The sequence below is a fragment of the Hydra viridissima genome, unplaced genomic scaffold (genome assembly GCF_058129835.1).
Source record: "Hydra viridissima isolate aposymbiotic clone 2 unplaced genomic scaffold, HvirCarnegie_v1 scaffold_6, whole genome shotgun sequence".
Lineage (NCBI taxonomy): Eukaryota > Metazoa > Cnidaria > Hydrozoa > Anthoathecata > Hydridae > Hydra > Hydra viridissima.
The window spans coordinates 13,606,174-13,677,772 of record NW_028324305.1 but is presented as its reverse complement, the minus strand read 5'-3'; the positions used below and the strand labels follow the sequence as shown (position 1 = coordinate 13,677,772).

General features: G+C 30.5%; 6 protein-coding genes and 1 pseudogene across 8 annotated transcripts; 3 read left to right on the top strand and 4 right to left on the bottom strand.

Moving 5' to 3' along the window:
* Positions 1 to 1,756: 1,756 nt before the first annotated feature.
* On the bottom strand, positions 1,757 to 21,710 carry LOC149887125 (multicopper oxidase 3-like). Its single transcript, XM_090090664.1, has 8 exons — positions 21,277 to 21,710; positions 20,939 to 21,196; positions 6,330 to 6,639; positions 5,867 to 6,129; positions 3,630 to 4,335; positions 3,106 to 3,321; positions 2,859 to 3,026; positions 1,757 to 1,964 (listed from the first exon to the last, which is right to left on the bottom strand). Exons 1-8 carry the CDS (start codon positions 21,511 to 21,513, stop codon positions 1,891 to 1,893), a joined length of 2,232 nt encoding a protein of 743 aa, XP_089946790.1. The 5' UTR covers positions 21,514 to 21,710; the 3' UTR covers positions 1,757 to 1,890.
* Positions 21,711 to 26,490: 4,780 nt separating this feature from the next.
* On the bottom strand, positions 26,491 to 27,286 carry LOC149887124 (uncharacterized; annotated as a pseudogene). The gene is made up of 2 exons (XR_016453661.1): positions 26,913 to 27,286; positions 26,491 to 26,769 (listed from the first exon to the last, which is right to left on the bottom strand). The product of XR_016453661.1 is annotated as an uncharacterized LOC149887124 (transcript).
* Positions 27,287 to 36,553: 9,267 nt separating this feature from the next.
* On the top strand, positions 36,554 to 38,121 carry LOC149887123 (uncharacterized). Its single transcript, XM_090091478.1, has one exon. It carries the CDS (start codon positions 36,775 to 36,777, stop codon positions 38,119 to 38,121), a length of 1,347 nt encoding a protein of 448 aa, XP_089947604.1. The 5' UTR covers positions 36,554 to 36,774.
* A 1,357-nt stretch (positions 38,122 to 39,478) lies between these two features.
* Positions 39,479 to 51,738, bottom strand: LOC145189899 (multicopper oxidase 3-like). The gene is made up of 8 exons (XM_090091255.1): positions 51,629 to 51,738; positions 51,272 to 51,517; positions 50,935 to 51,192; positions 41,631 to 41,940; positions 41,182 to 41,444; positions 40,272 to 40,977; positions 39,746 to 39,961; positions 39,479 to 39,665 (listed from the first exon to the last, which is right to left on the bottom strand). Exons 1-8 carry the CDS (start codon positions 51,635 to 51,637, stop codon positions 39,538 to 39,540), a joined length of 2,136 nt encoding a protein of 711 aa, XP_089947381.1. The 5' UTR covers positions 51,638 to 51,738; the 3' UTR covers positions 39,479 to 39,537.
* A 1,144-nt stretch (positions 51,739 to 52,882) lies between these two features.
* Positions 52,883 to 61,448, bottom strand: LOC145190713 (serine hydroxymethyltransferase, mitochondrial-like). 2 transcript variants are annotated; one of them, XR_016453293.1, is made up of 16 exons: positions 61,293 to 61,448; positions 61,020 to 61,175; positions 60,267 to 60,346; positions 60,037 to 60,152; positions 59,776 to 59,860; positions 59,594 to 59,675; positions 56,581 to 56,703; positions 55,009 to 55,077; positions 54,832 to 54,902; positions 54,616 to 54,671; positions 54,416 to 54,522; positions 54,096 to 54,214; positions 53,830 to 53,873; positions 53,575 to 53,686; positions 53,366 to 53,473; positions 52,883 to 53,193 (listed from the first exon to the last, which is right to left on the bottom strand). XR_016453293.1 is itself a non-coding variant. In XM_090090194.1 (16 exons), exons 1-16 carry the CDS (start codon positions 61,443 to 61,445, stop codon positions 53,066 to 53,068), a joined length of 1,590 nt encoding a protein of 529 aa, XP_089946320.1. In that variant the 5' UTR covers positions 61,446 to 61,448; the 3' UTR covers positions 52,883 to 53,065. The 2 variants fall into 2 exon arrangements, 1 of the variants encoding a protein (XP_089946320.1); XM_090090194.1 differs by having other exon boundaries at positions 54,096 to 54,195.
* LOC145190714 (uncharacterized) lies at positions 57,742 to 59,692 on the top strand. Its single transcript, XM_080067600.2, has 2 exons — positions 57,742 to 57,858; positions 57,938 to 59,692. Exon 2 carries the CDS (start codon positions 57,945 to 57,947, stop codon positions 59,367 to 59,369), a length of 1,425 nt encoding a protein of 474 aa, XP_079923726.2. The 5' UTR covers positions 57,742 to 57,858; positions 57,938 to 57,944; the 3' UTR covers positions 59,370 to 59,692.
* Positions 61,449 to 68,566: 7,118 nt separating the features above from the next.
* Positions 68,567 to 70,171, top strand: LOC149887122 (uncharacterized). The gene has a single exon (XM_090091716.1). The coding sequence runs from the start codon at positions 68,944 to 68,946 to the stop codon at positions 69,760 to 69,762; it is 819 nt and encodes a 272-aa protein (XP_089947842.1). The 5' UTR covers positions 68,567 to 68,943; the 3' UTR covers positions 69,763 to 70,171.
* The last annotated feature ends 1,428 nt before the right edge of the window (positions 70,172 to 71,599 follow it).

Here is a 71,599-nt window from a genome sequence, read left to right as displayed (position 1 = left end):
AACTATTAACTTTTTTTAAATTTGTAATTTAAAAAGATGTAAAAAGAATCATTTTAAGCATGTAAAGCAGTACCTTCCATCCGGATTGGTAAAGATTGGTATATTATCGTCATTTCTCATTATGTAGCGATATTGTATCGTTAAATTCTTCGTAGAAAAATAAGTCTAAACTTTTAACGAGACTCTCGTTTTATTCCGAGATTTAAACTAATTACAATATCGCTTTAAATTTTTCTTACGAAAGTTTGTCGTAATTCTTCCGACGACACTTTTTTTTTCAGTATCGTATCGGAAAGATAATGATACGGAATTGAAACGATACTCAGATGTTTACTTTTTGATTGTAAAGTTTACATGCAGAATGTGGATCTTAAAATAAACCATGTTGAGTTATCTTGAAAGAAAAAACCACAATATCCAAATACAGCAGGGTTTAAACTACTTGAGAACCTTACTTCACTATTATTACTTAAACCTTATAGCATAATAAACGTAAGCAGTTTTGTCTCTTTTCCACCTCATTTTGAAGTCAAAATTGAACAAACTTCAAAAACCTAAGATATAATTTAAAATAAAAGCCATTTTAAGAAGTTTATCAACTTTTGTTCAATGATAAATATTTTTTTCTTAAAATGAAACTGGTGTAAACAGATATAGACCTGATTTACTTATATATAAAATGTATATTTATAACACATAATATATATGTAAATAAACGATAACTTAATAAAACGTAATGAAGAATAAAATTAAAAACAGCGATTAAGAAAAGACGTACATGGAGAGACTTATCTACTTGTCAAGTAAATTAATGATAAGTAGATATAGCAACGAAACAAATTATAATGGAGCACTATAAAAGCTCAAAAATATTTACTATGGACTTCTGAAATAAACGAAAAAAAAAAGAGCAAAAGGACTTCTTATTGTATAAATGAAAAAAGAAGGAGGAAAAGGTCCTCTTCTTGTATGAATGATGAAAAAATAAAAAAGAGAAAATCAAAGTTTTAAAGAAAGATTTTTAAGAAAAACTTTTAGAGAGAGTTTTTAATATTGAAGAATTTGAAATTGTTGATAAAACAGAAGAAGTAAAGATATAAAAGTTAGAAGAAAAGTTGGTTGAAGAAAAGTAAGCAGAAGGTTCGCCGTTTTTAACAAAAAAAAAAAAGAAAAAAAAAAGAAGAATATTTGTTTAAAGCTTGAAGAGTTAAAGAGGAGTTATTGATAAAAACAGTATTGAACACTACAAGTAGAGTAAGAGAGCATTATTTGTATTTTATAACGTCATGAATAAAAGATTGTTAGCCATTACACACTAATAGAACGTTTATTGAAATATATTATTAAATAAAATATACTGAGGACGGCAAACACAACTTTAACCTTTTAGATTAAACCTTGCCTATTCCTAACCAAGCATTTTCCAGACCATCAACCTCAATTTCAACCTTCCAAATATCCCTTACACATAACCCCAGAGCCATACCTCCCTAATCCCTTACCTTCATTATTTTTCTTTTACACACAAACAAAATAACAAAAGTAATAAAATTAAAATAAATTCGCTGCCCTTACACTGAAGTTTCCCTACCGAGATTATTGATTCACTCATTTCTTCTTAGATTTGTGAGATGTTTTTACGGTTTACATTTTAGACTCTTTCATTATCAATCATTTTTGAACTATTTCATTATTTATTTTGAAACAGAATCGAAAAGAAATCACTATTATTTAACAAGCATACAACAACTTAAATCACATTTTTTAAACAAACATCAAAAAGTCAGTTTTATGCACATTAATAATGGTAAGTTATTCAGCTTCACCTCACGCTGATGATAATCCTTATGTTATACCACTATTTTATTTAAAAACACCGTCTGCACCCAACTATGTTACAGGCAGCAATGATGTTTCGTCATTATAACATTTTGATCGAGATTCTTTGGGACATGAAGACAATGCTAGACATGATGAGTATATCGATAAAACATACATAATACATACATACATACATACATACATACATACATACATACATACATACATACATACATACATACATACATACATACATACATACATACATACATACATACATACATACATACATACATACATACATACATACATACATACATACATACATACATACATACATACATACATACATACATACATACATACATACATACATACATACATACATACATACATACATACATACATACATACATACATACATACATACATACATACATACATACATACATACATACATACATACATACATACATACATACATACATACATACATACATACATACATACATACATACATACATACATACATACATACATACATACATACATACATACATACATACATACATACATACATACATACATACATACATACATACATACATACATACATACATACATACATACATACATACATACATACATACATACATACGTACATACATACATACATACATACATACATACATACATACATACATACATACATACATACATACATACATACATACATACATACATACATACATACATACATACATACATACATACATACATCATTAAAAAATCATTTGGTGTCATTCTACTCATTCAACTTGATGTCATTCAACAATATTAACATGACTATTGTTATAAATGTAATATTTAAAAGTCGTTCTTTTACGCAATTAAACAACTTTCACCATCAAGCAATGAATTAAAACACTATTGAAATAAAGAAGAAAATACGAAAGTTATTAATTTCTTTTTTACTTCTTTTTTATCAAAAATAAGTAGTTAGAAAAAAGAACATTAATTAACATTTTTATAATTACCTTTACAACATTTGTATAATAAATGGAAAAGTAAAGACTTTAAATTCTCTCTAATAACCCAAACTAAAATAACTATTAATAGTATCGCGCACAGGACGAAAGTAGCTATTTTGTAGCTGGTGACTTCAGCGGTGAGTTTAGCGTTGGATTCAGCGGTGACGTTAGTATCTGAATGTAATAAAATGTATTCAAACATTAGTGACTCCATAAAGAGGCTTTTTGAAAAAATTTCTTAGTTTCATCTTACCGGTTTTAGTAGAATTTTCCTTGAAGTAAAAATAGTCTCTTGATTCATCGTTATAAAAGTTGTTGCAAACAGGAAAACCTTTAGGCGGCTTCGGCGCCTCTTTGACAGCCTCTGAGATAATCATAGCCATTCCAGCAAGCGCGTGAACTTCAATGTGACAATGTAAGAACCATTTCCCTGGGTTATCTGATTTTATACGGATAACCGCATATCCGCCTAAAAAAAAGTAAAAATAAAAACTCTTTAAACTTGCGCATGCAAGATGAAACGTTTCAGAAAGCATCAACAAGATTTCCAAATATCATAAATAAAAAATGAATTGTAAGTGAAGTTTAATTTTCAAAATTGAAGACCTTTTTATAACAAAGTGTCTAAACGAGCAACATAACTTCTCCATGATTATAACGTATTATATAGTTTAATAATCAGCTGTTATAACTTAGAAGTTGTTTAAAGTTGCACTGATTTGTCATTGTTCACTTTCACATTTTACAAAGCTCACACTGCAAAGTAAAAAGTTTTACCTGTAGGTATAATAAGCGTATCCTTTCGTGGAGGATTTTTAACATTTAAACCTGGAATATTTCCATTTTCCCACAAACTATTTTTCCATTTCGGTTCGTTACAAAAATTTAGACCACCTCCGCAATCAATATCTTTATTTTCTGTTGCATTTATCAATTTAGCTGTTGTTCTATTTTGAGGCGCGTAATCCATTTTTAAAACATAAAAGCTGTGTCCATGAAGATGCATTGGATGACCCCAGCCTCCCCCACTCCCTAGATTAGTAAAAATAAATTGTATTGTTTTATCACCCGGAATCTTTAGTTCGTAATGGCAGTAGCACACTTTATCATGTCCACAATCATTTTTATCACAATCATAACCATCAATCTCGTCGCCCTGGGTTAAAGAATTAACACCAGGAAATTCAAACTTTCTTCCGTTTACTGAACCGGGGTTTACTTTGCTACCCGGAAAAGCGAAGTTCAGAAAATGTTCTTCGCTGTTTTCTCCATAGGCTGGAGCTGGGTCTTCATCGTCGGCGTTTTGCAAATCAGACATCAATACACAATTTAAGTTAAAATGTTCAGGAAAGTATTTGAAAGGGCAGTTTATAACTTGACAGGGACTCTCCTTCAAACATTTTAGCTCATTAGTTGTTGGCTCTTTTTTAAACGCTCCTTCGTAATGTAGAACAGCTTGCACTGTGTGGTTTTCCACATTATCCTATTGCAAAATGAATAGAGTAAATTCGGGTTATACCGTCCGTCATGTATGACCGGACACTTATTGATAATCAAAAATCGCATAATGAAAATCAAAACATTTTACAATTTAAAAAATACCATTCGATAGATAATTTGTTTCTCTATCGTATTAATAAGAATGAATTGTACTATTGGTTTTAAAATTTATATAAGTTAATTGTAATTTAGGCTTGGTAATTGAAATATTGAGATTTTTCACATCGGTTTTTCTGAATAAAGGAGAAAAAAATTATGTGATAAAAACTTAGATTGATAATTTCTACTACCATAATTAGTTAGATTGATAATTTGATGTTGATTAGAAATCTTTTTTGTTTTTTCAAAAAAAAGCAAAAAATGAAAGAGTTACTTTAAAAAAACAGGTATGAGTAATTAGGCTGTAACCTTTGATCCACTAACCTGTTTTAAGAAAATTAATTGTTTTCAAACGTCTATGAATAAATATTTTAATATAAAAAATTTCGTATTTGACTGTTACTAAATGAAAAAGTAAATAAACAGTCTTAATAATGCCAAAAACACAGAAATACAATAAAATATACAGAAGATGATATTGCAAAAGCATTGAAAGCTTTTTCTAAAAGACAAATTGTTGCTCAGAAAGGCAGCATTCGCATTTTTGATACTAAAAATCTACATTGGTTGATAGACAATCCATGCAGCCATTTAACAGTGGTTTACATGTAATAAAACAAAAGAACACAAACGTTAGAACAATTGAAGGTAGGTGCCTTACTGAAAATGTTGTGATTGAACTTTTGAAGGCAATAGAAACAGAAAGAGCAACTAAAGAAAAAAAAACCATAAATTGAATTTTAACGGCAGTAATCCAATTGTTACAAAAACAACAAATAATGATGAAAGAAAATGTAAAAAGTGCAAAAAAGCATTTCATAGTAATATGCTTCCTTGTGAAAACGGCGTGTGTAATGCTCGGCTTGTGTAGTGCTCGGCTTTGCAAAGATACTTGTCTTCCAAAAAGATATAAGATTGGAGCTGATTTTTTTTTTTACATATAAATGTAAAAATAATAATTGAATTGTAATAATTTTTTTTAGTATGAATGATTTTTCATGGTGTCCAGTCTTAACCGAAGAGTCGGAATTAAACGGACTGCTACTTCACGTACTATTTTCAAACTTTGTGTGAGTTTCTTATTATATAATTATAAGTATTTTATAATACTTTTATACTAAAATAAATTATCTTATATTAAAAAAATTTTACAAAAAAATTCTCAAAAATGAAAGTGAAACCGCCACATACCGGACTTTTCTAAAGCCCGGTATGTGGCGGTTTCACTTTAATTGAAATTTTTAAAGTTACTAAGTTTTTATAGACGCTTTCTGTCTTTTCTACCCCATTTCCTAAATTCAGAAATAGTCTTAATATTTCAAAAAATTATTGGTGGTAGTAGCTTATAAATTCTAAAAACTGTAATAGAAATAAAAATATATTATTTCCATTCGATAATAAATTTTTTACTATACCTCCATACTCTGAGCTCTGATCCAATAATTGTCTATTGTCTTATTAGCATTTAGTAAAAAATCGAAGCGCTCTCCTGGATGAACGATAACAAAATCTGCTGAATGCGGTTTGATGTCATAACCGTCCGATGCAATGACACTTATTTCATGCCCGTCAACTGATATGCGCATTGGGTACATAGTGCCGACGTTAATTACTCGAAAACGGTACTTCAAACCTTGCTTCACTGTGTACCAAGTTAATGGAGCACCATTATCTTTGCCTTAAAGTTAATACACCAAAAATTGTGCGAAATTTGTATGCGCTATAAAGTATACAGTTTTTAAAATAAGTGAGATTTTACCTCCCCTTCCTGCCATTCGTTTTTTTTATAAAAGTTTTTTTAAAAACAATTCAAGGAGTTGTCTATTAATGGAATGTAAATTTGAAGAAGTTTTTAATAGCTTTTTTTTTAACCCTCACCTGTCTTTGGATCGATGTATCTTCCTTTCCCTTCTATCAAAGCTGAAACCCATAGCACATCAGAAAATTTGCCTCCGTCAATTGTGCTTGTCGTGTTGTAACGTTTGTTTGCATCAAAGTTGCCGTATATCATTTTTAAGTAAACCTCCTCTGAGCTGTGATGGTGCCAGTCTCCCACAGTCATTATAACGTCGGTTAACCTCTCACTATTCGGCTTCGGACGTTCTTTAATTATTAACGCACCAAACGCTCCATTTGTACGCTGAGCACCAACGTGACTATGGTACCAAAACGTGCCTTTAGGTTCAGCCTACTTATAACAAGCGAACAATTGCGTAAAAAATATGCATATTTGAGTTTAAATGTAAGAGTTTAAAATGTAACAGCAACACTGCTGCAGAACAACATTTTTTTAAACTTTTTTTCGGAAGCAAAGTTTACTTATGATAATAAAGTCTACTTATTATAATAAAGGAGCTACAAGTTATTATAGATTGTTCTTCTGAAAAAAACAAAACAAAAGTAAATACTAAAATTTATTAAATCAACTTTGTTAGAGCATGACCAACCATCGGTTTTAGAATGATTACCTTCATGTTATCTTCCAACTGCTTCACAATGGGCTAGGAAATTTCCGAACTTTTGAACACCAGAATTCTCTAGCCTATTGCAAAGCCGTAAAGTTAGTGTGTGTTTTCTAAAGTAAACGGAGGTATTGACTATTATGTCCAACAATATTAAGAGTTAGAAATGTTTTTTAGTAAGATGTGCTTAAACGTGTTGTAAAAACAATTAAACTTTTGTCGGAAGCATTTTGAGGAATTTCTAGAATTTAAAAATTTTAAATTTTGAGAATTTAACGGCATATTGAGAAAAACGGCTGCTATGAGTTCCAAATCATATCATTTTAAAAAATTGAACTTCGAGAAATTTGTCTAGTTAATAGAAAAAAAATTGGAAGAAAAAATGATTAGAAATCATGACAGTGACGTATTTCGATCAGTAATAGTAATTAAAAAAGTAATTGTTTCTCTTTGTAGACACCATAATATTTATAATACAATATTTAAGTACATCAAAAATAACCAAAACCCCTCGATGGATTTTTAAAGTTTGAAGATTAACTTGGACAAAGAGACAAAAGCAAGACTAAACAATTATTGCTATACATGAAAAACTCTTTTGGTTATTAAATGTTGCCGATTCCCAAGCTGCTATTATCGCATTATTATTCTAGCTTATGCCTTCAATCATTAAATTCATCCATTTTGGTTTTTCATACTGTGTGCAGCTCATTTTTTAAATTTGGCACCTGCTCTGCAAAATGTTGTCTAAATTTCATTAAGTTTTTTAAATTTGTTCAAGATTTATGTAATTTCTAATTAGCATTTACAAATGCAAAACGGGAGTTTTGTTACCAAACTTTTAGAAATTGCAGCAGCTGTATCACAAATGATCACTCTAATGACATTTCACAAATCAAAGTTGTTCACCAAACCATAACTTTACCATTGACTTTACTTTTGGTTTCACCGTTGGTAATAAAACTCCTGATTTTTTTTCTTTTTTTCACACAGCTTTTTAAAACTAAACTTTGTATTTATTTTCCATCAATTCTTTCACCATCAAAATGAAGAGTCCAGAATTTTTCTTTCAGAATGTTTTTTAAATTTTCTTTTATTATGTATGCTTCTCTCAAAAAACTCTGTAAATCCCAGATTGAGTTGAAGTTAGGACATTGATACCTTATTTTGATAAATGTTGACACACTTCTTTAATTAGATGTGTGCTTAGATAAGTCTTTTTTAATGGAGGACTTTAATCATCGTCACTTTGAGAGTCTGATGTATTTGCAATTTTTTCTGTTATATAATTTCTGATCATCCAAACTGAGCCAATTTCATTTCTCATTAATTGTATTAAAAATAGCTGACTTGTAAGTTATTGAAGGGAAACTCGACTTGTTTCACGGTGCAATCATTTTTTCAGCAATAATTTTACATCAAACAAACGCTCTTTCTTTAATAAAAAAGTTTTTAAAGTTCTTAATATTGTTATAAAACACGATCTTTTCTAAAAATAACTGCTAACCGTTCGTTTTTTTGGTAAAAAAATTTTATACTTTTTTTCACTGAACGTCGGCTGTTCATTAAATTATATCAAAATGTCTATTATTTTAAAAGTTGATTAGAAAGTAAGGTTTTTATGGATACATGGACATTTGTATTTTTTTAATTTGAGTTTTTTTACATGTATAACTTGTTTTAACATATCAAATATAGTTTCATTAAACTTAGTTTTGTCATCATATGCTACTTAGAAGTTTGTTAAAATGTTTATTGTTAATTTTGAATGATGATTTATTATTCGATAAGTGCAACATATTTGAAGTATCTTCACTCAACAACTTCAGTATTTCCTGTAATATAACTCACTATACCGCAGGTGACCGCATATTCTAAAAGTAAAAGTGTTAATTAACTGAAAAAAGTATATATCTCCTTTGAACTCGGTGGAACATTTTTTAAGCTAATATTTAAAGTAAAAAAGTAAGTATATATTCTACATTATTTTAGAAAATTCTTCTAATTTGAACAAAAAAAATCAGATTTCAATTTTTTTATTCAATATATTTAAAGTATATAAAGTTAAAAGATTATCTAAAGTTAAAAGATTATCTAAATTAAAGTCTATATTTACTTTATATAGACTTTAATTTAGATTAAAATAATCTTAAAAGATTATTTTAATCTAAATTAAAGTCTATATAAAGTAAATATAGACTTCAGTTTAGATTAAAAAGTCTCCATTTTTACTAAATAAATATTACTTATTTTTCAGATTTCTTTGAAAATAACATTAAAACTTTTAACTTCTTTTAACCATAAAATATAAAATATACTTTTACTTTTTAAATAAACAATCATTTTAATTTGATATTATTAAAAAACGGGCACTACATTTACAAAAATGTTGTGAGGGGTTTATTGCCATTTTTTTATGGTTTAGAGTCACTGCGCGTTGTAAAAGAATTTTTTTATCATTTATAAAAATTGAAATTAAAGAATCTGAGAAAATTAATCCGACAGTTCTAACTGCTCCTCAATTAGGCATCGATAATGATCATGTTGAATCGATAATGAGCATGTTGAGAATAATGAAAAAAGTGATCAGTTAGTCTTAGAATATCTCAAAGTGAAGCGAGATGTTAAAGCTATGTTTATGGATGAAAAACTAGGTCATCAGAATGCTCTAGACTTTTTTACCAAACAGCACAAACCAATAATTAAACAATTGATGCAATAAGAAGGTATTACTGGTTTATAAAAAACAACAAATGAACAAAATAACCCACCCATCATAAGACGACTTTAAGACGTATGCAACTTATCTTTAACTCGTCTAGACGTCTACAACTAGTTAAAGACGTGTTTAAGACGGCTTTTCAACACCTCATTAAGACATTCTCCCGTAACCAGTTTAAGATATCCTTAAGACATCTTAACAAGACGTCTTTCAGAATAACCAGTTTAAGACATTCGTGAGACATCTTAACAAGACGTCTGTCGGAACAACAAGTTTATGACATCTTTTGAAATAACCAGTTTAAGATGTCTTTCAGAATAACCAGTTTAAGACGTCTTTAACTTATCTTAACAAGAAATCTGTCAGAATAACCAGTTTAAGATGTCCGTAAGACATCCGAGACGGTTGTCGGAACAACTAGTTGAAGACGGCTTAAAAAGATGTGTGTAATATATATATATATATATATATATATATATATATATATATATATATATATATATATATATATATATATATATATATATATATATATATATATATATATATATATATATATATATATATATATATATATATATATATATGTTCAACAACAGAAATATATACAGTTATGGTTAAATAACTTATGCATAAAATGATTACAAGAAAGCAAAAATAATTTGTCACAGTTTTAAAGAATTTAGCAAAGCCAATTTATGACGAACCGCAAGAATAACTAAGAATTTAACATTAACATAATATGATTTACCAGCTATATATAACCTTAATTTTATTTGAAAAAAACTAATGGGTCATTATGTGCTTTTTATGATAAATGAAATGTATATGAAATATGAAAAACGAAAACATGAAATATATGCCGCATTTTGTAAGATAATTATAATTTTGAATCATTTTTGAAAAGGTTTTGAATTATCAAATGAATTATAAAATAGCCTGGTGAATGAAGTACTAAGCTGGCGAATGAAGGACCAAGGAATTGAATGAAATCAGATCTTGATAAAAAAGTATATTTAAGCTTTTTTATATTTAGCTATACTTTTTTTAGCCATTTTAAAATTATCCTTACAGGTCTATTTTATCATTCACAGACTTTGTTTACACGAAAAAAGCTCCCAAGTTTACAAATGTTCATCTTGAAAAAATGATAAAATCTGTTCGTGCCGAAAATTTATTTTCTTTATCTTGGAGTAATTTGTTTAGTAATTTGTCAACACGTGAAGTAGTTACTTTATCATGAACAGTCTTGTTGAACAAATGCTATAAAAGTTTAAAGTAATGCAAAAAGTTAAACTGTAATAAGTTGCACGTCCACTCTTATACGTCCATGCTTTAATTCCTTACTTAATTCCGTCTTTAATTACGTCTTTATATCCATTTACGGAAGAATGACAAGAATTGTGTGGTGTAAAGTTATCCGGTTTGACAATAATATCAGTTGAACACACTGTTAAAGTTAAAACTTTTCTCTGTGATGCTCCAGCAAGATCATTTTTAAAATGGACTGTTTTTCATACTGGATATTTTTCTTGTGAAAGGGTGCATTATCAAAGGTTCTTGGGTAGGAAGAGTAGTAATGATGTTTAAAATAGTTTAATGAAGAACAAGAATTTCGCAAGCGGACAGATTACGATTTTAGTTGCCAGTCGTATAAGTGACATCAAAAATATAGTCTCCTCTTATAGCTACTGGTATTATATATGTTTCCGGATATCTGCATTGACTATATGCAAAAGACCAACTAATAATTCAAAAGAATTTTGAACTATTTCCGTAAAGGGCCTACGGCTAGGTTATTACAAGCACATATTTTACAGATTTCTGAGAAACTAATCGAATTTAGAAATTACATTGTTTGCTGATGATAAATTTCAACATGGACAGACAGAGAGGCGGATAGAGAAGTTATAAAGAAACCCACCTTTATAAATGTGTAATTGGTAAGTGTCTTCTAACGCTGCTTTCCAAAAAAACAATGACTTTCTTGACCTATTATTGCTTCATTAATTTTCTCTTTTTAGCGGCTGTCCGAAAGACATATCCAAAGGAATCAGAGAAGACAGTCCATAAATTTATTCAGGGTGTATTAAAAAACGCACCACTATCACGAAAATATTAATAAAATTTTATAATCATGTAATCTTTTTTTGTGGATGCTGGTAAGTATTTTTCTATAGTAAATCATGTCTCTTTTTTCAGTTATTGCATTTGGATAGTTCATATTTTCACACCTTTCTATTTCCTGTCACCTTCCAGTCTCCTTTTAATATAATGTAAATATATATATTTATGTTGTATAGGCAGGAGACTGAAAAATAATATATATATATATATATATATATACACACACGCACGTCTTTTTAAGCCGTCATTAATACGTGTTAAGATAATATTAAGACGTTTTAGTTAAGACGGCTTACTGTGTTTCATTTGAGACCAGTTTCAGACAACTTTAAGACGACTGAAATAAAGCAACTTTAAGACGTTTTAAATAAGACGACTTACTGTATTTCATTTGAGACCAGTGTAAGCCGTCATTAATACGTGTTAAATAAGACAACTTTAAGACGTTTTAAATAAGACGACTTACTGTGTTTCATTTGAGACCAGTTTAAGACATCTTTAAGACCAATTTCAAGACGTCTTCAATTTGTCTTTAAGACGACTTGTTGTTGGGTGAGAAGACTTGGTGAAAGCTGTTAAAAATTGGCAAGTTTGTGATTTCCAGTATTTGGACTCTGAGTAACGAATCTTTCAGCTCTAAAGTATTCAGACCACCTAAAATGGAATATATTCTAGCCGGATCATCAGTAGCATCATATTTTAAAAAGTTGGCATCTAATGACTTTGGCAAAACGTTTGGTATTAGAGACAATAATGATAATAAATTATAGCAGACACTGAAGTTGGTTTTTCTAATTATAATATTGTAATAGGTGATAAGGAGTATGAAGGTACTCTTGGTCTTTGGGAATTAATTATGACGTAAAAGTTAAATGAAAGAGCAAATACATATGAAGATTACAAAAATTATTCAGAGATTATGATAAGTACAAACGTACTAAAAATGAATAACGAGAAAGATGGTACAATTCCAAGAGGAAATAGAGTTTATAAATGAAATAATATGCTAAAACCTGAATTGCGTGGAGAAAACTACGTAAAGTGGATTTGTTTGATGTAGTTTCCTTGAAATATTGTAAATATAGTTTGAGCGGTTTTTTTAATGAGCGTTTTTGAGGTAATCTGTAGAGTGTAAATTGAATGCAAAATTTTTGTAAAGAAAGTTGCAACGTTGTGTTCTCTGCGAGAAAGCTACTAAAACCCTTTTGGAATAAGTATAAAATTGGTGAAGGTGTTGATAAAATATTCTTACCGAGCGATCCAAACGCATTGCTAGATAGTATTGAACTTACTATTGGCTAGTAAAAGGCTGGTATACGAAAGAAACTTTTAAGAGTATTACCAACAAAAAAGAAAACTCTGTTTTAAAAAATTTTTTCGAATGCTTTTTACTATAGATTTTGATGTAGCTTAAAGAATGGTGAAGTATAAAGCAATCTTCAATCTTTCTTCAAATCCGTAAGTTCAACAGTGAAATTTTTTTTTTTTCTAATTACACAAAAACAAATATAAAGATAGTTCTAAAATGTATAATGAAGACATCAGAGTTCGATAAAACCTTTAATAATGTAATAAATAATTTTTATTCTAGTATATAACTGAGATGTATAACACCATGTTTGATCGTATTACTGATAATTTTGACCAATTTTGTGTACATAGAATCAATAGTACCTCTAAACATTTCGCACTGTTTAATATGTCCCACTAAGAGGTAATTCATAAATACCACTTCCTAAACAATTGGCTGCTAAAAAAGCTATAATTAATGTTAAAAATGAGGATGAAAAATGTTTCCTGTGGTCTGTATTAAGAGCTAAATATCCTAAAAACCATAATAGTGAACTTGATGACGTCATTTTCAAAATCTATGAAAATAAATATGATTGGGATAGATTATCCTGTTAATACAAAATCTATAGACAAGTTTGAAAAAAAAAACCCTAACATATTAATCAATATATACGATTATGAGGATGGATCGATAGGTGTTATTAGTATAAGTAAAAAATATTATTACGACTTGTGTCAGTTTATTACTCATCACTGAAGTTAATGATTCTGATTTTAGAAAAAAAGATCACTATTGTCTAATTGCTGACATGAGCAAGTTAACATCACAAACAACAAAAAAGTCTGGTACACAGTTCTTCTACCTTAGATGTTTAAATCCATTCAATTCACAAGAATCATTGGATACACATAAGAAATATTGTAATACTAATGAAGCTGTTAGAGTAGAAATGCCTAAAAAAGGTACAACGCTATACTTAAAAGTTTTTATACAAATGACTAGAGTACCTTTTATTGTATACACATATTTCAAATCCATCATAAAACCTATTGACATGTGTCAGCCAAATCCGGAAAAAAAGTTATACAAAACAATTTCAAAAAAATGAACCTTCTAGCTTTGTTATTACATAAAGTGTTTTGATGATAGCGTCTATTCCAGCAACCCTGTTACTTATATTGCAACAACTGATGGGAAAGTATAGAGGAGCAGCTCACATTTCTTGTAACCTAAGTTTAAAGGTACCAAAATTTATTCCAGTTGTCCTTCGCTATTTTACAGGACATGACAGTCCATTGTTCATGGAAAATCTTGTTAAAATTAAAAGATGACATTAACCCAGCGGGCACACGACGTTGAAACAACGTTGAAATAACGTTGATCGATGTTGATCGACGTTATTTCAACGTTGTTTCAACGTCGTGTGCCCGCTGGGAAGTGTATACCCAAAGATGAAGAAAATTATATCAGCTTTTTAAAGGATGTTATGATAGATGATAGCTCAAAAACAAAGATAGAACTCAGATTAATTGATACCTTTATATTTACAGGGTGACCGGAAAGTTCTGTCAGTACTTCACAATCAATTTATTTTTAATATAATATACATAAACTACTGAAATTACAGTAACAGATCAAGTAACATATGTAGTGTAAGTATACCAAGAATTATACAAATCGTTCTCCTTTTCGGTCCACTGTCAATGATAATCGATGACGCCATGATTGTATGGCGGCACGAACTGTTTCCATAGGAAACTTTTCCCATTCGCGGATCATCATTCGTTTCATGCAGGCCAAATTGTGATGTTGTTTAGCATTGACCTTGGACTCCAAAATACCCCACAAGCAAAAATCAAGTAGATTCAGGTCGGGAGAGGACGGAGGCCACTCATCCATCATAGGAAAAATTTGGTATACTTACACTACATATGTTACTTGATCTGTTACTGTGATTTCAGTAGTTTATGTATATTACATTAAAAATAAATTGATTGTGAAGTACTGACAGAACTTTCCGGTCACCCTGTATTACAGCTAGCTCGGATAGTCTTGTAAAAAATTTAAAAAAAGTAATTTAAAAAGTACTGCATAATTCTTTGAGTTTGTTGAATTAGATCTACTTTTACAAAAAGATGAATATCTATATGATTACATGACAAGTATGATAAATTAAATGATACTGAACCACCTCCAAAAGAAGAATTCTACTCAAGACTAACTTGTGAACATATCAGTGATAAAGACTATGAATATGCGCAAAAAGTGTGGAAAGAGTTTAAATATGAAAAACTTAGAAATATTTATAATATGTCATAACATTTATAATATGTCAGATGTTTTACTCTTAGATGATGTTATGGAAAATTTTAAAGATGTATGTATAAAAGCATATGGTTTTGATTTTGCATTGTATTACACTGCTCCAGGACTAGCTTGGGATGCTACTTATATTAGCTGTAGTTGATTAAAATTACTTTCAGATTCTAATACGTTACTCGTATCTGATAAAGGTATTAGAATAACCTAAAGCTAATAATAAGTATATGGGAGACGAGTACAATAAAGATGAACTACCAAAGTGTATCACCTATCTAAATGGTCTCTCTTCAAGTGCAATGTGTAATCTTCTACCGACAAATTTTAAGCTGATGACAGAAAATGACCTTAATTCATGGGAAAATCATGCTTAATTCCTTGAAGTAGATTTGGAATATCCAAAACACTTGCATGATTTACATAACGATTATCCTCTAGCTCCTGAAAGAATGCGAACATGTAATGCTGATAAACTAATGCTTAAAATAAATCATAAAAATAAAATTGCTGTTCATCATTAGACTCTAAAATTATATGTAAAGCATGGTATGATAATTACGCATATTCATTGAGGAATAAAATTTAATGAAAGTCTATGGTTAAAGCGATTCATAGAATTAAAAGCTAACATGAAAGGACTATTGCAAGCTAATGAACAATTCAGTATTTGGAAAAACAATTGGAAATGTAAGAACTAAAGTTGATATCAGGTTAGCTAACGATGAAGTTTAAGCAAAGAAACTAGCTGTCAAACGAAATTTTTACAGATATCTTTAGTATATACTACTCAACTGCATATAAGATTAAAGATTACAATGGTCGAGATATAGCTGGAACGTTTTATGAAGAAGAAATATAAAAGACAAAACAAGATGCATTTAAGATTGAAAAATATTGAGAAAAATTAAAATAATCACATTTTGATAAAGTGGGTTTGTTATCCAGACTCATTTAATTCATGGGCATATAATAAGATTTGTTCGACATTCCACGATAATCACCGATATGTTATTTACTAAAAGTAATATAACACCTTGAAATTACGATGCCTAGAAGTTTACTATTTGTTAATGGTTGCTAAATAGATATCACTAAAAAATTCATTCACAATACAAAAATATGATAATTCTATTACAATCAAGATAAATGTTCAAATTTTGCCCATGTGATTATGGTTGCTTATATTGTCGGTTATATTAGACTTTAAGCCTCCTAAATTTGTTGCTCGCGGTGTGAAACATCTTCAGTCTTCAGGAAATAGAGAAACAATAACTAAACGCTGTTATCATGAAATCCGATATTGCCAACCTAGCTGACCCGAGAATGCCACTTATATGGGCTGAAAGTGTACACATCCCAGGGTCACCTGGTACAAGTTTTGAAATCTTCTAGGTACGTCTGCGGGAAAAAAGTGACTCTGAATTTATAAAAATGGAAAAAAATTACCTCCTGTTTTGACATAGCAAAACTGCTATAAAATCCATACCATTATTCATAGACCAATAAAGTTTGATGGCAATCTTGTCTATGCCAATAACAAAATTTGGGTAAAATTTTATCCCAATCCCTGCAGTATAACAAAAGTTCCTTTTTTTACTCTAGTAAATTTGCTCTTATTCTACACATTGATTTAGCCCCGAGGATTTGTGAGCAAAGCAAAGAAATGTGTTGAAAACCTTTTGCATGTGATCTTTAACTGGTCAACACGTATTGTGTGTTGAAAAACCCATTTCGTACATACAATCAGCTAAAGATGCCTAGAATTTCCTTAGTGCTTTGTTTTCAAAATCATTATCAAATGTACAAATTGTAAAGTTCAATAAACTTACACTAACAGTGAATTAATTTCTAGAATTTATTCAATGCCTTTCTTTTCTTGTGATATCTTGATACTCTTTAATTTGACTTGACATGACATTTTAACTTGACATGACATTTAAAGCAATAGTCAGCTTACTATTCTTAAAATGAATATTTTTTCTACACTACCATAAGATATGTTGAAATATGATTTCAATGTTTTAAGTGTTTTAGTCTTGTTCCATTTTTGTTTTAACAATGGTTTTGTACCCTTTAACGTACATATAATAAAAAGTTAAAACCAAAACAAAACTTTGTTTTTGTAGTACTGAACTGAAATGTTTACAGAAATATCGAAATTTGTCAAACCTTTCACTTGAAAATCGTTTTATGCGGTAAAAAAATTTGTTTTTCATTTTTTATAATATAAAAATTGTTAGGCTAAAGTAATAGGATAGATTTAGTAGCTCTACTTGTAGCAATATGTTATTTATTTGAAATACACCTACTTGAGTCAGTGTGACGTAATGTTAGTGTGTTAAATTCACATTATCAAAGATGGCAGGGTTCTAAAGCTTTTCATAATCTTGAAACCCAATCAAAATAAATATAGGCATTTCTTGTGATGACATTACAGAGTCCCCAATTAATGTTAATCATAAATTAACATTGCCAGTAATCTTAATATTTGTCAATCATATTCTTCAATTTCATAAAATGCCTCAATTTGTCTAGATACACATTTACAATCCACTGACTCCTTAAAATGCCAAATCAGGCAAGAAGCCATGAGCAGAATAGAAAATGTCTGCATGCTCTGCCTCCAAAAATGTGGCCTACAGATGACTGCTTTTCAGGATAAAAAAGTTTGTCGCATTTACCAGACAAATCTTGATGTGAGTGACTCTTGTGTGTTTTAAGGTCTTTGTGAATCATGCAGAACTGCCTTTGCCAAAGTTTGATTTCAAAACTATCCAAGTCAGGGCTAAAACACGTAGTCTTGTGTGTGACAACTTGATTTGCAAAATTGGACAATCTAGGTTTCAAGAAAAAGCTTAACCTAAGGGGAAAATGAAAGTAAATCAAATGCAAGCTGGGAGATGCAGTACATGCCTCAGCCTATTAGGAAAGGGATTACCACATCATTGTTCTCAGTTAAAGTTAAGGGAAAATATACAAAACCTGGCTTCATTAGGTGCCAAAGCAGCAGAAGAGATAGCATCCAATGTGATTGAAAGTAAGGTAGCATCTCATAAAGGCATAATTCATTTGGCAAGAGCATCTGGAGGTCATCCACTTCCTGTTACTCCAGGTATAATGTCAGCAAAAATTAATTATAATATTGTAATTTTGTAAGTAGTTAATTATAAAATGATAGTTTTTGTAACTTTTTTTTGTCATCAGTCATCAGCCAAGAAGATGATTGAGTCCAACTTTATTGCCAATTTTCAAATGGCTAGTCAACAACTTAAGGGGTTTTTTACTTGTACAGACTTAAACCCACAGGTTCCAAAGGTTTTGATACAACCCATGTTGTTGTTCATTGCAAAGATTTGTCTGTTCTGGTTAGCCAAGTCATTCAATCTAGAGAAACTTCAGGTGGCTACTTTATCAAATTAGGCATTTATGGTGGCAAAGGTTTCCTCAAGTTTTGTGTCAGTGTTATTGAGAGTTCCACAGAGCAAGATAAATTGAACTCACCACCTCAAAAGCGACTTTTGAGTTCCAGAGCAGCAAAAGCTACTATTGTGAAAAGACAAGTTTTTGTCGCAGTCTTTGGAGATTTGCCAGAAACTCATTCTAAAATTTAAAAGGTCTGGCAACTCATCAATGCGGATGCTCTAAAGTTGATTATTGCATGTGACATGAAAGTTGCCAACATTATTTGTGGACTTCAAACACACTCAAGCGTGCACCCTTGTTGTTGGTGCGATATTGACTCAAAGAACCTTGCTTGAAGAGTCTGTTTAAGAACACTTGGCTCAGTCCAAAAAAATCTTAAGTCTTTTGAACAATTGGTTGGAGTGTTGGCCAAGGCCAAAATGTTTGGCAATGTTGTTCACAAGTCAATAATCTATGGACAATAGGATACACTAACTCTTGACATCATTCCACCATTGGAGTTACACCTTCTTTTGGGGATAGTCAATTAACTCTTCAAAGTTATCAAAACTGTGTAGTCTGATGCTGAAAAGTGGCAAGTCATGCTTCACATTCACCAAAGACCATATCATGTGCGGACACTTTGAAAGCAATGAGTGCAGAAAATTGTTTAAAACTTCTGATGTTTTACAATGTCTTACTGAAGAAACTTCCAACCCCAAAGTTCGTACTGTCATTGAAGCTTTCAAAAAGTTTAATTAGGTTGTGAATTCATGCTTTGGAAATGTACTAGAAAAGGATTTTTCTTTCAAGATTGATTAATTTAAAGCCACATATTTGGCTATCCAACTTAATAGCATCATGCCCAAAATCTACACAGTATTCCACCTCATCAAGGACTTTGTAAATATGAAACGACTGCCCTTAGGACAATTCAGTGAACAGGCTGTTGAGACTGCACCTCAAGATTTTCACCAGCATTTGGTCACCAGCAGTTGTCTTGTGGATTTCAATAGCAAACACCTTTAGAAAGTTATCAAGAATTTTCATCCATTCAGCTTCATTTTAATGGATTAATATTATTTGTTAAAAGAGAATTTGAGCACATAAGTAACCCATTATAATGAATTATAGTCATTTTTGAAAAAAATATTTAAAACTTGTATAAATCTTATGTCAAAGTTTAGTGCCATTTGAGAATAGTAAGCTGACCATTGCTTTAAATGTCATGTCGAGTAAATTAAAGAGTGTCAAGATATTACAAGAAAAGAAAGGCATTGAATAAATTTTAGAAATTAATTCACTGTTAGTGTAAGTTTATTGAACTTTACAATTTGTACATTTGATAATGATTTTGAAAACAAAGCACTAAGGAAATTCTAGGCATTTTTAGCTGATTGTATGTACGAAATGGGTTTTTCAACACACAATACGTGTTGACCAGTTAAAGATCACATGCAAAAGGTTTTCAACACATTTCTTTGCTTTGCTCACAAATCCTCAGAGCTAAATCAATGTGTAGAATAAGAGCAAATTTACTAGAGTAAAAAAAGGAACTTTTGTTATACTGCAGGGATTGAGATAAAATTTTACCCAAATCTTGTTATTGGCATAGACAAGATTGCCACCAAACTTTATTGGTCTATGAATAATGGTATGGATTTTATAGCAGTTTTGCTATGTCAAAACAGGAGGTAAATTTTTTCCAATTCATTCTCGGGTCAGCTAGGTTGGCAATATCGGATTTCATGATAACAGTGTATAATTGCTGCTGTGAATGCTGATGGTGGAACTGTACCTCCGTGTCAAATAATTGGTAAAATATGTGAATTTTATAAAGACAATCGTCAGTTACTGCAAGCATTTCCGCATGTAAAAAATGCAATACCTTTTCAACAAAAAATTGCCGGGATGAAAGATCTTTTCGCAACAAATAAATTTTCCAGAAAAAAAGAGAAAAATCAGCAAACAAAAAAAGCTTCGAACTAAGAAGCAAGGGAACTAAACGAAATTAGAAGAGGATCTGTAAAAATTAAACGGAAATTGAAACCTGTGTAGAACATAAACCTAAATACATTTTTGTCAAAAAATTCAAATTTTTTACTTTTTGAAATCAAACATCATGAAATTTTCAAACTTTTCCTGTAATTGAAAAGAATACCTTGAAATTATATGTAAACGTCTGACCAGCAGAAATAGGACACTGAGATATCCATCCGACCCCGTCCATAAAAGGAGTACCCTTTTGATGCAACCCGTGCCAATGCAGTGTGGTTACATCACTGAGCAACAAGTTTTTTACATGAATGATCAAATTCTGATGCTCATACACAACGATAGGTGGTCCAGGCAAAGTGCCATTAATAACAATTACCATACGGTTCTCTCCATCTGCTGAAATTACTTCGTCATATGGTATCTTAATAAACAATATTTAACGTGTTCAGCTCGCATTTGGTGTGTTTATCTTATAAAAACTAAACATTTGAGACAACTAACCTTTGTTGCGTTAGGTCCAGGAGATTCGTTATACAAGTACAAGTCTCCATTAAACGGATATAGCAAATCTTTCTTGTATACCATTGTTAGTTTTTCTTCCAATTCTAACCAGTATTCACACTCGTTCTTTTCTGGAGCACATTCGTCATATTTATAGTCCGCTGGTATTTCGATTCCATTAATCAACTCGCAAACAATTATAGTTATAACAAATGCTGGTAACATGGTTATTTCCATGGTACGCTAGTTTTTCTTGTTTTAACAAGAATTTATATTAAAACAGTTCTAAAGGTAGTATGGTGCAGATTAAATATATGACTATCAGGATACTTACTTAACTCAGATGCAACGACCTCTCGAAGATGGTTTGAAAATTACAATCATCGTATTTAAGTACTTTTTCACTCTCTTTCATGCTGAGATGAAAACATCTTAATAAAGGAAATTGATCTCTTTTCACCTATGATGAAACAGCAAAACATATTTTGTTTTTTTTACAACTGAAAGTAAACACTAAAATAAAACTTATTTGTCGATTTTGTCAGCATGCTTCAGTAATGTGAAGAGGGAAAATGATAAAATTGGAAACATTATCTTTAAGTTTTACCCGACTCAAGCATATAATATTCGAACGAAAAAAAAAAAAGAGTGAGTCAACCAAGAAAAGACGTACACACAGAGATTTATTGAATTTGTCATATGAATAAACGATATAGCGAAAAGAAAAGTAAAAAATAACAACAACCAAGAAAAGATATACGCACGGAAACTTATTCAGCCTGTCATATAAATTAATGATGAATAAGTAGCGAAACGGTAAACAACCGAAAACTATAAAAAGCTCAAAAAAGAAAAGAGAACAGTTTTGAAGAGGTTTTAAGATGGCAAAGTAAGAGTTAAGAAGAGTAAGAGATTTAAAAGAGAATTTTATGAGAAAAGAGATTTAAAAGAGAATTTTATGAGAAAAGAGATTTAAAAGAGAATTTTATGAGAAAAGAGATTTAAAGAGATTTAAAAGAAGATTTTATGAGAAAAGAGTTTTAAAGAGATTTAAAAGAAAAATTTATAAGAAAAGGATTTTTAAAGATTGAAAGAGAATTTTATGAGAAGTATTTATGAAGATTTTAAAGAGAAACTTACGAGAAGAATTAGTAAGAAAAGATGTTTGAGTAACTTTAAATAAGCGTTATTATCTGTATTGATTTATTGATATTTGCATGAGTTAATATTAAGAGAATATATGTTGATGAGAATATTTGAGAATATTTATTAAGAAAAATAAGTAAGAGAAGAAGAACCAGTAATTTCTTTTGTTTGCCTTTCGATTATTAATATTATTGTTGTTATTATTAAATAAGCGTTAAATATTGTTATTGAAAAGTTTGATGCTCTAACCGCGCACCTTATCATAGCCGAGCCGTAATATATTACCTGAGGGACCGAACATAGAAAACATTTAGTAAAACCCCCAACCTTGTTCCCAACCTCCATATACCTTTCAACAACCCAAACCTAGCCCTTTCCTAACCAAATACTCCCCAGACCATCAACCTTGTTCCCAACCTCCATATACCTAATCCACACACCGAACCAAACCCATTCCCCTTCCTTATCCCTTTTCCCTCAAACGTAAGAAAAACATAAACATTAAAAAATCAAATAAATAAAAAGATAAATATTAGAAAAATCCACCGCCCTCACAGTAATTTGTTTGCTTTTCAAGAGTTTTTAAATGTCTAGGAGACGTTGGGAAATAAAAGCCCTAACTGGGTTTTGACATGGAACACTCGTCTAGTTGTGCATTTATTGTCCATAATGAATTAAACAACTGTTTTGGTTAATACGATAAAATCCTATTCATTAGTACTTCTTTGGCTAAACCTTTCTTATTCTCATAAAATTGTCTTTAAACATTAATTTTACCAAAAAGACCCTAATTAAAAGTAATAGTTTGTCTTTGGAATTTAGAGGAATTGAGAAAGATGATTGTAAAAATTAAATTTGAATGACTGGTCAGACTTTGAATGATTGGTCAGTTAGTTTTTAGTAGATGTCCTGCTGACAACTATAAACAAAAAATTGCAGGAAGTTGATGTCTGAGACAATCTGATAGACACTTTGCTACTCAGCCATTTTGTATGAAAACGAAACTTGTATCCAAAGTAAAAAGTATTTTGAGAAGATTTTTATATCTTTTCTCCTAGTTTTACATTTTTAAAGATAAATATATTTGTATTTGTTGAACAAAATAAAAACCTTTTTTGAAAAAAAGCATAATACAAGTAACTTAACAAATCAGGAGGTGAATGTTTGAAAATTATCCTTTCACTCAAAGGTACGCACACCTTGGTCTGGTATTTCCGCATATGAAATATTGGATTAATATTGTTGTTCATCTGTTTTAATTGCTGTTAGTAAAGTAATCTTCGTGCTGATAGTTAAAAAAAAAGGAATGACTACTTTTGTGTGTAGCGGTGTGCAGATTGTTTTTCTCCCAGAACATTGTAAAGTTTGTAAACATTTTAGAAATGATTCTTTTTAAAACAAGTTTAAATATCGCCGACCATACTTTTAGACCTTAAACAAAATTTACATTATAAATTGCGAAGTCTATTCTATGGTTTATTTATTTATTTTAATCTTTTGAGGAGGTCGCTTCAGCGCTTTTTATTTGTGCTTTGTACATTTTTCAGAATTTGCAACGTTTTTTTTTTTTTTTTGTTTGTTGTTTTTTTTTTTATTACCAATTTCCAGAAGATTTCCAGAAGATTTCCAGGAGATTTTCAGGAGATTTCCAGAAGATTTCCAGAAGATTTCCAGAAGATTTACTTTTTACTCAAGAGTTTGTTTTTATTCAAGAAAAACGGTTATGCAATAATCGAATTCAAAAATATTTTCTTTAAGTTACGTTGTTGTTTACATTACCTAAAATGTTAGTTTGTGTTTTTTTCCCAGTTTTTAACTTTAAAAAGCTTCAAAATAGAGCATGTATTAGGCAGCAAGCGTTGTGAGATGTGCGAGAGAAAAATGGTATCTTTTCGTAAAAAAAACTTTTTAAGATCAAAGCCAGAAGCAAACAATTCTAGATCTCAAATAAAACTGAGTAAATGAGGAATACCTACCGCTTCTCACCTACTAGCCTATAGTTTGGGTAATTAGCTGTAAATTATCTATTACCTTAACTACAACAGTTTTTTGATATTTAACGGCATTAATATATTCACGACGAATAGTTTAGCATTTAGTAATACTTTTCTAAGATTAACCAAATTTGAGTTTACTATTGACTACTTACGAGGGTATAATATCTGACCAACGAGATATTTAAAATACTTTGATATTCAATCAAGTGCATAATTTTTTCTTTACATTCTTTTTCATTAAGGATTTCACGTCAAAGTATCCACAGATTACCAAAAGTTTATATTTCGTTCATTTTTCTAACTGTTGTAAGCTACGTGAACTAGAGCAAAAGTTACATGGACTGGAGCAAAAGTTACGTCGATTGGAGAAAAAGTAAAAAATTTGAGAAGTAAATTATTTTCATAAAGCTTTTGCACATTTGAAATCTCTCGGATAAAATTTCTTAAGCTGTAAATTTAAGCAGGAATCCTCTTAGTTCTTGAAATAATAATTTTTTCAAGCACCCGATAGCGCTCATTTTTCATTGGCCCAGTAAAAATGATTACATGAATCATACGGCTGATGAAATTTAATATTCTTGTCAATAAAGCATTTGTCTAATTCTATGTTAATCCGCCAATCCACCACACGTCATCAAAGATGTCAGCAATATCATCCATAGGTTGTAGATGGGAAAATTATCCAACCAGTTACTCACTATGATAACTTAGCAACCTAGGTGATTTAAGAACATTGAATTAGAAGATGAAAATTTTGACAACCAACCACTAGATAAAAGTTAGATAAACTCTCCCAGAATGAATTAAAAAACATGATTCACGATTTAGATTTATTCAAAGAATCATTAGAAGTGCTAGACTTGCTTTTATGTTACCTCATATTTACTTGAGATAAATTTTACATAATTATCACGTAAGTTAAAATGACAAATTAATAAATCTATACAACAAACGGTAATATAGCAAACTATATTACATAAAAACGGGGCAATGACAGGGAAGGTTTTAAGGAGGACGCTTTTATCCAAAGTTTCAAAGGTTAGAAAAAGAAAATTTTAAATCGACCATTTCAAGCTTCTTTTCTATCATTAGAAAAAACCTTCAGAATTCTGTATAACGACAAAACTTTATATAGAAGTAAAATTTGTCAATTTTTCTACATTAATAATGACCACTTGGTGAACATCTCCAACATTTGTGAAGAAAATTTTAGATTGGTGTCCAACTCAATGTACGACTCAAAGCATAATAATTCTGATGACAGCACTTGTCACTTTCATGAACAGTCCACTGCATGAGAGTATTTTAAACATTAATAATCTATTTATTAGAATTTTTTTTAACACAATATGCGCACGATCCAACTAAAATAAAAATAAAACGTAACTTTCACTAAAGTTTATTTTTAATGATGAACTCTTGAAAAAATTTCAGAAGCTATTTGATAAAATAGCTGGGAAGGCAACCGTTAGAGTTGTGCATTGGTTATTTAACGATAGAGCTTCGAAAATAATACTGAATTATTGATCATAATCATTAAAAGTAAAAAATTAAGAAAAAGAATTATACAAATTTAGTAGTGAAAAGAATCTCCAAAAAGAAAAAAATTACGAAAAAATTTTTCAATCAGATTTTTGATAAATTCGTAAATGCGACCAGCAGTTTTTTTTTTTGAAATTCTGACGCTTTTCATTCATTGCATGGCCGTAGACAACTTATTTAATCTGGCGGGGGGAGGGGGGGGCTAGAAAGAGTAGGGGCGCAAATAACATGTCTCTTAACAATAAAACTCTTCGGAACTCTGTAGTAATGCCTATACTGTATGTATTACACTAACCTTTTTAAATGTGATATCTTGAAGGTTTTTGAAGTAACTTATTACCTAAAAATATTTTTAATAATATGAAGTAAAATTCGGCCTAAAAATTTACGAATTTACGAATGCGTACGTGATTCGGAAATTAAAATACAGATCAGAAACAGAAACCAAATCTTGGCTATTTTTACAAACTTCAAGTTTTATATAGTTTAAGAATTTTATAAAACATTACAACAGTTTCTAGATTTTTTTTCAAAACTGTCCAAATACAGTTTTCCTATCTTCACTTCGGCTACAAAAATCATCGGCTATATCTATTATGTTAAGTTCGTCAGTTTTTTTTGTGTGTATATTTAACAGCATACACTAGTTAACCGTGCTTGGTTCATGGTACTTCTTAACCAAGTTTTGATTCTTCTTAGTGTGCTGAAAGCTCTCTCGCTAGTGGCGTTTGTTGCTGGTATCAGAAGGATAAGTTTTATCAGCTTCCTGATTTCTGATAATGATTCCTTTTCAACTTCATTTGCTTCTCTGTAATACACAAAAATTATGTGTTATAATTAGCATACAAATACGCATTTTAGTGCATATGTTAGTCAATTTGAGATACACTGATAGTCGTAATTATTAAATAAATAACAATAAGCTTTATAGGAAATCCATTCAAATCTTACCTGACAAAATTAAGGACTTTTTGTAGAGTATCTAATGGTTGAGTTGTGGATTCGTGCATAATTTATAATTGTGCATGCAGTCTTGAAGCATTCAAATCTATAACATAGAAATCAAGAACTTCGCTATTCATTGAACTACCTTCAGATGAAACATTTATAAGTACTGATTCTATCTTTTGAAGCATTAAATATCCTTGTTGTTCAAATCTAGATTGAATACTGCTAATTGTCATTTCTATAGCTTCGAAATATATCTTCTTGAAAAAGTCAAAACTAGAATTTTCAGATAATACTGATGCAGATGCTCCTATTTCAAAATAACGAGGTTCTTTGCGATGGCGGGGCAAAGCAAGTTTTTCTAGTTGAAGTAATTTTCTTTTGATTTCAATACGGTTCCGAAATAGCACAAATGAATTTTCAAACCGGATAGATTTCAATGTAATTAAAGTTCTTTCAACAATTTTTGACCTTCACTAGCCGAAAGTGTAACCTTTTGCAAACTTTTTGATAAATTGTATACCATGCATAAAATAGTCTTGCCCAATTTAATTCCAAACAAGAAAGGGAATTTTTCCATTTATTTTGCAACTCCGCCTATTCGAGTGACGATCTCACTGTCTTTTGTCTCAGATTTAGCTTCTTCCCAAGTAACTTGTAGAGCTTTATAGTTTTCAGATATGGAATAAAATGATTCTGCTCTTACCGTCCAGCGTGTAGGGCAGATTATACGAATACCGATGTGTTTTCCATACTATAAAGTCCGACAAACACTTCATGCACTTCCAAGTCATCTACATATCACAAGCAAATCACCATTAGCTCAGTGTTGGACTGATCTGTCACACTTGTCCAAAAATGAGAATAATTACTCCGAAAAGCACCGGAAAAACCCTTTGGTGGGAACAATATACACACCTTCCTGATATGAAAAATCCAAAAATTGAAATTTTTTATGACCGTCCGAGAAAAAAAATTCAATTTATAGTTTTCGGCATAGTCAAAAAAGTTTGCAAAATGGTACAGTATGTATCTTTGGAATAAAAATCATAAAAATAAGTCAGAAATTGTATGTTGACTGCTTTGAGAATCATAATAAAACAATTTTTGCTTTTCTGAACTTTTTATTCTCAATAAATACAAGGTTATTTTTTCTTATGTAATCAAAAATTTCTTCATAGCACTTTCCACATATTAAATTCAAAAAAAAAACAGTGCATTCCTTTAATTTTAATCTGAATTTTAAATTCAAAATGATGATTTTCTTGAAAAATTTCAACAGGTTTTCAAGAGGAGACAATGCTTTCACAAGTTCTTGCTGCTGAAATCAACAAGACAATTTTGTGGGTTTCGCAAATATTCTGGATGGTCTATTGGCATCTTGTATCTTTCCCAATGTGTCCTGAAGTTGTGATGCAATACCTCTGTGGCCTGCTCACTGTACTTGCCAAGAGATTCCTTCCTGTAATCAATGAATTCCTTGACATGAAAGAAGACGGCGTGGACTTTAGGGATCACACTTGCTTTTGGAAAAGAAAGGAAGGAATTTTTGAACTGTGTGATTTTTTCAGCATAGTTACTCTGCAACTGATTTCCAAAACAAGAGGACACAACTGCACCAAACTTTCTGAGTGTATCAATCCTTGGAAAAACTTGGAATGCTGAGTCTTCTTCAGCAAGTCTTTGAAGAAGATCAACATGTTTCAAAAGTTTTCGGCACTCATTGCCAGCAAACTGGCCTCCATAAAATGGCTGAAGCTTGAAGTGAAGTGCTTTTGGCCATTTATCAGCTTTATCCCAGGTTTCTTTCAGTGTTTTAAACAAATGGTTCACCACACCAAGTAAAAGATGAAGTTCATTGGGTGGGATCTTGTCAAGAACAAAAGTAGAGTCATGCACATCTAAGAGTGGATTATGAACAATATCTTGAAACTACTTGGCCTTCTTGTGGTCCAGACCTGAATCTTGAAATGAAGCAAAGCACTTTCTTATTGAGCCAAAAGTGCGGAGTTTTCCACATTGTGACAAGTTACGGTGATCCGCATCACACCAAGTACATGTTTGAGAGCTGGCATGGGATTGAAGCCAGCAAACAAGGTTTGCTTACTTCATGTTACAGGACAAAGAAAAATCTACTCCACTTGGACAAATTAAAGACAAGATGCTTTTGAGGTTATCATAATTTTCAGGAACATCCTCCGCAACTGCAACGAGAAGTTGGCGCTTAAATCCACTGTCTCTGGGTGTTTGAAATAACACAGCCTTTTTGCCTGGTGGTGAAACGGATGGAAGTCTTGTTTCTTCTTCTTGAATGCCAAGACTGACTTTAAGGAAACCACCTCCACCATCGATGCCCAACTTCACCAAGTAGTCACCTTGAACATGGCGTTGCAACAAGACATCATTCAGTAGCTCAGACAGATTTTTGCAGTGAACCACAAGTTACTTTCTGGACTGTTGCTTGTCCTTTGAAATGGATATGTATGTGTGTGAGAAGTGGTCTGCCAATTGCTTTCCGATGTCAAGAAAATCTTGGCTCAACAACTTTTGTATTTGTGACTTAGTTTAATGTAGACGCAAGTTTTTTGATGTTGTTGTTTGACAGTCCAGTGTTGTTTTGTATGCAGACAAGATCTTGAGCTCGTAGAAGTGGCACATCACCAAACAGTCTCTTGGGGTTTGGAGGACCTTTAGGAAAGAAATTTGAAAAACACCAAATTGAGACACTTAAAAAGCAGTGGCCTTGTTAAAATGCAAAACATTTTATGTAGTACTTTTACTGTTGAAGTATTAAGCAAGATTCCCTTTACCTGGAGTAATTGGCATGGGACGGCCTCCACCACTTTGCACAATCCTGACAGTTTTAAGAGGTGAGGACTGTTTTGCTGAGATAACAGTCGATGCAATCTGTTCACTGGCTTTTGGATCCTTTGAAGCAAGTTCTTTAAGATTTTCTCTGAAGGTGTATTGATTGCACTGATGTGACACTCCTCTTGCAACAAGTGTGAGACAGTCTGAACATCTTCTTTGATTTTGTGAAGCTCCTAAAGATTCTGATTTGTCCAAAGGGTGCTTTTGAAGTGCTTTCAAATGACCAATTCGACAAATAATGCAATCACAAAACTGACCTGGTCTAACCAGGACTTCTGTGAAATTATAAAGTTTTGGGAGAGCCACATTTTCACCTTTGCACTTTTTTCCTAAAAGAACCCTGCAGGTATTGCATATTCCACTTGGAACTTGTGAGTCAGAAAAGTCAAGTGTGAATGAAACTGATTTCTTGATTTGTCCAATCAAAAAACTTGTCAATTCTCGAGTACATTTGTTCAAACATAGGAAACAAACTGTTTTCTTACAGTCATCATGTTTTTTAACAGAATTTGGCATTTTTGCTTTGAAGTTAAAAAAAAGTTATCATGCAGAATTTAACACTTCATCAGGTTAGAATTATTTTGTTGTATCTCCCATTTTAAACGTTGAAAGAAGGTTTTTTGATTTTTTTCTATAAGTTAAAATTACTTTTTTAAGAAATAATAACTTATTCTTTAAATAACTTATATTTAAAGAAATTATTTAGAAAAAAAATTTCAAAAAAAAAATTTATCTTAAAAGTAATCATTACTTAGTAAAATTAACAATTCATTTTCTCCCAACGTTTAAAATTGGAGATAGAACAAAATAATTCTAACCTGACGACTTGACAAAAACTGCTTTTTCCTGGAATTACAAAAACTTGTTTAGAATTAAATATTACTCACTAGGGCTTCGTAATAATTACAAAATGTTTTTAATACAATTTCTGACTTATTTTTATGGATTTTATTCCAAAGATACATATTGTACCGCTTTGCAAACTTTTTGGACAATGCCGAAAACTTCAAATTGAATTTTTTTTCTCGGACGGTCATAAAAGATTTCAATTTTTGGATTTTTCATATCAGGAAGGTGTGTATATTGTTCCCACCAAAGGGTTTTTCCGGTGCTTTTCGGAGTAATTATTCTCATTTTTGGACAAGTGTGCTGTGGTTTCATCTACCATAATAGTAAACCATTTTCCAGAAATGTTGGATGTAATTTTTCTAAGTATAGTGAGACCCATTATCTGCAGATTTTCATTTTGGATAGCTGCACTCGTAAATTTATCTTACGACTTTCTCATCCATTTAGTTAAAGCGGGATTATCTTTGCTTCTGAGATTAAGTAAGTGAGAAAGGTTTGAATTAAATTCTTTATAATCTTTGTCTGTATTATAATCACCAGGCAGAGCAATACCTTGTCTGGCGAGAAATTGAATATTCGTGATTATTATTATTAATATTTACCATTTTTTCCTCTGCATGAGTTTTGCTAAGAAGTTCACTAATATCTTTAGTTGTTAAAGGAATAGTTACAACCTTCTCGATGGCTTCTCGATGAGAAAGAGTATTTTGGTGTTTCTGGAATTTTTGTAAACCCTTTTTCCAATAAGAAAATCCAGTTTTTGTGAAAACATCCTCGCTGCATTTTGAAGATGATAAATTATGCATCTCCATTAGCATACAATATTAGCATAAAACTGTATCGTTACATTCGTTGTAATGCAACCATGGAAACAGTTTGTACCATTGCTGACAAAGTGATCGCTTCTGACTACCACATGTACGTTTTGGAAAAACTAACACAGGTTGATGCGGACTTAGATGCTTTTTTTGATAGATTGTAACATTGGAGACAGAGTTAACATCATTGCTGGCTGAGTTAGTAATAGAAGAAGAAAAATTAAAGACAGAACTAGAAGATGATGCCGAAGTAACAGTGGATACAGAGCCAGCATAAGAAGAAGTATTAGCAGCAGTATCAGGGTTAGCAAGAGATGCAGTAGTAAAAGTACTGTTAAAACCATTAGAATTCGAAGTATTATCTAAAAAAATGTTGTAGTAGCTGTAGTTTCAGGGCTTGAGGTAGAGGCAAAGTTAGGAGAAATTGATGAGACGACAGTTCTTGCATAGAAAGAAGTATAGTGCGGTTGGTATCTAATAATATTTAAATTTAATTATCAAATTCTTGAAATATAAAACTCTAAATAAAAAAAGGAAAATGCAAATTTATTTAAAAAAAACGCCTTACTTGAACAAAACAACTTTTTATTAGTTGTAGCAAGTTCAATACCACATTGTAACAAGTTCTATACAACGAGTTCTTTTTTTTTATTCGAAATGTAAAATTTACAGTTATTTACTAAAGTTTATATATTTGCGGTATTTTTATTTTTATTATTCATTTAATTGCGAAATATTTTTTTATAGTTGTTTCGCAATTAAAGAAATTAGTTATAGATATTTAAATAACGAAGGTTATATAAATGTTTTCAAATTGCTGATAAAAATATTATCAGAGGCGCAACAAATCGAAAAGTCCCAACTCGTCTACGGCCATGCATTGTGAAGCTCAAATTACGACACTCTTCTTCGGGAAGAGTTTATCAAAAATGATTTTTTCAAAGGGAGAACATTTATTGTACATTTTTGTGATTTAAGGAGATTTTAAGCTAAAGTTTTTATGCATTCATACTGATGTTATGATTGGCTGCTGGAGCTTTCAAACTGATGTTATGATTGGCTGCTGGAGTTTTAAACATTTTTACAATTGGTGTAAAAGTCCTTAGAAATCTAGCATTCAATAACACCAGTATGAAAATTTATTGTATCGCATATCAATACCTGTAAAACTTTAAATGTTTTTTAGGTGTTCGTTTGGAATAAAATAATAAACGCCATTATTGCTCGAATGTGATGCAATAAATGGAATTGTAATTATTTAATTATTGTGTACTCGCGAATGGTTCAGATCCAGCTAATTCATTCTATTTATAATCACTATATTCCAACCCTGCTATGAATAAAGTTTGTGTCTCACCATGTATTATTGTCAATTGTCGATATCTAATGCTCAGTGACCTATGGGGGACAATTTTAAACACATGAATATCTGTTTCCTTTTATGTCTTAAATTTAACATGTTACTACAGGTAAAAAAAATTCAGAAAGATATAAGCTACATTCAAACAACCTAAATTTAATAACGCGAGGGAAAAAAGCGAACTGCATGTGGTAAATTATGTTGGTTTCTCTTTTACTTTCTTCAATCAGGATTTTATTTTCTGTATCTCTCAGATTTTCTCAAAAAAAAAAAAAAAAACACACCTACAAAAAAAAAAAATAAATTAAACAAATATTGCTATTTTGTCTAGATAGACAGAAATCTATGCAGTGTCAAAAAGTATAAAAAATTTGTAATTAATTCACAACATTGGAAACACCGCAGCAGCAATTGTAAATTTAGTACCCAGGTGATCTTTGTAAACAAAAACATTAATTTAGAAGAAAGAGACATGCTTTTTAAATACTTGTGCCAATACGATCCTGCGTGGCTGTTTAATGGTCACTAGTAGATAGCCACTGCTGGACTCCAGATGTCCACATCGTCGTCCAACAAGACTCTGCTACTATTTAACCAAAGAAAACTTTAAAAAGTTCATTTTCTAAGGAAATAGACGTTTTAGTATTTAAACTCCAAATTTGAGGAATTCAAGGAGATTGGTATAATTGTAGTATACATTTTTAAAACCTTTTTTTATATACTTCATAAGAAATGTGAATGTAAGACCTAAAATTACTAAAACTGTAATTATATGTCTTACATTAATTATAAAATGTCTTAATTTAAAGATATCATAAAATATTGTATCCATATCAACATCAATAAATTCTTATCTAAATGTAAGGCTAAAACAAAATTAGTCCTCAAAGTAGATATAAACTCAATATTAAAGAAAATCAAAGATTTTTTTGCAGTCCAACTGTTTTTTAGAGCTTTGGTTGTCGACGCCCTTTTTTATTGCAAAATTACATGGAGTATGTGGAACTTAAAATAAACTATGTTGCGTTATCTTGAGAGAAAAAACTACAATTTTTAGATACAGCAGCGTTTAAACTACTTGGATGCCTTATAGCGTAACATCATCATTACATGAATCTTGTAAGTGTAATAGTAAGCGTTAGCTGTTTCGGCTCTTCCCCCTCCCCCTCTTCCCCCCTCATTTTAAAGTCAAAATTGACCAAACTTCAAAAACCAAACTCAAAAAATTTAAGAATTTAAGATTTCATTTTAAAATAGGAGAATAATTTAATAAAATTTTTGTTAAATAAGATAATTATTTCAAATGATAATAATATTTTTTTTGTTAAAATTAAACAGGTTTTATCAGCTATAGACAGGATTTACTTACATATAATATGCATATATATATTACACATAACATGTATATGTATATATATATATATATATATATATATATATATAGCACTAAAAAGTTATATTCATGGAATATTAATAAAAGAAAAGTTGGAGATGCTTTTCCCATCTTAACATTCAATTAGATCTTCTTTTTTTTTGATCACTGCCTCAAGCCTCAAAAGAAAGGACGGAAGGACTGACAGGTGCTAATTATATAGTCCCTTTATATTGAGTTCCAAGTCCGGGTAATCAATGACTTTAGTAACTTGAAACTTGACAGGGACTTTTTGCAACCCTTATTCTCAACTATGGCACCACGTTTTAGTAAGCTGATATGCACATCAGAGGAAACTTTTCTCTTTTATGCAGATTGATGAACATTTATCTCCATTAGAAACGATGATTCCTAGCATCATGATGGACTGAGGGTGCTTGGTGTGACACACAGGTAGTGTTTTTTAACCCTTCTGCACAATGTCATTTCGCCTATTGAGCACACAGTCAACACTAAAAAGTTTTTCATCTGAGAAAACATCAATTGTTGACGAAGCATGGCTTTTCAGTTGATTCAAATGCTTTTTTGATCGCTCAAATCTCAAATTTTTTACCTTTTCTGTCAAAAGTTGCCATGTAGGTTGGGCCACGCTGACTGTTCCAAGTGTTTTTAGAGTTCTTCTGACTGTCCTCTCATCAACATTGAACAATTTTACTGTCTTTCTGATAGATATATTAGGATTCTTTTCAACATACTTTTTAAGTATGTTGAAAAGAATCCTAAATTGAATAACTTCTTACTTTTGCATTTTTATGGCATAAGTAATTTTTATCAAATCTTTCAAATAGAACTTTAATTTATATCAACCATAAGTATTTTTGTGGTGGTGGTTAGTAGAATTTTCAAAATTGTGTCTTTATCGAATTTCTGGGAAAAAGCTGTTGCTCATTTAGTTTGCACATCAAGTGACTACAAAACTCACAAGTTTGAAAATGCATCTTTCTAATAAAGATCAATGACAAAAACAAATGAACATAAAATTTATGTTGCATATTTTTGCTATTTCTATTGCAATTTACAAATGTTAACTGCTATAGTCATTTTCCATATTCAGGATACAAAAGTTTGCTCTTTTGTATCGCTCCCAGTGAGAATGAAAGTGGCACGATTATGGTTTCAATAAAATTTGAATTTCACCCTTCCGTTACAAGTTTTCATGTTTTTGAGAAACTTTTTGTATGTAATCACATTACATGAACAACTGTTGAAAATTTCATTTATTTTCAGTGAAAAGTCAAAAAAATATGACAAAAAAATTTGAAAAATTTAGTTGTTTATAAACTTTTGCACGCTACTGTATGTATATATATATATACATTAGGCCGGATCATAAAAATTAATTTTTTTTAGAATTTGTGAAAAGTGGCGTGATATAGTGTTGTTTAATATTTACAAAAAAAATATTTCTAAAGAATTGATTATACTTTGCATTTTTAAGTTTTAAGGTTTTATATGCTAAGTATATTTACTTTAGTACATGCATTAACTGAAACATGCATTTAACCCTAATACTAGATATAATCCCAAGGTTATGAAATTGAACCAAACCTATACCTACCTAACTAAATTAACCCTAATGATATGATTAACTCCAACGCTATTATAACTTTATATTATTATATTATTATTATATTATTCTATTTTTATATGATTGTTTATTAATTTCTGCTTTTATCAACTGATTGCAGAATTTATCCGTCTCATCTTGTATTTTTAGAAATTAACTGAAATTCTGATATGTTATAAAATTGTAAAACAATAATGATTTCAAGATCTAAAGCTTCAAAGAATCGTCATATACTTTTTGGAGAAGGTCGTGCATTACCCAATTTTTGCTTGCCAACCCACAAGCAAGTAGGCAAAGCATACTTGTCTGAGAAGAATTATGAAACTGAACCACTACGGTCTGTTTGTAAGAGACTAGCAGAGAAACTTTCTCAGATATGGATTAAAGCATCAGTTCCTACTATAAGTCTTCGAGGCATAGAATTACAGCTGGAGAAGTACATAGGCAATGTTCAGAAAGTGATTCGATCAAAGTCTGCAACAGTCAAACAAGATGAAATAGAAAAAGATCTTGACACATTGTTTGACATTTGTTCGTGTAAATGCAAAGAACTTTCGTCTTGTTGCTGTCCAATGGTTCTGAAGGTGCCAGCAATTGAGCATGACTTCCTAACTGATCAACGCACTATACGTGTTGGCAGAATAGCTGGAATCGACAAGAAGGAATCCGCACGTGCTGAGAGGCGTTTAAAACGAAAATCTGTTTTTTTATCAAAGGAAGAGACTGCAGTTAAGTGTGCCAGAGTCGTTGAAGCATCTGATAATGAATCAGATAATGAAACAGACAACAATTCTGACACCGAAACTTATTCCCCTTCCGTATCAGATGTCGATACCGAAGTCACATCTACTCGTCTGAAAAACCGTTGTTTAAAAAATATTGCTCTACAAGCAGATGGTTTTGGCATATCAGATAGAGCAGTTGCCGCGATTGTATCAGCAACTCTGGTTGATTTTGGTATAGAACATATGGGGCCAGTGGATCGGAATAAAATTTGCAGAGAACGAAAACTACTGAGAACATCCTGTAAAAATGCTGATTGTAGAATTACTGGATTGTATTTTGATGGAAGGAAAGATCAGACTTTAAAACTTGAGGGGGATAGGCAGACTGTGATTTCTGAGGAACATATTTCCATTTTATCAGAGCCAAATTCAAAGTATGTTGATCATTGTACGCCAACAAGTGGATCAGCCAAATCCATTGCAGATTCAATAATTGATACTGTTGACTGCACGAACCTTGTTTGTATTGGTTCTGATTCAACTAGCGTTAATACTGGTTTAAACAATGGAGTTATACGCAGAATGGAAATAGAACTTGGTCGACCACTGCACTGGTCCATTTGTCTTTTACATCTGAACGAGCTTCCTTTGCGACATCTTTTTCACTCCTTAGATGGTGCAACAACTGGACCCCATTCATTTAATGGACCAATTGGCAAGTCTATTTCAATGTCTGTTAAGAAACCCATAGTCAGCTTTGCCATACTTGTTGGTGAACCTATTATATGCAATAAGCAGTTGTTAAGCAGTGATCAACTGTACTTTTTCGAAATTGTTAATGCGGTGAAGACAGGTGTTGTACCAGATAGATTTAATTCTAGAACACCTGGGCGACTAAACCATGCAAGGTGGATGACACTAGCAAACCGTGTTCTACACCTCTATATATCTACTGAAGATCCATCAAATGAACTAATTTTTTTGGCAAAATTTATTGTGAATTCATATGCGGTTGTTTGGTTTGACATTAAGAAACATTCAAACTGGAATGCTGCTCCACACTATTATAAAATGATAGAAACATCACGATTTCTTCCTGTGCGTTATCGAATAATTGTTCAGCAAGTTTTGAAGCGAAATAGCTACCCGGCTCATATCGAGAGCATTATTCTGGCTATGCTCAAAGACAACCGTCAAGTGATCCGTAAGCTTGCGTTGAAGAGAATTCTTCGTGCTCGTAAAGATGACATACCAAATCGAAAATTTCAACTCCCTGAGATACGATTTCAAGCGACTAGTTATGAAGAACTGATTGACTGGCAAACACAGCCCCGCTTGGAACCTGTTCTGACAAAACATATTCCAACTGTACAAATATTGGCATGGCTTTCGTCAGTTGAAGACATAGTTATTGACATTGAGCCATTTCCATGTCACAATCAAAGTGTTGAACGTGTGATTAAAATTGTGACTGAATCAGCATCTAAAGTTTATGGTCATGAAAATCGTGATGGCTATATTCGCGTTCAACTGGAGCGCCGCAAGTTGATGCCTCACTTTGACACAAAATCTGAATTTAAGAACATTTAAGTATAGTTTCTAATTAACGTTTGCTAATGATATATTGCTTTGACTGTTCAAATAATTTGAACTTTATTATAAATTCAATCAATAAATTATGTAACAAATGAGCGTTTTTAAGTTAATTTATTTGAAAACTTCAAAGGTAAAAATACAAAGTATAGCAAATTAGTAGCGAAAAACGGTTTGCAGCATTGTATTCAGCGTATTTGAGAGCCAATTACTGGAAATTCCCGAAGAAATTTTCCAAATTTTTTTAAGTTATGATCCGGCCTAATATACATGTATATATATATATATATATATATATATATATATATATATATATATATATATATATATATATATATATATATATATATATATATATATATATATATATATATATATATATATATATATATATATAGATAGATAGATAGATAGATAGATAGATAGATAGATAGATAGATAGATAGATAGATAGATAGATAGATAGATAGATAGATAGATAGATAGATAGATAGATAGATAGCACAGGATATGTAGTAAGAATATATACAAATATGTTAAGTATGCTGTATTTGTATTACTATATATTTCGATAACTAAATTTGGACAAACTAACACTTCTGGACAATGTGCGGATCCAAGTGGAGCATTCACCAATCTAGCCCCCTCCCCTCCCTTTCTTCCTTTGACCTACTTGAAAGAAAAATATAATGTATATAGTTGTGAATTTTAAAGGCTATATATATGCAAAGTACAAAGACAATTTAAGTTCAAAGTAATCATCTTGTTTCTCCAACTTCTATATCAACCATTTGAAAATAAGCGAATTTAAAGCAATTTATGTATTTAGACATGCAATTCTATAAATTCCAGAAAAAAAAAGCTCTCATTTTTTATGCTACTTTGTTTCAACTCTTCAACCATTGCGCAGAACTGCTATTCCGTTAAAATCGTTAAACTTATTTTTATAAGTTGTAAATAAGAAATTTATTCACGTATTTTGGTACTTTTTATGCGTTTAAAAGCACCAAAAACATTGTACTTTTAAACGCATAAAAAACTTTATTTTGATAAACTATTTAAGATTCGATTTATCTCAAAAGATTGATATAGAAATTGGTTTTTACTCGTTAAAAACCGAAGAGCCAAAACCCGATGCTTGATTTTTCTCAAAAAATCGCCATTTCTGTCAATGACCACAAAATCATTAAATATCATTCTACATTATTGTCATTCAACAATATTAAGATGACTGTTGTAATGAATATATTGTTCAGACGACGTTCATTTACGCCATTAAATAACTTTCAACATTAAGCAGCAACTTTCAACATCAACATAGAAACACTATTGAAATGAAGAAAGATACAAAAGATACGAAAATTTTTTTAATTCTTTTATCAAGTATAAGTGGTTTAATAATTAGAACATAAACTACAACATTTGGATCTGTAACTGTGACTTTTTTTGTTTACTCATAACAATCAAAGCCACAAAGGTTGCAACTAGAAGCACGGCCATAACAGCAATAACAACTCGGTATATTGTAACATTGGCGCAATCTGAATGTAATGAAATGTATTAAAACGTTAGTAACTACATAATGAGGCTGTTTGAAAACATTTTTTTAGTTTCTTCTTACCGGTGTCAACCAAATTTTCCTTGAAGTAAAAATAGTCTCTTGATTCATCGTTATAAAAGTTGCTGCATACAGGAAAACCTTTAGGCGGCTTCGGCGCCTCTTTGACAGCCTCTGAGATAATCATAGCCATTCCATCTAGCGCGTGAACTTCAATGTGACAATGTAAGAACCATTTCCCTGGGTTATCTGATTTTATACGGATAACCGCATATCCGCCTAAAAAAAAGTAAAAATAAAAACTCTTTTTAAACTTGCGCATGCAAGATGAAACGTTTCAGAAAGCATCAACAAGATTTCCAAATATCATAAATAAAAAATGAATTGTAAGTGAAGTTTAATTTTCAAAATTGAAGACCTTTTTATAACAAAGTGTCTAAACGAGCAACATAACTTCTCCATGATTATAACGTATTATATAGTTTAATAATCAGCTGTTATAACTTAGAAGTTGTTTAAAGTTGCACTGATTTGTCATTGTTCACTTTCACATTTTACAAAGCTCACACTGCAAAGTAAAAAGTTTTACCTGTAGGTATAATAAGCGTATCCTTTCGTGGAGGATTTTTAACATTTAAACCTGGAATATTTCCATTTTCCCACAAACTATTTTTCCATTTCGGTTCGTTACAAAAATTTAGACCACCTCCGCAATCAATATCTTTATTTTCTGTTGCATTTATCAATTTAGCTGTTGTTCTATTTTGAGGCGCGTAATCCATTTTTAAAACATAAAAGCTATGTCCATGAAGATGCATTGGATGACCCCAGCCTCCCCCACTCCCTATATTAGTAAAAATAAATTGTATTGTTTTATCACGCGGAATCTTTAGTTCGTAATGGCAGTAGCACACTTTATCATGTCCACAATCATGTTTATCACAATCATAACCATCAATCTCGTCGCCCTGGGTTAAAGAATTAACACCAGGAAATTCAAACTTTCTTCCATTTACTGCACCAGGAGTTATTTTGCTACCCGGAAAAGCGAAGTTCAGAAAATGTTCTTCGCTGTTTTCTCCATAGGCTGGAGCTGGGTCTTCATCGTCGGCGTTTTGCAAATCAGACATCAGTACACAATTTAAGTTAAAATGTTCAGGAAAGTATTTGAAAGGGCAGTTTATAACTTGACAGGGACTCTCCTTCAAACATTTTAGCTCATTAGTTGTTGGCTCTTTTTTTAACGCTCCTTCGTAGTGTAGAACAGCTTGCACTGTGTGGTTTTCCACATTATCCTATTACAAAATGAATCATTGAAATTTTTAAAGTTACCAAATTTTTATACACGCTTTCTGCTTTTTCTCCCCCATTTTCTAATTTCAGAAATAGTCTTAATATTTCAAAAAATCATTTATATTAATAGCTTACAAATTCTAAAAGCCTTAATAGAAATAAAAATATATTATTTCCATTCAATAATAAACTTTTGTTTACTATACCTCCATACTCTGAGCTCTGATCCAATAATTGTCTATTGTCTTATTAGCATTTAACAAAAAATCAAAGCGCTCTCCCGGATGAACGATAACAGATTCTGCTGAATGTGGTTTGATGTCATAACCGTCCGATGCAATGACACTTATTCCATGCCCGTCAATTGATATGCGCATTGGATATATAGTGCCGACATTAATTACTCGAAAACGGTACTTCAAACCTTGCTTCACTGTGTACCAAGTTAATGGAGAACCATTATCTTTGCCTTAAAGTTAATACACCAAAAATTGTGTGAAATTTGTATGCGTTGTAAAGTATATAATTCTTTTAAAAATTGAAATTTTACATCGTTTTTTTTTTTTAAGGTTTTTTTTTAAACGATTCAAGGAGTTATTTATTGGTGGAATGTAAATTTGAAGAAGTTTTTAATAGCTTTTTTTTTAACCCAAACCTGTCTTTGGATCAATGTATCTTCCTTTCCCTTCTATCAAAGCTGAAACCCATGGTACACCAGAAAATTTGCCTCCGTCAATTGTGCTTGTCGTGTTATAAGGTTTGTTTGCAATAAAGTTACCGTACACCATTTTTAAGTAAACCTCCTCTGAGCTGTGATGGTGCCAGTCTCCCACAGTCATTATAACGTCGGTTAACCTCTCACTATTCGGCTTCGGACGTTCTTTAATTATTAACGCACCAAACGCTCCATTTGTACGCTGAGCACCAACGTGACTATGGTACCAAAACGTGCCTTTAGGTTCAGCCTATTTTTAACGATTGAACAATTGTGTAAGGAAATATGCATAAATGAGATTAAATGTAAGAGTTTAAAATGTAACAGCAACACTGCAGTGCAGTAATTTCATTTTAAACACTTTTTCGGAAGCAAAGTTTACTTATGATGATAAAGCAGTTTGCTCATAGCACGAAAAAATGGAACGACCGAGCTACTTTATCAACTTTTGCAAGCTACAAGCATTCATAGATTGTTTTTCTGAAAAAAATTAAAGTAAATTAAATAGGGTAGACCGGGGCGATTCTACCACTTATTCTGCTTTAATGTTAATTGTCAGATATGAAAAGTTTTTACCTCATACTAATAACTGAATAATATAGAATTATTTATTCTAATTATTGATTGATTTTAAACGCAAGCTGGAGAATTTCTTCTTCTTTAAATTATTTGATGTTTGATTAGAAGAGAACATACTCATCTTCGAGTCACTTGCTGCTAACAATAAGCAAATGCATCCACAATGAGTCTTCTTGCTGGTAACAATAAGCAAATGCATCCACAATGAGTCTTCTTTTCATAGTCATGTCTTTCCATACACTGTTAAAAACGAGATAGAATCGATCACGAATTAAAGAGACTGATTCGTCAGAAAGTTGTTTGGACAATGTCTCTGATCATTTTGTTTTTTTTACCTTGTGACTGCTGTGTGGAAGTAAACATATTAGTTCTATGCCATTAAGAATATTGAAATCAACAGCTTCCAAAGAGATGTGGCTTTTATGATCATTTAAATATAGTAAACATTTTTTCCCATCGATTTTTCGTCGATGGTTATTAAAATTCTTTATATATTCGATAAATATATCTTGTTAATGTAACCCGATTTGTAACTACATTTCGAAAATGTTCCTGTTGGGAACTTGGATGCATCCAGAAGACGTTTTCACTTGAAAATCAAAAATGGGAGTAGATTGGAACAAATGACATTTAAGAAAACATTTTGGATGTTGAAAACTTTTCTTTTTAATAAAGTTATATTCTACTTTATTTTTGAAAGTTTGAAATCTTTTAAATTGACTTATTTTATTTCACTTCACATTTTAATTTCATCGTAAAATTTTAGATCAACTTACCATACTACTATCCCCCTCAACATGACCATGATGTTAAAAAAGTTGTTCAGAAAGCACAGGTATTGTACATATTTTTTTTTTTTGCTAACTAAGAACTGTTTCGTCATTATGTGGCGAAATCCCCCCACAATATTGTACTTTGAAAAAAGACAAAATATAAAATATTCACCATAAACGGCAGTGGATGATGATAACAGATTTATGAAAGCTTTAGCAGTTATCATCAAACTTTGTTTCAATCAATTTCAAAAAGAAAAATAAGAATGCTACAAGCAAAAAGAGTGACACGGTAATTTCAATTAGTAACAGTAAACAGTAAATCATATTTAAAGATTACAACAACCAATAGAATTAAGCAACAACTATGATCAATCAATAGTTAGTAGATGATAATGTAAAAGTAATAAATATTACAGGTCACGTTTATTACAAAAATGATAAAAACTACCTCTTTTACTCGCAATTTCAAATGTGGCGAAATCCCCCCGGTCTACCCTACTAATAATTATTAAATTACTTTTTTTAGAGCATGACAAACCTTTTTTTTTTTGGTTTCAAAGTGAATGCATTCATGTTATTATTGAACTGCTTCACAATGGGCTAGGAAATTTCCGAGCTCTTGAATACCAGAATTCTCTAGCCTATAGCAAAGCCGTAAAGTTAGTGTGTGTTTTCTAAAGTAAACGGAGGTATTGACTATTATGTCCTAAAATATTAAGAGTTAGAAATGTTTTTTTAGTGAGATGTTTTTTGTAGAATGTTTTTTCGGAGAGATGTGCTTAAACGTGTTGTAAAAACAATTAAACTTTTGTCAGAAGCATTTCGAGAATTTAAAAATTTTAAATTTTGAGAATTTAATAGCTTAAGATTCATCTACCAGTTGAGTGTATTGCATCACCAATTCTTCGATTTAAAAAAATTTGGTATTTTGAGATGAAGCTTTACTTTCTAAAATGAAATCAAAAATAGTTCCATCACGTGGTGCTGACAACTAACATATTGTGGAATAAGGAAATCTTTCTGAATGAATTTGATTAAGAAAAATCTTTCTAAATGAGTTAGTTTGATTCAGTAAAGCTGCTGCATCACCTTTAGAATGTGCAGCAGTTTTATCACAAATAATCCTTCTGTGATACCTCACAAATTAAAGCCATTCAGCAAACCATAAGTACCATTGACTTTTTTACTTTTGGTTTTACCATTTGGTAATAAAACTCCCGGTTTTTTTTTTTTTCACAGTTTTTTAGAACTAAAACTTGTATTTATTTTCCGTCAATATTTTTACCATCAAAATGAAGAGTCCAGAACTTTTTTTTTCAGAGTGTTTTTTAAATTTTCTTTTGTTATATATGCTCCTCTCAAAACAACTCTGATCATCCAAACTTAGTCAATTTTTTTCTCATTAATTGTATTAAATATTTTGTTCAATTCTTTCATTTCCTTCTAATTGGATTTTTTTTTTTTTTTTTTTTTTCTAATAATTTGAAGCAAGACTTTTCATTTTCCAATTAGCTGACTTGTGAGTTACTGAAGGGATATTCAATTTGTCTCACGGTGCAATCATCTTTTCAGCAATAATTTTACATCAAACAAACGTTTTTTCTTTTATGAAAAGTTTTTAAAGTTCTTAATATTGATATAAAACATGATCTTTTTTAAAATAACTGCTAACCGTTCGCTTTCAGTTTAAAAAACTTTTACATTTACTTTCACTGAACGTCGGCTTTTCATTAAATTATATAAAAATGTTTACTAAGTTTTAATGACTATTCTAGAGCTCCCTCAAAGCCCCTAAAGATAAGCCCCAATTTCCTGCTTAACCCATTAGTGCCTGAGTTTTTTGTTACATTTTACGATTTATAGAGATGGCACGAATGGGTTAAAACATTAGCACATTTTTGCATTGATTGCAAATTTCATAAACAAGCAAATTAATATTATGATATTGACACAATTTAATATGTAATATTGACTGTTATAATTATTTTTCTGTTTTAGTTAAATAAATTAAGACTGAAATGTTGACAAGAAGTGGTAAAAATATAGAAACTGAACTCAAGTCTTTGCCAACCAGTTCCAGTTGTTTGTCAGACACAACCGACTAGCCTTCACCGTCGTCATCATCATCTACAACAAGGCCTGTTACTCGTGCCTCTACTAAGTTTTGGTTAATTGGACACCCATCACCATCAATAACTTGTTCCGAACTACCCGATTGCAGACAGGTTTTGAAATTTTTTCTTTTTTTACGACGCGATGAAGAAAATGTCCGAAATCATGTAACAAATCAAGAAATTGGCTATATAGTAATCGACGCTGTTGTAACTTTCTGGAACATGGCACGCATCAAGACAAAGACAAGACAAAATTCGGTGTTAGATCTTATGTGTCTCTGGAATGAGTGGAACCGCTTGTTGAAGAACAAGAATCGCGAATGTGATGCTGGCGGAAAACGTGTTAACTTCTTGGCCAAGTTGGATAATCTTTTTGATATTGGATCACCTGATGCCATACAGGAAATCATGAAATCCAGGCTACTGACTGCCCAAAAGAAAGATGATGATGTTGCATTCTATTTAGATAAAAAAAAAAAAAAAAAAAAAAAGACAGAAAGGCAACCATGGACGGGTATGACAAAATCTTTGAGATTAAAGCAAAAATGAAAGAAGTCAGATATAGTCGGAAAATCATACTTAGAGATGAAGAAAAAGAAAGAGTAGAAAAAGAAGGTAGACAGGATGATCAGGATAATGAGGACATGGAAGTTAATGACGAAGAACAGAATATTAATGAAAGTATTGCTGTTGCTGAAGTAGATATCGGTTTAGGGTGGGACTTGAATTATGAACCTCCAATGAATAGACGATCAGAATTTGTTACTCTTCACCTCCCCAAAAGAATTATGCAATGCGAGGAAATCATTTCTGCAACAGACAGGATGAAATTGTCTGATAATAAAACAACTATGATTGTGTCTGCTGTAATTAAAGCTGCTGGTGGAAACTTGGACGATTTTGATATCTCCAGATCGACATCTCGTCAAAGTAGAATGTTAAATCAATAGAGGATTGCTGAGAGTGTTATAGATAATGTGAGGCTCAACCCACCTCAGTTTGGTCCCCTTCACTAGGATGGAAAAATGATAAAAGACATACTTGTCGTGCAACATGAACAGTTAGCTGTGCTTGTGTCGGGTGCTCCAGAATACAGTGAGGGAAAATTACTTGGTAATCCCGTTCTTGTTGATTCGAAAGGAGAGAATCAAGCAAATGCAACATTGGATCTCCTAGAAGCTTGGGATCTAAGCGACAATATTGTGGCATTGGTATTTGATACCACTGTCAGTAATAGTGGCATCCACAATGGTGCTGCTAAATTGATTGAAGAAAACTTAGGTCAAAAACTTCCCTATCTTGCCTGTCGACATCACATTTTTGAAATCTTTGTCGGAGCAATTTGGAAGAAATTATTTGGAAACATTTTTGGTCCAGAGAATAAATTCTTTGCTGAATTTAAAACTGCTTGGCCAGCATTGGATAAACAGTTGCCAATTGAAACATTAGCTGTTGAAGGCACCTGGTTGCAAAACCTCAAAGAACAGACCATACAGCATTTGACACATCTACTTGCTAAGGAAGATGCTACAACATTTCCAAGAGATGACTATCGTGAATGTGCTGAGAACACACTGATCGTCTTTGGGCGAACTCCACCGCGGGGTATACACTTTCTTAAACCAGGAGCTATCCACCAAGATTGGTGGATGGCATGTAACATTTATGCGAACAAAATGTTCATGTTTTCTAAACAATTGCCTTATGATCAGAGGATGACAACCAAACTTTTTAGAATGAACAGATATCTTTCTCTTTTCCACACACTAGCTTGGACAAAAGCTAGCATTGGTGCTGATGCACCTATGAATGACCTGCAATTCATCCACGACATGATGGACTACAAAGAAATAGACAAGGAAGTTGCTGATGTCATTCTTTCTAAAATAACCAATCACCGATGGTATTTGACAGAAGAGGTAGTTCCATTTGCTTTCTTCAGCAAACATGTTAGTTCCACTATGAAAAAAGATATGGCAGCCAAACTCTTGGAAATTCCAGTACCCGAAAATTTTCGTCTTCATAAGCCAGTTTTTCGTCAAATCACTCGTCAAGCAGGTTTGTCAAATCTTCTGGGACCTGAATCTCACTCATTGTTCAGCATTCTTGGCATCAATACAGATTGGCTTGCTAAACCAATTGAACAGTGCACAGAGCAACCAGGATACAAAGAAGCTGAAATGTTTGTTCGTACGGTAAAAGTTGTAAATAATACCGCAGAAAGAGGAGTTAAACTGATTTCAGAATTTGCTACCATCATAACCAGTGATCCAGAACAAAGAGAATGGTTGCTGCAGGGCGTTGAAAATCACGGGCAGCAATATCCTGACTTAGGCAAAAAAACTCTTGGACAATGAAACAACATTAATAACATTCAGAAAGACAGTCTTAATTTTAGTTTTGGGGTTCTCGTCTGATAATTTGACTATAACTGTTAACCAAAAATGCAGAACTAGCTTGGTTAAACTGGATAATTTAACATATATTATGCAAGCTGCTTTTGTTTGGCTTGATTTCTGTGGTTTAATTTCTAAATACTTGAAAAATGAAACTCGCAATAATCATTTCTCTGTGTTTTAACTAAAAAAGATACTGTTTTAAACAGGAAAAAGGGGCTTGTCTTTAGGGGCTCTGAGGGGGTTCTAAAATAGTTATTAAAATTTGATAAAAAAATTTTTTACATACTACACAAACACTAGAATGGGAAAAAATTCAATTTGAGTGGTTTTAAAAATTTTTTGCATAGTGGACACTCCTAATGTCTATTATTTTAAAAGATGATTATAATTTAAAAACTAACATTTAATCCCTGTTACAAATATTCGTTAATTTGTTTTCTTTTGAGCATTGAAATCTTCCTAAAACAATTCAAATTTAAACTTTTTTTTTTTTTTTTTTAAATCATTTTTTTAAATTTTGCATGAAAGTTTAACTTTTAACTTTAGGATAACAATATAGAACCTAAACATTAAAAAAGATAAATAAAAAAAGTTTCCTTGTCATTAGGATTTAAAAACAGATGACCACAGCCAGGGCCGCCGAAAGGGGGGGGGGGGGCCAAAGGGACAGCTTGTCCCGGGCGGCAGATGTCGATGGGGCGCCAGATGCCAAAGTAAAATAAAAATAGTTTTTTTAATCTTAAAATGCCATAATTGAAATGTATATATAGCTCGCGTTATATCATTATTTTTAATTCCTTGAAAAAATAACAAACTGTGAATACAATTTAAAAATAATTCTATTCAGAATTTAGAAAGTAATAGTAAATATTTTTCAACTCTTTACGATCAACTTATTTATGGTAATTCATGTTTAAGATTTATATTTAACTATTGAAATATTGATTTATGACATTAGCTTTTTGAGATTGAGTTTATAATTTTTTGATGAGTTTGCGTAGTTGACAATGCTATTATTTTATTGATGCGTACGGTTATTTACAGTAACTGTTAATAATGAATCGTAAAAAACTTTCTGGTGCCCAAAATAGGGCATTGGCTTCCAAAAGGGTAAAAGAATGTGAAAAAAATAAACAAATGCTCCAAGAATTACGTTGGTTTGTAGGTGATTTAGTAGAAACATACAGGTCTATATATATATATATATATATATATATATATATATATATATATATATATATATATATATATATATATATATATATATGTTATTATATTCGTAAATTGCTTCGAAAATAACATAATATATATATATATATATATATATATGTTATTTTCGAAGCAATTTACGAATATTTTCGAAATTAATCATTTTTCACACAATGCCAATATCCGTTGCAGAGGGTGAAAGATCTTTTAGTAGACTTAAGATTATAAAAAACCACTTCAGAGCCACCATGGGACAAGAGCGACTTTCAAATCTTATGATCTTGTCTATTGAAAATGATCTCGCGAAATCATTGTCATATGATGAAGTAATTTATAATTTTGCCTCGAAAAAAGCTCAAAAATTTTATTTAAGTTAGGAATTGTTTATGCTGCGGTTAGTTAGCAAAAAATGAAATAAAGTTAAAGTAGCTATAAAGGCATAATGTACTTTTTTGCTTCTATGCTAAGTATATATATGAAGCGAAATCTATAAGGGCGCCAAAAAAGGTTTTGTCCCGGGCGGCTTGAAGGCTCTCGGTGGCCCTGACCACAGCTAAAAGCTATTATTGTCTTCTTTCGCTTCGGTTAAACAAAAAACAATTATCCCTAAATATAGTTATTAGTCTTTAAGTCCCAGTACTAAGAAACTAAACCAACCCCTTTTTTACTAGTCATGTGAAGTATAAAAAAAACGACTCTCATCACAAAGCCAGCGTGTTGTTAAAGACAATCACTTTGAATTATTTTATAGTGTGAATTTTATAAAGACCATGGTAAATAACTGGGAGCGTTTCCGCATCTGAAAAATGCGTTAAGAATTTACCTTACCAATCCAACAACAAATTGCTGATGAGAGAGATCTTTTCAAAATAAATAACTTTTCCAGAAAAAAGAGAAAAAATCAACAACAAAAAAAAAAAACTCTAAAGAAGCTAAAAAAATTTAAAAGGGGATCTATAAAGAAACGAAGAGTAATTGAAAACTGTGTAGATTTCTGTGGACCAACAGAGACATAAGGTTTAATTAAGTAGATTATAACTTAAAAACAGAAAAGATTTTTAATTCCTATTATCATAAAACAAAAAGTTTTAATTAATTCAATTTGCCACATATCACGTACACATCCAACATAAGAATATTTTAAAAAAAAAAAACTCAAATGTTACAGTTGTAGACCTGGTTGTTATATCATAATTTCCGCTATGATTAGCATTTAAATGAAACATTCAAAATTTAAAAATTTAAACAGCGGTGAAAACCATGTTTAATTTTTAAATTCTAAAAATTTCTTTAACTTCTAAAAACTTTCACTTTTTAAATTTGTTATCCCGTTGAAAAAATGGCAAATATTAAAGTTTTCGTATGAGTTTTTAGATTTTTGAGATTGAGTTTAGAGTACATTAAGTTGGTCTAAAAGTATTGTTTCCTATACATTTTCTTATTTTTGGACGACAATCTTTTATAATCTGCAATTAAAATAGAGTGGTGCGAAAGTAAAATTGCGCCATATATATACACGTCTTTTTGAGCCGTCTTTAAGATGTCTTAAATAAGACAACTTGAAGACATTTTGAATAAGACGACTTACAGTGTTTCATTTTAGACCAGTTTAAGACACCTTTAAGACAAGTTTCAAGTTGTTTTAAAGCTGTCTTTAAGATAACTAGTTGTTGAGTGGGTGTACTGCATAACCTAATTATGTGGAAGCTTCTCTAATCTCAGATTATCTCCAAATTACTGAGGGGCATTAAAAAATATTGTATTGAGAACTTTTTTTTCACCTTTGTTCGACCATCGCGGTGACGAAAATAAATACAACTAACATATCTTCTATTTAGTTAGTTCAGATTTAACTTAATAAACGGGTAGTGCTGCAAATTTAACTTTCAAATTAACATTTTTTATGTTATCTAAAAACTCTGAAAGTGTAAAAAATGAAAACGGTATCTTTTGTTATTTGCCCCAGATAATGATTTCCGTTAAAGGTGTGATAAACAATATACAGGATTTAGCCTCAATAAGTGCAACAGAAGCAAAAATTTTAATACATTTTTGTCAAAAAATTTAAAATTCTCGATTTTTGAAATTTAAGTATTAAGAAGTTTTAAAATTTTTCCTCTATTCTATGTATTGAAAAGAATTTCATTGAGTTGAAAAAAAAAATCACCTTGAATTTGTATGTAAACGTCTGACCAGCAGAAATAGGACACTGAGATATCCATCCGACCCCGTCCATAAAAGGAGTACCCTTTTGATGCAACCCGTGCCAATGCAGTGTGGTTACATCACTGAGCAACAAGTTTTTTACATGAATGATCAAATTCTGATGCTCATACACAACGATAGGTGGTCCAGGCAAAGTGCCATTAATAACAATTACCATACGGTTCTCTCCATCTGCTGAAATTACTTCGTCATACGGTATCTTAATAAACAATATTTAACGTGTTCAGCTCGCATTTGTTGTGTTTATCTTAAAAAACTAAGCATTTAAGATAACTAACCTTTGTTGCGTTAGGTCCAGGAGATTCGTTATACAAGTACAAGTCTCCATTAAACGGATATAGCAAATCTTTCTTGTATATCATTGTTAGTTTTTCCTTCAATTCTAACCAGTATTCACACTCGTTCTTTTCTGGAGCGCATTCGTCATATTTATAGTCCGCTGGTATTTCGATTCCATTAGTCAACTCGTAAACAATAACGATTACAACGAATGCTCTGCGTAACATGGTCTTCGTCCTAATACGCTAATTTTCGTTGTTTTAATAAAAATTAATGTTAAAACAGTTCAAAATGCAGCTGTGATGCAGATTTATAGACAGCGATAAAAGAAAGTAAAATAAGACGTGCATGCTTACAAATAACATGCCAATAGCGTGGCTTAAAAACGTGCTGTTTACAAGTTGTTTTTCTTGACAATAGCATTTTAACTGCAATTTTATCAGGATGTTAATTCCAAACGATAATAATAGAAAATATTCCATTAAAGTCCTGTTATTTATTTTGCTTCTGTTGTTTGCTTGTCAAACAAAGACAAAATCAAGAACCATAAAAATTTTATAAGCTTTTATTCTTCGCAACCGAAAATTTCTGTATATTTCTGCTGTATCTGACCTAATATGTAAAGCAATACTCTAAAGAAAAATAAATGCTGAAATAATTCTTTCTCTCATACCTCCAACTATTCTAATAATAAATCGACGCTTATAACCATGAAAGATTAAGTAATCATGTGTGTGGTACAGCGGTTAAAATAAAATGGGTCTGGTCTCTCGTTAATATTTAGTGTTTACACAAATTGCAATCCTCTGGGGTTAGTGTAATTCGTAAGATTCTTGATTGATCCAAAAGTTATGCAACGTTTACCCTTGGGAATACAATATTAGTTAAACGTTTTGTAAATAGTTAAGTAATCCCAAATGGTGTGAATAAAAACATTTCTGGGTGATGAAAATTGGCAAAGAAAAAAGTTGCAAATACAAAGTTTATCAGAGAACTTTTGAAATACTTTTTAGCTTGCAACATGGACACTCACTAAGCCTATTTTAATAAGTGCTAATAGGACTGAGTATTTAAATTTTGTCAAGTTTCCATGAAATTTCAGATACTCTCATTTTAGCGGAGGGGTGGAGAGAGGAGAGAGAAAGCTAGGTAAGTTCCAACAGGAGTAAACCGCAACATACGAGTTTTATGGTTTAAATTTTATTAAACATTACTATACATTTTATTCATAGGTAACTTATAGTTAAATATGAGTTCAAAGTTTAAAATTTAGTAACAGTAGCTTTTTTGCAGCAAAGGTTTTTTTCGTTTACATCGTAAATGAAGAAACGTTTAAACAAAGCTTTAGAATAGAAAGAATAACCTTTTTGTAAAACGCTAAATATTTTTAGTTTTTTTCTGATTAATGTTATTCACATTTCATGGTGCCTATGGGGTTAGTTGCAACAATTTTTTTAGAGTTGACTGAGTCACTATAGCTGCCATTTTGCGTGTTTTTCCCGCATTTTCGCACCTGTCTCTAACGAGATAAATTATATTTAAGTATTTGTTAGTCACATAAACTGTTTAAGGAATGGGTTTTTAAGTGTAAATTTAAAAAAACTGTGTTACTAAAACTGTAATATATTAAAATATTATAAATCTAGATTTGAATGACCTGTAAACAGTTACATCCAGATTTTCTGCAGATAAAAAAACACCTCAAAACTCTTGAAATTTTTTTGAAAAACAGAAAATTAATTTCTAGGTCCATATGTTACAATCTAAATGATCATCTATAAAATTCTTAACTATTACAAATCATCTAATCCGGGCATTGGAAAAGAACTTGCGAATTGGCAAACTTCTTGACGTAAGGCACTTATTCTCCCGATAATCGTTTCATTGGTTTGAACAACTGTTTTGAAGTCTTTTAGTGTTTCTTAAGATAAAAAAGCAGGAGCCATTAACATCACAACAGTTTACTGAATTGCTTACATAATAAATATAAAAATTGATGATAACTTTAACAATGATATCAATAAAAAACCGAACCGAATAATAAAGTTCTGAACTTATACTAGATTAATAAACAGGTTCATTTTATTGCTTACTAGATAACTTTTGAGCCTCTAATCCGATTTCAACTCCTTTGTTCAACAAATCGATTACTTTTACAAAATCAGCTTCTTTAAAACTTCTGGATGTGAGAGCTGCAGCACCTTTGAACAGACACTTTTTTATTTATACTTTATCTTAAATACATCTATGGATCTGTATGTTAAATACACTTTAGAAAAATTAAATTTATTTAAAAACAAACCCAGACGCAATCCACTAGGTTTCATCGCACTTTTATCTCCGGGAACTGTATTTTTATTGGCTGTGATAGAAGCTCTATCCAAAACAAATTCAACACGAGCACCATCAATGTTCTGATATTAACAATAAACACAATACTTTTAATGTCCTATAAAAGTGTTTTTATTCTTATTTTTAAAAAATTATTTTCATAAATGCCAACACGCCACATTAAATATTGATGTTGCTAAATGAAGAAAAAACAAACTTCTAATACCTTTGGTCTCAAATCAACTAATACAAGATGATTGTCAGTTCCGTCTGAATTTGAAAAAGTGAGAAAATTTTCAATTGAAACTTGTAAGTAAAAAATTGTCTCAAAATAGTTAATAATGCAGTCTAATTATTCAATTAGGATTGAGAATCTAATAACTAAATTCATGAATATTACCAGAAAATAAAAACATAAAATTTTTTTCCTGAATATATATAAACTTTGTTTTACCTATTTCAAAAATATATATACCAGAACTGAAAACTTACTGGACACAACATCATAACCTCGAGCAATCAGTTGTTCTGACATGATTTTTGCATTTTTCAGTGTCTGTATTTGATAGTCACGAAATTCTGGAGTCATCGCCTGCAAATGGTGAGAAGAGCTAAATATCAAGAAAGACCTACTCAACCCAAGACCTACTCAAACCCATTCCTACTCCACCCTAGTTCTATACAACCCAGTAAACAGAAGGAAAAGCAATATAATACAAAAGCAAGCTAAATTTAAGATTTTAAAACCTATTAAAGATTTTTCTGACTTCATGTAATCATGCTTGAAAGTTAAAAACAATCATAAATTTTACTTGGCGCAGCCCAACTCCAACACCAGCCATTGAGTGGTTATGTGGTCCACCTTGTAAGCCTGGAAAGACAGCCTCATTAATTGGTCGTTCTAAATCATACATGATTTCTGAAAAAGAAAAATCACTATTTTTGAATAAATGCCTCAACATAAGATAGTTTTACTAAAGCTTTAAACATTTCAAATAAATTTAAGATTTACCTTCACCTTTACTGTTAATGTTTCTCAATCCTTTGCGATAAAATATCAATGAATGCCTGAATGTGATCATAAAAGTTTTTTAAAAATTTCTTAATTTTTAATACACAAAAAAATTTGCCTGAAAAAATTCCTTAACATCCAACAACAACTTATAAAATAAAAAAGAATATTTATAAAACTTATAAAATAAAATTCCAATTCACTGAAGTTATTTACCTTACAGCTCGCAGTGTTTTATGTGTTGTTGTAGAAACTACATCAGCATGAGTAAAAGGACTGGGAATGACCTTAAAAGAAAAGCAAGTTGAATTTTTATACAACAGAAATCAGTTAACTCTTAACATTTGTAAAAAATATTTTTAATAAAACGTTCAACTGATTGCACTGTCTCACCCCAGCTGCCACCAGTCCACTAATGTGTGCCATATCAGCCAGCAGATAAGCATTTACACTTGAACTGATCTGTATACAAGAAATAAATATATGTACGATTAATTAACTCATTCCACTTCACTTTTCCCCTACTTAGGAGATCCCACTTGTAAACTTTTCCCACTCACTGACATCTTTCACCCTAATTTATATTTAAAAAAAAACTTAAGAAAAAACCAATGTAAAAAAGATTTAAAATAAATGCTATTGATTCATAACAATTAAGAATTTAAAACTTTATATGGGCTTGGTGAGTAAAGATCATGTAGAGAATACATAGTTTTGACTGGGGAACCTTTGATTATATTCTGTGTTTAATTACTAGTTAAATTAAAAATAAATTAATCAAAGTCAATGATTCTCTAATACATTTTGAAACATTTTAATTTAAAATCATATAAATCTATTTACAACTATTTAAAATGTCTTTATAATCATTATCTAAATTGTAAATATAATTTTAAACTTAGTTGTTTAACATTTTAATTATAATAAAATTGGTTAAAAAGAAAGACCAGAGCTATTTCTGGTGACAACCAGAAGAAAAAAAGTAGTGTCAAAAGAATCTAATAAATATTTCACAAAAATATGGTTTACCAATTTTTTATAAAATTTTTACATTAGTAAAAAAAAAAAAAAAGATTATTTTTCTTCTTAAAGACTTCACAACAAGAGGTTAAGCATATCAGGAAATTCTCTGGAGGCCTGGGGATCACTTTCTTTGAAATTATATTGGGTAGAAAAAAAAAAATTGGTAATATCAGTGGTTGATTGAATCAACCTCTATTAGACAGGTAGAAAGTATTTCTTTGATTGTTAAAGAAAATGCAAAAAAAACTTCAAAATAATCAAACTTCAGACCTGCGGATAAAGGTTTGGTATTTTAGTGAACAAATTTTTCTGCAGAAAAAGCATCAAAGTTGGAGTACAGTATTAATGACCAATATTGAAACTTTATTCAATTTGATTTATAATAGTTGAATATTGTATATTTTTAACAAATAAAAACCTAGATCATTCTGAAAAATATAGAAAATAGGTCAACAAAAAATATAAAAGATAGGTCACTAAAAAAGGAAGAAAATAGCTCTTTTAAGAATATGCTGCAGTGACAAAAAAGTTAACCATGAACTCTTAGATAATTATGCAATTACTTTGTAGAGATTAGTAACAATAAAGTAATATTATATTTAAGATATGGAACAGGAAAAAATATGGTATCAAAAGTAGAGATACAAAGACATAATAGTGTTAAATTTGATATTAAAACCTTAGGCCAAACTGGAGGGAATAGTCAATGCGATAGGTTGTAGCCAAAGACTTGAATGGACTTTTGTCTTACTTGAAGTCAAAAAATTTATAATCATTTATAATCATAGGTACTAACACTCTCTGCAGAGATTTATGCTTGAGAAGGCTGTCCAAATTCAAAAATTTGTTTTTAAAGATAATAATAGTAGACAGACTTGATAACAAGATCTTTTACCAAATGTGACATAAAACACTTAGTATACAACAATATATAAGATATACCTTTTTCATTCTTTCATAGTCAATCAGTCTTGAGTAAGCACTTGTACCAGCAATTATAAGTTTTGGGCGAAATAGATATGCTGACTCCTGCAATTTATCATAGTCAATTAGTCCAGTAGCTTCCTAAATATAATTTTTTAATCAAAAGTCAAAAAAACATTTTTTTATAGGAAGTAATTGACAGTCATTTATAAACTATAAACAAATCAAATTAGCTTTTTTGATGAAAAAATTTTATGAATATATATATATATATATATTCAAAAATTTTTCATCTAATGCTCTTGCATTACTTAATTCAGTAGCCATTCTATTCTTTTTTTGGGAATTACAATGATACAGCCCTTGATTTTTTTTTTTTTTTTGTTCCATAGTTAATTTAAAGTGTTTTTACTTAAGTCTCAATTCTTGCAAAATTAAGATTTATACTCATGGCTGCAATTTCAGCATTGAATTAGTTTTTTTTGTTTTTAAAAGAGTTTTTTGATTAGAATTTGTTTTTGTTTAAAATTAAAAAATAGCTTAAAAAAATACTACCAAAGAAAAAAGATGAGGGTTACTAGAGACAGATGAAATACTTAAAGTAAAGAAAATTTATTGATACATGATTTGTTTTATAAGATGTACCACCTACTATATATATATATATATATATATATATATATATATATATATATATATATATATATATATATATATATATATATATATATATATATATATATATATATATATATATATATATATATATATATATATATATATATATATATATATATATATATATATATATATATATATATATATATATATATATATATATATATATATATACACTATGTGTTTTTTTAGTAACACATAGGATGCTACCCTTTATAAAACAGATAATTAAAATTTTGATTTTAATCTTAAAAATACATTTCTAGTATTTACATTAGAAATAAATTTGTTTGTATGCATAGATATAAATTATATGTAATTGCATATATATATATATATACATATATATTTGTAAATTTTTTACTAAAAAAAAACAAAATTAAAACAAACAAAAAAATGTTTGTTAAGCATTGAACCTTGAAAGTAAACAAAGTAATCAAAACTGATGGACTCATGTTATGCATTTTTAAGCTCATACTCTGCTTATTCAGCAAACATGCTAACCACAAAATATAGAGAAAATCATAGCTATTGATTTATAGCAAACAAGATACTTTTAAAAAAGAAATGAAAAGTTATTTTTGTATGTAAGGTCAAATATAAGTTAAATACATTCAGGTATAATTTATATATTTGACCAAGTAACCAACATTATTTCATTTTAATTTTCTGTTATTTTTATTCTCCTATTTTCAAGGTAAACAATGAAATGCCAATCTATACTACTTCTGATAACTAGTATATACCTTAATGAAATTTTCAGCTTTGCCTTACGAAAAGCAGCAATAGAATTTCCAGAAATATATAGAGAAAAGATTATTCAACTTATACAAAAACTAGACAGTGACTTTACACAATTTTGGATATACAAAGATATATACCAAAATCCTGAAAGCCTTGGTGTGACACCAATATTAATACAAAAATCATTCTCAAACTTTGGAGACGAAAAACGGTTGAAAAATATTCTTATTAAAGCACTGCATGGATATAAAATTCAACTTCCAATTGTAGGAGGTTCAATATCTCGCGGAGCTCCTTTTGCAGAGAATGGAGAAGGGGATCGTGTTTATTTTAATGCTATTGTGCAATGGTGGAATGATGTATTTATGCCAATAACCACATCTAAAATGCAAGCAAAGTCTATTTCAATAGGTGGTGTAGGAACAGATTACTTCTCATACTGTCTAAATTCACATTTAAGTGAAGATGCTGAACCAAAAATAATATTATGGGAGTTAGCGGCTAATGATCGTGGAAGATATGATGACAAACCATTTCCACCGGGACAACCTCTTGAACAATTTACAAGAAATATTCTGCAAAGAGAATCAAAGCCAGCACTCTTCTTTTTAAACTTTTTTCGTGGTCATGATTATTTAGATGGTAAATGTTCAAATTATGAAGATGAAGGTGGATTATTTGTAGCTAGACATTATAGAATATCATCAATAAGCTGGCGAAATTTTGTTTGTGATGAAATAAAACAAATGTCACCAGGGTTCTCTCTTGAGACACTTTTTGCTGCAGACAGATTGCATCCAAGCATTTTAGGACATGCACAAATGGCATTTTTAGTAATAAATCATATAAAAAACAGTTTTTTACGAATGCTTATAAACCATGCATCACAAGTTCCAACATTAGCAGACTTCCAAGAACAAACATACAACCACGGTGATGTGGTGTTAGCAGATATTTTATATCATGAAACATCAAACAATAAACCATTGTGTTTTACTTATCTTAAATATAATGAATTTGAACCAAACAATACACTTGCTATCGATATTATTCGGCAAGATGATTTCCATTTCAACATTTTTAAAAAATTTAGGATTCGATCAGATGAACTTCGAGGGATGCAAACGTACCTTTCTGAACAATTATTGCAGATTAGTTTTGATTTAATGCAACCATACTCAAGACTTGTAATAACAACACATAGTTCCACAGGCAGCAGTCAGACATGGTTAGATACAGATACCCCTGTGATCATAGAAACTGACAAGTATCACATGGGTACAAAAGTTGAATTAATAACAACAAATATTAAACCTGGAAAACATATACTAAGCATATTGTCTACACAAAATGGATTTGTAGTTTGTGCAATAAGTGTCATATGATATAAAAACATCGCAAACTGCTATAAACAACTTGATTGCCTAGCGTGGTAAAGAGAAATAGTTTTTCACAATAAGCAAGATATTATTTTTCATAGGTTTTGCTAAGTTGAAAAAAAGTTAGTAAATCCAGTTATATTTTAGAACCTTGCCATATTAATGTATAAAACAGTAACAGCAAACTAAGTATTTTTTATTAACAATTTTTATAATGATTTTTTACTTACATTAAGTCTGTATGGCATAGATTCAAAAAATTTTGATGTTGCTGATACTCTCTTTGTATCTGTGGAAAAACCATGTGACAAACTGAAACGATATACAAATTATTTTGTTTTAAATAAAACATTTGTGATACACCATCAGAAAAAAGAATTTAAAAAAGAAAAAAAAAATTAAAACATCTTACTGGCCTCCATGTGGTAAATCAAGTCCCATTATTCGGTCATGAGGGTTTAAAAGGGCAGTGTATATGGCAAAATTAGCAGGTGAACCTAGTTTTATAGAAATCATGAAAAGATATGTGTACTTTACATTTTTTTTTTTATCTTTGATAAACAATAGACTTGAAGCAATTTGTAATAAAACTATAAAAACTTGATGTTGTAATTCTTTTAACAAAATAAAACTGAACTTTCTTTTCAATCAGAAAAACAGTATCAGTTTTTACCTGAGTATACTTGTACATTTACACCCCATTTCTCAGGATCAAGATGAAAAGCTTGCAATGCTCTTTGTTGGACAAGAGTTTCTATTTCATCAACAACATCATTTCCACCATAATATCTAAATATAATAACTCTTAGTGATTAAAAAATTTTTATTTTGAGCTATAATTTAACTAAAAAAAATAATAATAGATAAACCTATTCAAAACAAAAAAAAAAAGGAAAAACAAACCTAGCACCTGGGTAACCTTCTGAATACTTATTGTTTAAACAACTTCCTAAAGCTTGTAATGCTGCTTTGCTGCAAAAATTCTAAAACAAAACTAAATGAGAAGACATAACTTCTTTTAAAGACTTTTAAAAAACTTGAATAACTTTTTATTGTTGCACAAACATGCTTTTAACAAAAACAATTTAAAATCAAGCAACATATTTAGCAACTTAAAATGAACCTTGAATTTTACATATTTTTAATACTAAATTTTTTTACATTAAAATAAAAACACTTAGTTTTTTTATTTAAAAAATTGCTCAACACTTGACACTTGCTGCAGTAATATTATTTAAAAAACAAATGGAATTTGTAATAATCCTTTATTTGTTGTACAATTGTATTTTTTTTTATTTTTTTTTTATTAATTTTTTTTTTTTTGCACCAAATTAATGATTCATTACCTAAAAAATTCAAAATAAATTTTTTTTCCCGTGAAATAGTATATTCATATTCACGCATTGAAAATATCTATTAATGTTTGACAAAAATCAAACCAATATGAATTGATGCAAATATTTTTAAAAATATATTAAAAGGGAATATAAAAAATAAAATATTCTTATATTGCTTTGAAAAAAATACAGGTACAGATTCAGAATAATAAAAGATATCCCCTCCCCCATCCCCGCCCCCAACCAAGACCTTGTACCAAATTCTAAAACTTTTAGCTCTGTAAAAACACTATATTTATAAAAATTTAATGAAAAAAACCTCTGAAGCAATTAGTTCTAATCCTTCAATTTGTCTTCTCTTTTCTTTTTGAATCAATTTAAATATTTCAGGGTCATCATTGGCTAATGACTCTTTGCCAGTCCAAGCATTGAAAAACTTTGATGTTGACAAATAGCACATATGAGCAGTATTTAACTGAATATAATATTAAAAGAATAATTTACAATTAATATAAAAACTAATCTCTTTGAAATGTCATTCATATTACAGAACTATGTTAAAACTAATAATGTCAAATTAAAAAAAGCTTACACTTTTCAAAGGTTGCATCATAAATTTTCGAATTGATAAATGATTTGCCATTTGATTATACTTATCATTAAATTTATGATCTATATACAAAATCCTAAAAGAAAATACAGATATTAACAGTTCTCTGTACAAAAATCCTAACAGAAAATACATATATTACTAGTTTTCTGTACTAAAATATTAGTGGCTCTTCAAAAAAATTTTTTAGATTGCAAACACGTTTGTTAATTTTATAATAATTTCATTATTAATTCACATTTATAATATTGATCTATTTATCATAGAATAGAGGGCTCTGTTGTGCATTAACCCACTGACACACAGAGCTTAAAACTTTAACCCTTTGTGGTCCGACGGGACATAAATGTCCCAGTTTACTTAAGGCTCTATGGCGATTCACTTGAAGTTAAGAAAGTCAAATATTTTGATTATGTCATTTCTATAATTGTTTGGCTATATCTCAAACCAACTTTTTGCGGCATATATAGTACTTTTATGGCATAAATACTAGTTTTTAAAAAGGTAAACTGATATGCGCATGTTTTTGATTTTAGTACGAAGAAAAAACTTTATTATTCATTATCAAATTATTACAGAATTCCCAAACTTTTTTGTTGTGTTCTTTAATAGTAATATGATCAATATATATTAAATTTTATAGGTGAAAGTTTGTTCTAGGTTGTTTATTTTCACTACTTTGTTGTGGGACATATATGTCCCTTCAGGTTTTATGGAACTCTGTTTTGGATGTATTTTATTTAATTTGGTATTATTAATTTGATTTTATTTACTTCAAGAGATAATAATAATGAAACATAAAAAGTATTATACTGCTGCCGAAGCTACAAAAATAATCTTAGAAGATATTCCCCTAGGAGACAGCAGTGATTTATCTGACTATTCAGATGATGATGAGAATTTTGAACTAGATAAACTGCAAGCTGAACAACAGTGTAATGATGACTTATCCAATCAAGTTGAAGTAGATGTTTCTGAATATGAGTCATCTGAGTATTCATATGATGGCAATATCTGTGATACTTATAATAGTTTTTCAGGTAAAAATGACTATAATGTAGAGCAAGATAGAAAGTGGAGCAAGATTGAAAAGAATGAATTTGTTTCAAGCTTCAATCAACCGGAAGGTACCTTTCTATTTATTAATTCAAAATGCTTTTTTGTTTTGCTTATTTTTCATCCAGAAAAAGCTCATTGAGAATATATACATATATTCTCTATGAGTTTTTTCTGAATGTGAATGTACACATACATTCACTAATCAAATAACATTTATAATTTGTTTCTTATTATTCTTTGTAATAGTTAAGCACATGATTTCACTTTATTTTACATTAATATTTTAGGACCTGTCAAAGTGCATTTTGCTGACTGCCAAAAACCAGTTGATTACTTTTTAAAATATTTTGATAATGAAATAATGGATTCCATCTTGTTCCAAAGTAATTTGTATATCAATCAGACACAAAAAAGAGTTTCTGCATTGTCAAAAGCTGAATTATTCGCATTTATGGGGATTAACATGGTGATGGGGTATCACGAGTTACCATCATGGAAACATTATTGGAATGGCGAGCAAGATTTGTCTGTACCGTTTATTTCAAATGCATTATCTAGAAATAGATTTTTGCAGATACTATCTAATATCCATGTCAATGACAATAACGCAGTTCCAGATACCAATACTGATAAACTTTATAAAATGCGACCACTAATTGACAGCTTGAATAAAAAGTTTACTGAACTGTACAGTGTATTACGTTCCGTTAGTATTGATGAAAGCATGATTCTTTTCAAAGGGCGCAGCTCATTAAAGCAATACAATCCTGTGAAACCAACAAAAAGAGGTTATAAACTTTGGTCCTTAGCAGATATGGATGGCTACCTTTACAAATTTGAGGTTTATCAAGGAAAAGATAATTGTAGAATTGATCCTGCTATGCCTAAATATTTTGGTTTAGGAGAAAAAGTCATTTATGAAATGACAAAATCATTGCAAGGAAAGTTTCATGAAGTTTTTATTGACAATTACTTCACATCTGTTCCGCTCATGGAATACTTACTCTCTAATCAGGTTCTAAGTTGTGGAACTTTGCGTACAAAAAGAAAGTACCTGCCACAAGACTTTATAAAAGATAGGTGCCTAAAGCGAGGCGACTTTGATTATCGAATATCCAAAGATGGAATTGTAGTTTTTAAATGGAAGGATAACAAACCTGTTCATGTCATTTCAAACTATCATGGAACGGATACATCAGAAATAAAGAGAAAGAACAAGGATGGAACCATATCAATGATTTGCGGTCCAAAAGCAGTAAAAGATTATAACGCCTTTATGGGAGGGGTTGATAAAGCTGACATGCTTTGTTCGCTATATGGCACTTCTAGAAAATCCAAAAAGTGGTGGCATCGCATTTTTTTTGGTCTTGTTGAGCGAACAATCTGCAATGCTTATGTTGTTTATAAAAAAATGTCCAATGAAAATATAAATCTTCTTGACTTTCGAAGATCAGTTGCACAATCCATGGTTATGAAAGGGAAGCCACCAAATCTTGGCAGACCAATAACATCATCTCCTTCCAACAGACTTACTACTAACAAAAGAAGAAAGTCAAATTATTCAGTAGTGCCATCAATTCGTAAAGAACATCTTGGAATTCATTGGCCACATCATGATGGAAAACGAGGACGGTGCGAAGTTTGTTCAAAAAAGAAGATTGAAGCAAGGCCATTTTTCAAGTGTAGCACTTGTAAAATTTTCTTATGTATAAATGATAAAAGAAACTGCTTTAAAGAGTTTCATGAATGAACAACTTTATCTGTACATTGTAAATAATATACACTTTTTGTTGGTTTAGATAATGCCTGTCGGGACTTATTTGTCCCATAGTAATTTTTAAGACAGCTAAAATAAAAAAATTAAATCTTTTTTTTTTTTTGTATGTAGATTTATCACAAATTAAAAAAAAAATAAAACAATTTAAAAAAAAAAATCATTGTCACACCTTGGACCACAAAGGGTTAAAAAACGACGATTAACTTTTTCTTTTCTTTTTTTTTTTACGTAATAATATACGAATTTACGTAATCACGTCGTTTGAAGACCGCAGGGGAAAAAACAGATGTCACATTTCGCAACTTTTGAGAAGTATGGATTTTTAATTTGAAAGTGTCTCATTCACATAGATTATAGTATTTTTAACTGGTTTTTACTGGTGATATGTATTTTTAACTGGTTTTTACTGGTGATATGTATTTTTTAATTTGTCTGCATAGTCAGATCAATATTTAACATGGGAAGAAAAAAAAGAAAAAAAAAAGTTTTTAATTTGTGGCCCGTCTGGTTTTTCCCTGTGCTCTTCATTTTTTATTATGAAAGGGAAAAATAAACTGAGCGTTATTTTGCTTTATCATTTTTTCTCATCGGCTGTCTTTTGGCCTCTTTGTTTTTCCTTGAAAATTTTGGCACTGTGGGTTAGAAATAAAATACTGGAGATAAATCTATCTAACTCACTCTTCTGGTTCTCGTCAAGTTCTTGAGCACGGTGTTAACTCTGAAATTAATAAAATTTGATGTTCGACCTTTTCCTTCTATAACTGCGAACTTCGTATCGCTCAATTTAAACTTCTTAAAACATGTTTAGAGTTGGCTTTTGCTGATTGATTCTTTGCCGAAAGGTTCGTTGAGATCGCAAAATGACTGGGTTTTATATTAAACTTCATTGAAATAATAGGCATAATATGGTAAATAGGGATGTGATTTTCACTATCTGTAAATGCGTTTCACTATCTGAAAAGAGAGGATGGATTTTATGAAATATCCAACCCCCCCCCCCCCCCTTAATTTTTTAAAGAATAAAAAAGTCGCAATAAATGCCGCAAAAATTATGCACTGACCGAATATATTTTAAAAACAGAATATTAGTTTATCTTTTAATGAGAAATTTTTTTAAGAAAAGTTTGAATAGATAATTACACTGAACAATAAGTGGACAAACTGTAAATTTTATGAAGATTTAATAAAATAGTCTTTGGCAGTGTTGTATGAATCTCCCAACTTTTTTGTAATTTAGATTAGAACATCTGTCAAAAATTTAAGCCACTTTTTACATATACCATGTTTTACTCACTACAAGTATCAACATTTGCTAAAAATTGTTGCGAACAACTTTCTTTTAAAAACAGCAGTAACCTAGCAGCAATCCTCCCTCATGGTTTCATTCTAAAACCCTTAATAACGATTTTCCATCAGTTGAATGATCTTTCGCCTTGTTCTTTACTCACTGCAGCAAGATTTCCAGGAAAAATTCTAGATGGGAATGTAAAAAATCCAATCTTCAAAGACATGCGACATGAATGGGAAATGGCTTGTGAGTACCTCTTGAACTGTGATTACTAAGAGAGTTAGTATAAACACAAATGAAAACTTATCAAGCTTTCTTTTCTTCGTTTTTGAGAAAACTTTTAAAATTCGTATTTCGCAAAATCTATTTAAGATACCATAAAAAATCCTTTTTTCAACTTCGCTGCATTTTTTGGAAATTTTCTCACCGAACTTTGAAAACGAGCTGGATTAGATTTTATCATTCCACAAAAAATTCTTCATCATACAGAGTTTGAAATGTTGAGATGGTAAAAAAAATCTTCTGCAGATCTAATAATATCATTAATTCCACAAAATTCTTCATCATGCAGAGTTTGAAATGTTGAGATGGTAAAAAAAATCTTCTGCAGATCTAATAATATCATTAATTCCACAAAATTCTTCATCATGCAGAGTTTGAAATGTTGAGATGGTAAAAAAATATTATATATTTTATGCCACCTAAAAAACTGTATACTTTTTACCACCTAAAATTAAGTCTGATAAAAAGTAGTTGTTTATCAGTGTTATTTTTAACCTCTGTACAAAGGTTAAGCAAAAACACCAGGTTTCTATAATGTCCTTTGTTAAGTAATAGAAAGACATGCTCTTATTGTCCAGATACTCATATTACCGCGATCTACCATATTACTTTTGTATTGTATTTCACGTAACTCATAGATTAATTTAGATTCTTACAAATATAATATCATTATAAAAGGTTTTATAAAGCCATAATTGTTTAGAGTGCCACCATAGTAACCGTAGTAACGGTTGTGCTACCTTCAATTCTTTTTTGGAAAGTAACCTTCATCATTGTTATTTTAATGCAATTGGCAATTTATGACAAAAAGTACAAAAAGTGCATATCCTTCTAAAAAAAAAAAATTAAAAGTTTTAATTTTTTTTTTTTTAGAAGGATATGCACAACTTTTTTAAACTCAATCTTCTATGATCTTCTATGATTTTTTAAATTAAGGACAGAACCATTCAAAAAAATTTTGAAAATCGCGATTTTTTTAAAGCAAATAATTATCTTGTCACTTCAAAATAACGAGAATGCTTTTTTGTAGCAGTTCCTCTGTTCTTAATCTACCAAAAATTTAACTAATTGTCGTTGTCGCAAGCAAAACGCGTTAGTCCAAAAACTAAATTTTACAGGACATTCAAAAAATCAGTTATAAATGTTTGTGAATATAATAATCTTGTAATATACAATTTAGCAGTTTTTAATATATTTAAGCAATATTTTTTAATTTAGACATTATTTTGTAACTTTTGGACTTAAGTGGTTTGAATGCGACAACGACGAAATATTAATTCGTTTATGATGCCAACAATTGCAGTTTTACCAACAAAAATACTCGTTCGCTCGTTAAATTACTCGTTCGCTCGTTAAATTACTCGTTCGCTCGTTAAGGTGATCCCCCAAGAATTTTGACAAGATATCAGTCTAGTCTTAATGATGGGAAAGCAAAAAAAAAAAAATTTTTAATCAAGATACCTATCTCGATAAACCAGCTGATAGCAAAAATGAAGTTCAAAAATCCTAATACTTGTAGCGCACTTAAAACAAATTATTTACAATAAAAATTGTTAAAAGTGGGCATCATATGCGTTCCATGTAAAAGAATATTATAAATTTTACTGCTTCAAAAGTTATGCTACTATTATTTGGGTAAAATGGTATTTCCAAAAAAGGTAATTAAGTCATCTTTTCTCAAATGTATCTTAAGGATAAGAACAAGGATCTGTAAAAATATTATGATTCCCATTACTTAATGAAAAGTTGTTTTTTTTCAAATTTTCCAAAGGAACCAAAAAAAATTGAAACTGTGAAAATGTAAAAAACTTTTAGTTACAAAACGTCAATAAGTTTGTCTGTAAACTTTTAAAAACTACCTGGAACACATGCTTTTTTTTGTATGTTCCTTATCCTCGTCCGAGATTCCATTTCTTTAACTTAGTTTACAAAACCCATTGTTAAATTAAAAAAATCACATTTATTCAATTACTAAATCTGTACATAGCCAAGCCTAACAAGATTTTTATGAATAAAATTGTTTACTATTTTCACAGTTCTCACTTTTTTTTTTGATGCAATCGAAACACCTGCTCGATTATCTAGTTAGCTTTTTTCGACAAGAATTGACTTCTATTCTTGCAAGAAGTTCTTTACTGTTGTATCTGATCAAACCGATTATATTGCTCTGTGTGGAAGCTCTAACTTTCAATTCTGGGTGGGGTTTTAGTTTCAACAACAATATCCGGAAATGTCAAAATGGGGTTCATTTATTCTTTTTGCAAATTAGATAAAACAAGTTTTTTTAGGTTTCAAAATCATTGAAAAAATAAACAATAACAAATTTTATTTCTGGTTTTAAATAAGGAAAAAAAATTGTAATCCTTTATTTGAAAAAAGGTTTTAAAATAAGTCATTTTAAGACAAACGCCAGACAGTGTTTTACGTCTTTTTATTGGTGGTTTCCCATTATCACAACAATTATACACACCCACCCCACCCCCTCTCACTATCATAACTGGTAGTTTATTATATTAACAAACGTTGTTTAGTGTTAGGTTAGTACTATAAGTTAAGGAATAGTTAAAAGCCTGCCAAAACAATTCATGACAATTTTTTTTTTGACATTATTTGTAACCAAAGCCAATGCGAATCTTAAAACAACTTCTAATCTGTTAGTTTGCTATGATTTCGTATGAATTTTAGGAGGCTTAACAAGTATTATAATCCACCAACTTTTCGAACTTTATAGAAATTACGTAAACAACACAAATCTTGACGCTCAGTTTTATTGTTCAGACAGCTTACATTTATTTACACAGCATATTATTTACATAATACTTTGTTTACACTGAAAATTTTTAGAGTGAAAAATGAACCTTATAGTTAAAAGATCTCCTTAGTTATAGAGAAAGCATCAGCCGGCCATGTGTACAGAAAAAACATCAAAACATGTCTAATTGTTAGCGCATGCAAAGAGTTTTAATGCAGTAAAGATCTTTTTCAGAAAGGAGGATTACAATCTTAGCGTTTCTCAATCGAATTAACTTTATATGAGTTTCTATTAAAATCTTATGTTTGAGGTTTTAATGTTAGTAAATATACTTATGAGTTTATGCTAAATATAAGAGAGATTCTTACAAAACAAGAACCCTAGTTAAAGTATGAAATTTCTAAGTTGTAACAACGTTATTATCGAATAGGAGTACAAGCAAAAAAGTTTGTAGATGGTTTAATGAGATAAACAAATGGAAACTGAATTAAAACTTAAAGGATTGCATAAAACAAAAGTTCGATTTTCAGATTCCAACCAAACTAAAATAGAGTTTGAAAATGAAAAAGAAAAATTGGTTGAAAAATGTAGATCTTCGTCTTACCTAAGACCCCGAATGGCGTCTGTGTTTTTTATGGTTGATTCAAGTTTTGCTGGCGGGATTATCAGTCGATCAAATTACATGACTAGGTGTTTCATGTACGCATGGGAAAGAAATAAAGCTGATACTACTCGCCTGCATATGCTTCTTTGGAATGGCGAATCATCGAGGCAAATTTTATGGAAAGCAGTTGTCGGCTTGATGCTACAGTTTTCAGTTGCATTAGTTCCTTCCCTTCTTTTTATCAAGCCTTTGCAAAAAACTGAAATAAAATGGTTGCTATTTTGTATCGAGTTTTTATCTTTAGCTTGGCATATATTTGTAATGTCCACTTTGATTCATAATAAACGTTCTTGGAAGAACTCATGGTTTACTTTAAAAGTCCCATTAGGAACTATTGGTTTAGTGGATTCGGGAGTTTCCGAAGAATTAACACTTTTCCACTCTAGTGCAAATATACGTTTTACAAAAACAAATTATTCGAACATTTGGAGGTTACATACTATATCTCAAGCAGAGCAAGAACATTTGAAGCAGAATATGGAGAGGAGAGGTTTAGATGAGTGTGAAATTATTCTTTACACGGATAGTTTCATTAATTGTTATAGTACTTGGCCAATTAAGATGGCATCTGCCTTGCTCATTTGTTCTTGTTTCGGTTTCATTATTGTTTTCAAATTTATCATTCATTAAAAAACTCTAAAACTGATTTTTTATAATAGCGATGAACTTTGAAATTCATCTACAATAACATACCCACTAAACAGTGGATAATAGCGTCATTTTGTTTCTCTTTTTTAAATATATTGACCTAAGGTATAAAATATTTATTGAATTGGTGGAGTTATTCTATTGAGGTTTTATGTTATTATAATTTTCGCATTTCTTTATGGCGTATTAGTATTTGAACATTGTTTACTTAGCTTTGAAGTAAAGCGACCGAAGCGATGAAAAACATTGCGACTCGTAGTTGACTGCATTCATCAATTGAGATTGTTGTACTTGTTATGAAACTCTTTTCGAACAGTATTTATGTCCAAAAAGATTAATTGTGATTTTCAAAATTTTTGTGAATGCTTTTATCGATTTTTTATGTTTAACATATTTTGGGTTTGTTTAAATCCTGAGCAGACTCAAGTCACTTCTACAGCTGGTTATCATAACCAGCTGTAGAAGTGATTTGACTCTGATTTTAAATAACTTTACCCTTACTTACCAATTTTTGTAAACTCCCCAAAGTTTTCCTCAAACCACTCACCCCCCCCCCCCACCCACCCCCCACCCCCACCTCCATCTTCCTTCTCTTATCCCAATATCATTAATTCATTAATTCATAGAGATTTTACTTATTTGTTTTTGGAAATTTTTTAAAATTTAGAATAAGCGTCCCATTTATTTTAAACCCTGCAAATGATGAGAGGTTAGCAGTAAATATTTTCCTTAGAAGGCAACGTTTATAAGAAAATTGACACTTAGGGCGATAATTCTTTGGGAAATAATATAACTCAGATGGCAAAGGTACCTTAAAGTATGTGGGTAAAATTTTAAAAAAATATATAAATACATTGATAAGAAAAAGCATAAAAAGTAATAAATGAAAAGTTGAATTGGCATTGAATTGAAAATTGAATTGGAATTGAATTGAATTGGCAAAATACTTCTAAAGATCACCATATAAAAATTTACTTCACAAAATGTAATATAACCCTTATAACTAAATGTAAAAACTGATGAGAAACTATTATATAAAGTCTAATTATTTATTGCAATAAACCTGTATGTAATTTGAATTAGAAAAAAGTAAGGGTTTTTTATTGTAAGTAGTTTTACGAGTCAGCATTTTATCCTCTACTAGTTTAACAATCTTTGTATAAAATCGATATTTGGGAAACTAGTAAGCAACGACGTTTGACATTTCGAGGAGAATAAATTAATGAGTATTCTTGCTTGGTTCCTAATCCCTGAGCTTAACGTCAATGGCAGTTATATTACCCGGAATGGATCTTTAGTTCTGGAGTTGCACCAGAATGGGATGTTAAGCTGTGAGCAAAGACGCTCAAAAAGCTGTAGACATTTTACCTGCAGTATCCTTTTGCTAAGTTCTCTACGGAGAGCATATGCTTCTCTATTTTAAAAGCCCAAAGTTCTCTACGGAGATTTTTTTTATTTTGAAGTCCAAAGTGTTGCAGGACTTTAGGATTTGTTATCATTAAAAAAATGATCAGAGATCAAAATGATATATCAAGATTGTTTCAACCTCTGATCATTTTTTGATGATAAAAAAAATCCAGCCTAAGTTGCAGTATCTCTTCTATTATCAATTTTTTCGTAAATAAGTTGTCATCTTGTGCTTACTTTTATGCATCTTTCTTCAATAATTATCGAATTAATATCAGTCAATAGAATTTTAAAAGGAATTATTTATTGAAAAAGGCATTTTTAAATTTGCAATAAAAAAGGCCAAGAGCTTCTGTATAAAACCCTTGAGCCACAAGACAGTGTCGTGAAATTACAGATGCTAGTGAAGAAT

Excerpts from the sequence above, each read along its gene's own strand:
- LOC145190713 (XM_090090194.1), bottom strand. The coding sequence starts at position 61,445 with ATGTATTTTCTGTTAGGATTTTTGTACAGAGAACTGTTAATATCTGTA. Across the intron at positions 54,672-54,831 it reads AAAACACTGCGAGCTGTAAG|GCATTCATTGATATTTTATC; the intron begins GTAAATAACTTC and ends GATCACATTCAG. Across the intron at positions 53,474-53,574 it reads ACCTAGTGGATTGCGTCTGG|GTGCTGCAGCTCTCACATCC; the intron begins GTTTGTTTTTAA and ends GTCTGTTCAAAG.
- LOC145189899 (XM_090091255.1), bottom strand. Across the intron at positions 39,962-40,271 it reads TACGCTTATTATACCTACAG|GCGGATATGCGGTTATCCGT; the intron begins GTAAAACTTTTT and ends ACTTTTTTTTAG. Across the intron at positions 39,666-39,745 it reads GGAAAATTTGGTTGACACCG|ATTGCGCCAATGTTACAATA; the intron begins GTAAGAAGAAAC and ends CATTACATTCAG.
- LOC149887122 (XM_090091716.1), top strand. The coding sequence starts at position 68,944 with ATGGAAACTGAATTAAAACTTAAAGGATTGCATAAAACAAAAGTTCGA.
- LOC149887125 (XM_090090664.1), bottom strand. The coding sequence starts at position 21,513 with ATGGAAATAACCATGTTACCAGCATTTGTTATAACTATAATTGTTTGC. Across the intron at positions 21,197-21,276 it reads CTGGACCTAACGCAACAAAG|ATACCATATGACGAAGTAAT; the intron begins GTTAGTTGTCTC and ends TTGTTTATTAAG. Across the intron at positions 4,336-5,866 it reads TCAGAGCTCAGAGTATGGAG|GATAATGTGGAAAACCACAC; the intron begins GTATAGTAAAAA and ends ATTTTGCAATAG.
- LOC145190714 (XM_080067600.2), top strand. The coding sequence starts at position 57,945 with ATGAAATGCCAATCTATACTACTTCTGATAACTAGTATATACCTTAAT.
- LOC149887123 (XM_090091478.1), top strand. The coding sequence starts at position 36,775 with ATGGGGCCAGTGGATCGGAATAAAATTTGCAGAGAACGAAAACTACTG.